Raw genomic sequence first — 72,089 nt, 5'->3', positions numbered from 1 at the left:
GGTGCGTGCTGTAAATTACACAGATATCAAACTACACGGTGTGTGCGTGCGGTAAATTGCACAGATATCAATTTGCACTGTGTGTGCATGCTGTAAATTGCACGGATAACAAATTACACTGTGTGTGCATTCTGTAAATTGCACGGATAATAAATTACACTGTGTGTGCGTTCTGTTAATTGCACGGATAATAAATTACACTGTGTGTGCGTGCTGTAAATTGCACAGATAACAAATTACACTGTGTGTGCGTTCTTTAAATTGAACGAATAACAAATTACACCGTGTGTGCGTATTGTAAATTACAGGGATAACAAATTACACTGTGTGTGCGTTCTGTAATTTGCACTGATAACAAATAAAATTTTAATTATTGTTGTCATGATACAAAACAGCAGAAACGCTATTGTTATACTATGTATCCATCCATCACAGATATAAAATACGGAAAATATAGTTGAATAAAATGGTTCAATTGATATTGAAACTTTCCTTACTTAGATTAATGAAGACTCTTGTCCTGGATGAACCAATACCAATATAAGAGTAAAACAATTTCGCCCACATTTGATAAGTCTTCTAAATAGACAACAACTGAGACGTACGAATAAGCAAAATTTAAACAAAGTCATGTTTCAGCGACTTAGGGATTAATTAAAAATAGATGGAAATGAGCGCAGAGCTTAATGTGGTAATAATCAAAATTTGCATCAATAGTTCAAGTAAATTGAATTATATTTGAAGGTGACAATAATAATAATAATAATAATGAAGACTTTGTATAGCGCCTAATCTTTAGAAGCTCTAAGCGCTTTACAAATTAGACAACACCTATAAGATTAAAAAAATCACATATATAATGATATGATTACAAACACAAAGACCATGAAAGTAGAAAACAAAAAAACAACAACATGCTGAGAATATTTAAGGTAAGAAACATTATTAGGTCTTTAAGTTTGTTCTTGCAGTCGAAATAAGTGAGTTTTGAGAATACTCTTGAATGTGATCACTGTGTCTTTGTGTCTAAGTTCCGCGGGCAATTCATTCCACGTTGCTGGGCCCTGGTATGCAAAAGAACGCTGTCCATATGACTTTGTTTTCATAGTGGGAATAATTGGTATACGATTGTCAGAAGAGGAGCGTAAGTATCTTGCTGGTGTGTACACATGGGTGAGGTCGGATAGGTATGTTGGACTAGAGTCCGTCAGTGAAACGTAGCACAGAGAACGAATTTTGAGTTTCATTCTGGATCGAATGGATAGCCAGTGTAGGGTACAGAGCAGCGGAGAGATGTGCTTTAATCGTGGTACTCTAAGTATGATCCGAGCAGCTGTGGTTTGAACTTTTTGAAGTTTTTGGAGTAGATATTGAGATGAACCAGACAGAATTGAGTTACAATAGTCCAGTCTTGAAAGTACTAATGAACACACAAGTGTTTTAGTGGCATCATCTGAAAGATATTTGCGAATTGAGCTGATGCGTCTCAGCTCAAGATATGCAGTCTTGCATATGTTCATGACATGTTGGTGCAATGTGAGACCATCATGAGAAAATGTTGGGGTTTCTTTCAATTTGGTTCAGTCAAAGTACAATTACATTTATGAATAAGACTTATGAAGAAGAGCAAGTTAGTTGTATAAATATTTAACATAAAGATCCTTTAAAATATAAATACAGGCGAAATGAAGAATTCAACCGAGAATTTGTTTTCATTTTTTCTTGGACGATTTATATATCAAATATGGAGGATAACTAAGCGAAAGTACATGTTGGATGTGAATGGATTGAATATTTAATAGTGGACACAACTGGAATTGCGCGCTATGAGGAAACTGGTGTAGATTTGCTTGAATGGGCTAAGAACAAAAAAAAAAAAAAATGCTTTCATAAACGATTATATGGAACCTGTGTTAAATACATGACGAGAACATATAGGTATGCTATCACAAAATGTCTTAGATCCATAAAGACACTGATTTAAATAATGTTCAGTTAAAACTGAGAATATATAAAAATTATTTCAAAAAATTGAAAATTAATTTTGATACATCTATGAATGTTTATGAAACAGTGGCAGGATGGGAAGTAAAACAATATCAAACATTTTAGACTTACTTAAGAACACCTGTTTACATGCCAATTATATACCAGTGATGTGGTCCTAATGTGGCACTTTGTGGTCCTAATGTGGTAATTTCAGTCTAGTTTACATGCCAATTATATACCAATGATGTGGTCCTAATGTGGCACTTTGTGGTCCTAAGGTGGTACTTTCAGTTTAGTTTACATGCCAATTATATACCAATGATGTGGTCCTAATGTGGCACTTTGTGGTCCTAATTAGGCACTTTGTGGTCCTAATGTGGCACTTTGTGGTCCTAATGTGGTAATTTCAGTCTAGTTTACATATCAGTTATATACCAATGATGTGGTCTTAATGTGGCACTTTCAGCCTAGTTTACATGCCAATTATATACCAATGATGTGGTCCTAATGTGGCACTTTGTGGTCCTAATTAGGCACTTTGTGGTCCTAATGTGGCATTTTGTGGTCCTAATGTGGTAATTTCAGTCTAGTTTACGTATCAATTATATACCAATGATGTGGTCCTAATGTGGCACTTTGTGGTCCTGATGTGGCACTTTCAGTCTAGCCTGCATCGACAAGGTATCTTGAGGAGAAATTGGTTTCATTCTCCTTCAGAGACAACCATAAATAGTGGAAGGTGCCATTTTGTTGGAATAAAATATATTTACTGAATGTGTTGATCGCAAAATAAGCAAATAAAACTAAACTAAACAATCCTTGTCCAAAATATATTTGATTTTGAAAATGCCCGGAAACATAATCAGGGCACGAAAAACTATGTTACTCCTATTTACAACTTTGGATTGGTGAGAAATATTTGCACCAAACCATGAAATAGTAATTTGTTTTATGCACAACACATACAAGACTAACCCAAATGGCAAGGTCAGAAAAGGCCTAAAATAATACATTCATTTAACGCATGAACTTCAAATTTGTAACATTTCAAAACTATGATACAGATTTAATAAATATTCTAATTAGCATGCATTATCACTATAGGTATCTATTATGTACAATTTGAGCTTACGCTTGTTTTAAATGTCCAAGCCATAGAATAGATCGTGAAATGAAATCATTGCCAAAATTCTAAGAATTTACAATAATAGACACCATACAAATAGAAGACCAACACCTGATTACGGGTACTAAGAGTGGTCTTAGGGTGTGTAATGCTTCAGGAAAAGTGAAGTTAAGCCCGGTATCGAATGCTATCATTGAGCCCGCCATCAAATGTCATTATCATCATCTTATTTTGTAGAAGTTTACATGATATCAATAATTTAAGGACAATTAATACCTTGATTACAATTAGAAAATTTCATAAAAATAAAACAAAAACAATCACTAGTAAAAAAAAACAAACAGACATAATAAAATATGTCAGCGAAATGTATGACATCCAGAAATAAAGAGCGGTTATTTAAAGAAGCACTTATGCATGAATATCCTCTTTCCTTATATATATATATATATATATATATATATATATATATATATATATATATATATATATATATATATATATATATATATATATATATATATATTCGGAAATGTGATAATGTGTCATATATAACCGTCATGTAATGAGTATACATTAGTGATATGTATTTCTGTGATCATCGTGCCTTGGCATACATATAGTGTTAAAGAAGTGAAATGAAATAGTTACTGGAACGGGCATTAAATCAAAGCTCTATCAGTATGCTTCTACGACTATATGGTTTTGAATTAAGTAAGATACGGATGAATCGTCCACCTAAAAGCTCGTAGTACTGTTGCAGAAGGGAAACAACTCTGGGAGACAGAGTGCTCTGTTAGTCTCCCTTACTAAGTTTCATCTGGTAAAATAAGAACACTACCATCTTAGCTTGCAAATAAAATCCCATTTTCCATGGTAACCCTGCAGGTACTTTGATGTTTCAAAACAGTTGTTATCCACAATTTCCTTAATTTTACCAAAAGATAAAATTATCGTAGAGGTAGCAACGTACAGCTTTCCGGTATCATATATAACAGGTTTAATATAACGTGAACTTGATTTATTTTATACAAAATTTCAAAAAGAATGAGACCGGGGATTGGGGAGCTAAGAAGGGGCAATCGCCCAAATCCTTGAGGCCAGACAAAGGGGACGCAGTCGGAATCTTTTTCTTCTAAAAAGAAGCTTCCATAGTATGTCAACTTCGTCTTAGTATAATAGGGCCATTTCTTCCAAACCGTATAGTTAGGATCGGGCGGGGGGGGGGGGGGCGGGCGTAACTGACATAAACAAAAAATGTTCTCTGTAGCAAAATTGGAGCGCTACTAGAAAACATTGCCTCCGGGCGACTGGAAAGCCCGTGTCACCAATGAATAGATGATAGTGTAAGCAACATTTCCCACTTTTATGTTGTTTTTATTTGTAAATATTGTACGCAATATTATTGTTCTTGTTTATCTTCAGATCTAAGGATTTTATATTATATATCGTTTGCTTACATGTGTCACCTTTCTCCATTTGCGTGAAATTCAGAAGTATTAAAAACTGGAACGAAACATTTCCAGTCAACCTTAACGAAAGACTATTTTTTGGTAAAATAGTGTTGTAGAAGAAAACGACACAAAAATAATTTCGTCATGATCATGGTCCATGTACAATTATATGCCCATTCTTTTATGTATTCTTTATTCTTCATTATTTTATGTTATGCCTCCCACTTACTACTAACGTGCATATATATACACACATACAGACATACATACTTACATACATAAGAGAGAGAGAGAGAGAGAGAGAGAGAGAGAGAGAGAGAGAGAGTTACGGTCTTATCTGATGACGTGGTTTGTATTGAGGACTCGTTCAAGGCAAGACAGCTCAGACTAGACAAAGCTGGTTTACCTTACTGGCGTCAACGCAAACCTATCTAATCTTACCATTTTATGACGATAAGAATAGAAATGGAGCTATTGAGGTCAAGGTGGGATGGGTGAAAATAAGGTTATCGGGTGTTTCAAAAGTAGTACACATTTGAAACTATATGAAAATTTACAAGCTGAGAATGAAAACTTATGCTGTGACAGGTTGTTTGCGTTCCGTTAATCTTACATGCATTTTAAATACAACTCATGCATGAAACAACTCGGAATATCCTAACTTCACCTTCCATACATTTTGTCCAAATTATCGCAAATTCAAACTGATTCTGATTATACGGTACTTCAGAATGGGAGGAAACTGGATCAGTCAGTCAAATTTAATTAGACTACTTTTGTTACGTTTTTCATTTTATTTTTATTTTTTGTTTCAAACCCGTATAACAGAGGTGGGCACAATACCAATGGGGCGGGGGCCCCGAGTGGCCGAGTGGTCTAAAGCGCTCTTCGTTACGGATCACTGCCATCTCACCTCTGTCTGCGGCGGTTCGAGTCAAAGATTCAGCCAATGTGGGCATGTGAGAAAGCTTGCCAGTAGCTTCTCGTGGGTCGGTGGTTCTTTCCGGGGTTTTCCGGGTTCTTCCTCCACCATTAATACTGGCCGCCATGTATAGCCTATCGTGCTGAAAAATGGCGTTAAACCCCACAACAACAACCAATGGGGCGGTTTTATCAGTTAATTTACATCAAAGAGTGTGCCTTTAAAATCTTTTATCCGGCCCGGGCCCTGGAGGAAGTTGCCTATGAATGCCAAATAGGGATACTGGATAAATCGAAAAATAATATTTACTTACCATTTACATATTTTATGTATTACCATCTCTTGTAGAGGATACGGCAATGCTTATGGACCATCCACATTATGGGACTATTTTCGAAGCACAACAGTAATTTTGTTTTCCAGCACAGCAATAATGATGTACCAAGCTAAATTACATCGAATTCAACAGCTTTCAGAAAGGTGATACAAATACGTCATGAGTTAGATATGAATTCAACATCTGTACCTGTATTCAAATATTTGAAATGGTATACAAGAAAAAACGTGATACGGTGTTTCAAAAATATAATGTACCAAGCTAAACTGCATCGAATTCAACAGCTTTCAGAAAGGTGATACAAATACGTCATGAGTTAGATATGAATTCAACATCTGTACCTGTATTCAAATATTTGAAAAGGTATACAAGAAAAAACGTGCTATGGTGTTTAAAAAATATAGATAATGTCTTAGCTTAGAAATACATGACATACCCGAGGAAATGACTATTGATAAAAGACAAAATTTAAAATATAATGTTGAGTCCAACAGCATCACAAAAATCTGAAGCACAGAGGCAATGTTAAAGACGACAAACTTATCCAGAAGACATGGAATAAAATAAAGGTAATGAAAATAACATTAATGTTGATTCAACCATGACGATATTTAAACTTCTGTCAAATGTCAGTCAAAGAGGCTAAACCAATAATCTCAACTATATAATAAATGATGCAGATTTTCTCGAAAACGTTGGCAACATTTACAATTTAACACATCTAAATCTATCAAAACACAAAAATTTCAGAAAAGACGTCAACTTTAATGGTAAAATGTTTAGATTAAATAATCATATTATAAAAATGTTCAAAGCAGATAAAAAAAAAGTACCATAAGGCTGGACAGCCTTTTTTCACCTAAATCATGAGTACTGGGCAGACTAGTTATAAACAAAGTACCTAATACACCGTTTGTTTCCATGACTAAGGATTCGACACAACGGTTAATGAAGCTATATGCTTTAGGAAGAGGAAATTATAGAGATGACGAAAAAATTAGATTATGCTGTAAATGGATGCGGTATGGTTTTGATACCGAATAACATGGTCTCGAATATTAATTATATGTCTATCTAATAGGATACACCCATGTATCACCTTGTGTCCAATCTAACGTGACCACTTTTCCCATGTATCACCTTGTATCCAATCTGACGTGACCACTTTTCCCATGTATCACCTTGTGTCCAATCTAACGTGACCACTTTTCCCATGTATCACCTTGTGTCCAATCTAACGTGACCACTTTTTCTGTCTGGAGTTCTTTATTGCTTGGTGTTGATATTTTGCTTTCCTTGGAATTGTGTGTGAATTTATCATCTGGGTATACATAGTTTAGAGCTTAATGTTTGATTCTAATGCCATTTATTTCCTCTTGATACTGGAATTCCCTTCTGGCAAGGGATATCTCTGTGTCCTTCGTGCAGGTGTCAATAAGTCCTTCGTGTACATGTCAATAACTTGTTATGAAACACAACCACCTTCACTTGGAGCAATATCTTAAAAACGTCTTAGATGTTTGCTCTGAAAACAACACTTGCACAGCGTCAAGTATCTTCAACTTGTATTTAATGTTGTCAATCTTTTACATGATCGTCTTCCTCATACTAATAAATTCTAAATGAAAAATCTTAACCATCGCCACCGTCAGCAACTTTTTGCTAAATAGAGAAGAAATAGACAAAACATCCATATAAAATCTGCAGCACACATCACAGCTGGACAAAGAATTGGAGGATTTTTTCGCTACTAAAAATGACAATCGTGATTGACAACGATATTGCAGCTTAAGATGTTTCCTTATATAAGCACATATATTAAAGAGATTGTAAAGCTAATTATTCCAGGTAGTCAGTTTACCGTTTCTTATCTGACAGCAAATGAGCTTTTACCTCATAAAATTGTTGCTCGATGAATATTACAGTTTTTACTGACTGACCTCAGACTGCGCCTTCGATGCATGCGTTACTGTGCCCTACTCTGATAAAGTATTTCTGGAGCAAAGGGTAATTATATTGTATATTGCAATTGGTAAATCAAAAAATAAAATGTTACAATTGTCAACGAAAGTCCATGTATTCTGACGCTATAATGTTTTTGATATGATCATCGATATAACATGTACAACCTCAAAGATCAATAAAATAATCAATAGATTTCTAAAGTAGAAGCTGTATATTCAAATAAAATAGATATGAGTGAAAAAGTACTGAGTGCTCCAGAGTTATGTCTTACAATGACTATTGACAGTAATGGTTGCAAACATTAATGAATTAAAACAAATTGCTTGAATCGGAGACAGAGAGAGAGGGGGAGGGAGGGAGTTGAACGAAATACAAAATAACATACAACGGTTCAAATTTGGTGGAGCAAGAGTAGAAGCAGTTTTAGGCGGCGTATGCGTTTCTTCAGCTGGCTTGGATTCAGATGTATTAGTTCATTTTGTTTGATTTTGATTGAGCAAGGTTGGAAACATGTAGAATATGTGTTTGTACAGCTGGGTTGGAGTTAGATGGAATGTAAGATTGCTCATCAAAGGTGTTAGCACAAGAGACTTGTCAGTATTGTCGGCAAAAGTCGATAAGGAGAGGCTTATTTTGCAATAATATACTTTAAAACACTGCGAAAAAGTAACATAATGCAATAAGTAAGTTGAACAGTATAGTTGACATGATAAGCAAAGCGATCAGTGACAGACATGGAAATCAATCACGAAGCCTTTAGTCAGAAGTTAACAACAATACAAGATTATCCTTTCACTGAATTTCTCAATAAATCTCATCATATCGAGGTTGAACAATCTGAAAAAAATGTTAAGAAACAAAAGGTTGTGAATAACCATGGTAAAATTAGATATGGGGAATTAGATCAAAAGATAAAACTTGTTAGGAAGGATTTAATTGATTTAAAGACAAACGTTTGCAACAACGATAAATTCATTTTTAACTGACATGTAAAAATAAACAGAAAGTGTAGATGTTCATAAAACGTATGATTAGTTTTAGTCTGTTGCATAGACGAATACATCAAAATCATTCACTTAGATTATCAATGTTTCAGCTTTAATAAATGACGCACATGTTCTGCAAAATAGAGAATTCGTCCTCGTTCAGTCAGAGAGTGCTAACAAAATAGAGATGTTTGAAAGAAATACAAGGTAGCACACAGATAGCTATATGAGAAAGACTTTCATAACATATTAATCTGTGGTTTGAGTTATTGTGGAAAGACTATGTTCACTAATGCTGGATACGGAGACGTTTTTGATTATGATTATTATATGCCTAAGATTTCTGTTTAACAAAGCTTTCAATAAAAACAAAGTGGCTAGCTAAAGACGAAAGAGGTGCTATTGACAGATGAAAGAGGTGCTAGTGACAGATGAAAGAGGTGCTATAGTGACAGATGAAAGAGGTACTAGTGACAGATGAAAGAGGTGATAGTGACAGATGAAAGAGGTGTTATAGTGACAGATGAAAGAGGTGCTAGTGACAGATGAAAGAGGTGCTATTGACAGATGAAAGAGGTGCTATAGTGGCAGATGAAAGATCTACTAGTGACAGATGAAAGAGGTGCTAGTGACAGATGAAAGAGGTGCTATAGTGACAGATGAAAGAGGTGCTAGTGACAGATGAAATAGGTGCTATTGACAGATGAAAGAGGTGCTATTGACAGATGAAAGAGGTGCCAGTGACAGATGAAAGAGGTGCTATTGACAGATCCTGAAGATTAATTAAATAAGTGGTTAGATGTACTAGTTAATTGTACAAAGATGCCAATAGTTTCTTTATAATAGATTACTGTACCAAACTGGACGATGCAAAAGAAGCAGCACATCCGACACAACAAGCGTGGAGTGATGCACATTTGAAATATTAGTGGTATGGGTAATCATGCAGAAGTACAACTATGTAATCAAAGATCCCCGAGAGAATTAACTTCTTCTGGTTTGTCTATTGCAACAAGAAAAAAAACAACAATAAAATGTCGAACTGTTTGAAGAAAACCATGCTAAAATTTAAAAGAACTAACGTAGACACACTGAAAAAGAACAAATGTTTAATAAGACACAATTATCTGTTTGACTATAGAGTGTTAAGGTAGACAACGAATATATGCTTATCGTTGTACTTCAACAGTCCTACTGGTTTAAATGTAATGTTATAAATATCTTGATTATATAATATTATACATTTATCTTTTACATCTGGAGAAACAAATGTTGTGCTTGATTGCACATTTTCTTTATTCTTTTACAAACTTTTTTTTTCGTCTTTGTTATTCTTAAAGAAATACGCAAGAGCGCTCAGTTGGCTTTGTGGTTAAAGCGTCCTCCTCGGATGCAAAAGGGTACGGGTTCGAACCCCGGGCGAGTCATTCGAAAGAGTTTTAAAAATGGCACTAACAGCTGCTTCGCAATGTGCTTAGCATAAAGAGGTTAGTGTTAGGACTGGTCGGCAGTACCTCGGGAGGGTCTCCATTTTCTCATAAGAATTCCATTTTTAATGAAATAACAAACGGGTACTTCTGTGGCTTCAGTTTCAATGATGGCCCTTTAAAACAAACAAGATCTGTAGTATTTACAAACATCACTTTTAATCTTTGGCCAATAGAAGTGATTCAAGACTTTGTGATAAGTCTTATTGATCCCTAAATGACCAGCCAAAGGAGTTTCATGGGCCAGACTAAGAATTTCATGTCTGTATGATTTTGGAACTTCAATTGGATAGTTCACTGACCACTCGTCACCAGCAGGCACATCGGGAGGTCTCCGTTTTCTCATAAGAATCCCATTTTTAATGAAATAACAAATAGGTACTTCTGTGGCATCAGTTTAACTAATGGCCCTTTGAAACAAACAGGAGATCTCATGATCTTTGTCCTGTTCGACGACAAGTGATTGTCATTTATCACCCTGATTAGAACAAAGAGAATGAGTAGTTAAAATAGGATCACTGTGATCAATACCTTTTGATTGATCCAAACTAGGAGTGAAAGTGACCTCATCAAAAGCCTGACCAATACATGTGTCAGCTAAAGGAATACTTCCTGATCAACATCATTCTCAAGAGCTTTCTTTGCCATAGGCTGGCAAGTGCACAAGCTGGGTATAAATCATGGAGTGTTTTTAAAATAGGATCGACTTTCTGATCCAAACAAGACTTGTCAGTTACAAATGTATTAACCACAACCTTCTCTCCAGCTAGGTCGTTGCCAATTAATAAATGAATGCCCTCAACGGGTAACAAATACACTGTTCCAGCTGTCACGAGTCCTGAGATTAAGTCTGTTGACACATTTACGAAATGGAGACGAACATTAACAAAGCCGCACTATACTCCTTGAATAATAACACTCTCATTAGAAGAAGACTTCTCAGAAAAAGGCAAAGTACCTGATAATGAAAGACTCTGAGAAGCTCTTGTGTCCCTTAAATTTTAATATGGATGGGATGGGCTGAATCACCCATGAGTGATATATAACCCTTCGACATGAATGGTTGAAAATTCTCCATAATAAAATCAGACTGGGGTTTATTAGACCAAACAAATGTATTGCTTTCAATACATGACGTGACCTTGACCTCTTAGAAATAAGAGCATTTGGTCATGAGTGATATATAACCCTTCGACATGAATGGTTCAAAATTCCCGATAATAAAATCAGACTGGCGTTTATTAGACCAAACAAATGTATTGCTTTCAATACATGACGTGACCTTGACCTTTTAGAAATAAGAACATTTGGAATAGGTCTATCTTGATTCTGTTGCATTTTTTTTTTCTCCATTTGTAGCAATCAGAAATATGGTGTCCTTTTTTCTCCTGCAAATTCGAGATGAGTTTGTCCATATTCTTTTGTATAATTCCTGATTTTTTGCGGATAAGCCTCAGTGACTAACTCATAACCCCATAAGATGCATTCCTTAAACATATCATAGTCAGCGCTCTGCTGTACTGACAGGGATGCATATATGTCTCGGGCTTTGCCAAAAAGTGCACTCTGCAATAATATAGTCCAAGGCTCCATCGGCCATTTCAAATTGTCAGCAATTTTGTCAAAATGAGGAAAATATTTGTATACTTCATTTTCTCTAAAAGGGGACACTAACCTAATATTCGTAGTAGCATCACAACTTGAATTTGTATCTAAAGTGGGAATGTGCTTTTCATTTGCCAGCTCTAATTATCTTAATCTAAATTGATATTCCCTTTCTTTCTTCTCTCTTTGCATTTGTATCTGTCTCTCTCTTCTTTCTCCGATTGTAACTGCATTTGTTCTTTCTGTAACTGCGTTTGTTCTTTCTCTTTCTCCAATTGCAACTGCATTTGTCTCTCTCTCTCCTTCTGATTTAATTGCAACTGCATTTGTATTTCTTCTTTCTGAAGTTCAAGCTTTCTTAACTCTAATTCTATCTTATATTTTAATTTTAATTCCTTTACTTTTATGTCAGAGTCTGATACAAACATACTGATCGAAACCAAAGCACTTTTATCCAAAACATTCTTTCCCACCAAATATTGGACCAAAATATTCTTTATTTCTTGCTTCGTTAAAGAAGCTTTTGCCTCAGAAGGAATCATATCTTCTTTTAAAATCAGCCTAACTGTTCCTGTCTAGGATTTGAAAGAAAAATCTCCACTTTCGATGATACTGTAAAAAGCTTGCTGATTTCACTAAAGATTTCTAAAATGTGATGTAATACTTGGGATTTTAAAATTCCGAAACTAAGGGGATTTAAATTTCAAAAACAGTTTTCTGAAATATTTTAGCCAAAATTCGTATCCTGGACGAGCCCCAATTTTCTGCTACGAGCCTGTGCTCTTAAAAATGGTAACAGAAAAGAGTGAAGACAAACTTTGTAAAATTGAACAAATAATGTATTTCCCTAGAATACAAAGTGAAAAAAGGAGAAAAAAGAACTTATGGTTTTAAGAATTAAATCAAAAAATAATCCAAGGATTAAACACAAGTCTTATCAATGAAAAGTCCTCAGTGAATTACAGTTCACATCCCGATGAAAACCCAAAATGGAAGGCTATGACGTCTGTAATAGTCAGCGTTGTACTGATGTGTCAACAGTCTGTTGTTGAATCACAGAAAATACTATACCAGTTTTTGAATTCTGTATAAATTCCAGTAAATATCTGTCTAAGAATTATCAGAGCACTTTTGAATTTCACGAGAAAACAATCACTTGAATTCAATAATTTGAAGAAAATAAAAACTCAGCCCAAACTGGACATAACATAACACAACTTGACGTATCAAGTGTTTTAAAGCCCAACTGATACAATTCTTATCATAACATCAGTTATAAGACTAACTAAAATGGAGGTCAATAGTTCAGCCTTCTGGAAAAAATAGAAGCTTGTTACATGATATCCATCAGGTAGTCCACGTATGACCTTGACTCAACTTAATCATTATCGCTCTGACATGGACAATACATTTTTTTTAAATTGTTTACTAAAACTATCACTAGTTTTGAAATAAGGTCAGCAACTAGACACAATGTTTCTATTATTAGTTGTTTACATCGAAAATAAACAAAATATAAAAAATAAAAAATCAGTGAGGTCAAACAGAACTGAACTTTATTCTGGGCAATATCAAATCCAGTAAACAATATTACATTATAATAGCATGTAATGGAATCAATTTTGTTTTTACAACTAACAGAAAAACAATTAAATTAAATATACGTTATGTTATAGCAGCCGTTAATCGAACTGACACAGGATGGAGAAACAAATCCAAGTAAATCGAAGGAAATTTTCCTTTAAAAACGTATATTAAGAATGAAAATCTATATTTGTTTGGCGATAATATAAATAAATATTTCACCGGTAGAGTGGACACATTTTGTATTGTCACTCATGGCTTCGCATGAGCCTAATATTCATGAAATTTGTGTTTAACAATTTCACACATAAACTAAATCTATAATTTGTATTACATTAACTCTGAGTTAGGCTTGAACATACCCTGTGATTACCTTTTGGAACATGGCTTCATACCACAATTAGGGCCCAGGGTGGTCATAGGGCGGTTGCCTTTTCAGATCATTGACATCTCACGTTTGTCCGCGTGGGTTTGAGTCTTTGGCTCGGCCAAAGTAGTTATGCGAAAAAGCTTGCCAGTCGCTTCTCGTGGGTCGGTGTTTCTGCTTGTGATTCTCCCGGGTTCTTCCTCCACCAAATAGTCTGGCCGCCATGTATATCATATTAAGTGCCGAAAATGGCGTCAAACCCGTCACGGCAACAACATACTACAATTACCACCCCCCCCCCCATGAGCTTTACCAAAACTAGGAACATATTTAATAAATAGTGCTTTGTTTGCATTGACTTATTCGGCAAAGTTACTTAGTTTAATGATTATGAAAAGGTCGACCCGAAACTTATGAAATTTTATAGAAAGTGTAATTAGCTTGTTGTTTAATGGAAACATTAGTACATGCATGTGAAATGTCCTGTTGTTTGGGTCATGCAGACATCAGTTTGTTTACATAGTAAATACACCTATGATGAAATCTTAACTGTAGTAAGGTGAGTAGCAATGATAAAAATAGCATGATCTTAAATGCTTATGCATAAAAAAGGAGAAATAATTGGGGTCTGGGGCCAGATTCACAAACAAACAAGTGCGTAAAGTGGGTTTCAAATGATATGCCATTTTGGAATACGTGTTTATGCATATCTGCTAGAGATGTAATATCTAAGAATGGAGATACTTGGTGGTGCCAGTTTGTTGTCATAGCAGTGAATTCTGAACAAATAATATATAAGGTCCACACTTGTTTTGTATGAGAGACGGTGTTATCAAAACAAAGAACTCTAATCTTGTATAGGAACCATATTGTTTGTATGAGACAGCGGTATCATAACAGTGAACTTTAATCATGTCTATACTTGTTATCATAACAGTGATCTCTAATCATGTCTATACTTGTTATCATAACAGTGAACTCTAATCATGTCTATACTTGTTATCATAACAGTGATCTCTAATCATGTATATACTTGTTATCAACAGTGATCTCTAATCATGTCTATACTTGTTATCATAACAGTGATCTCTAATCATGTATATACTTGTTATCAACAGTGATCTCTAATCATGTCTATACTTGTTATCATAACAGTGATCTCTAATCATGTCTATACTTGTTATCATAACAGTGAACTCTAATCATGTCTATATTTGTTATCATAACAGTGATCTCTAATCATGTATATACTTGTTATCAACAGTGATCTCTAATCATGCTTAAGGTTCATCTTGTTTGTATGACACACATTGTCATAGAAAATGTTTCAAAATAGTGAATATTTGCAAAAGAGGGGTTGTGCTAGTGTTGGTTCAGTGTAAAAATTATCTGTTTTAACACTAATTAACTTACTTACCTTAATAAAATCTCGCATGCATACTTTCTGCATAAATCATTGGTAAGTTTTTGTTTGTCTCTGTAATAAAGGACTATTACCATTTTACTGCAATCTCTCATTGTCCCACGGAAAAACCCCACCCCCGAAGAGAAACATCGTGCATCATGAACAGTTTTGGTGGTCATAATGCAAAGGAATTTTTTGTTATTTTGCTTATGATGTCATTTCAAATAATAATTATTACAGCTGATTATGTGGTTACACATATCGATCTAGTAATGCAATACTCATTTGATATTTTGAAGATTATGAAATTGTTCAGGATGATTTCCATACTGCCAACACCTGTGACCTTAACATCTGACCTCAACTAGGCTCGTAAGCCTCTATCGCTGACGCATATGATCACCTTGTGCAGATCATGCTGGCCTGAGTTACCTGTATAGTACTTGATCTAAGTAAAGGTACACTATACCGTGATGGCAGCAGAAAACAGCGAGGGGAGAACCTTTTATGACTACATTGTGATCGGATGTGGTGGAATAGGAAGTGGTGCCCTGTATTGGCTTTCAAAAAGGGCGAAAGGAGGTAATTTTCTTCTTTTCTATTTGGTAACCATAAACATGAATTTTGAATATGTTGATAAAATCTGCCATTCGTATGTTCCACACTAGCACTCTCTCTTCCCCTTTATATATTTCGTTCCTTCTGCCCTTCTTTCATTTTTGTTTCCGTCTTTCTGTCCATTTTCATTTTTTTCGTGCTCTTTCCAAATCAGTTTATCTACGTACTTTATTAACATTTTGCCTGTCTACAGTTTTCTTTATTCTTCTCCAATCTTACATAGGCTTATTTATTTTTGTTTGCCTCTTGCCTTCTGTTATTTCCTTTTCTTTTTTTCTTTCTCGTAATTCCTTATTTTTATATTCTAGAACTTACGTTTTAATCGGAACCATACAGCCATTGTTCTCTGTTAATGTGCTGTTAAACACATACATACATACATACATACATACATACATACATACATACATACATACATACATGCTGCATGCATGCATACATACATACATACATACGTGCAGACACATAGACACACAATTTGTTCTACTTCTTTAAATAGAAATGCTATTGATACATTTAAATGTCGTCAATCCAAAGCAGTCTTCGTGTAACAAAATGTACAAACCCTAATTGTACATACATATATGATTGCCATGATGGATATATTTTATTGCATTAAAGGTGTGCTCGGTTTGGAACAGTTCAAATTGGGTCATGACAATGGCGGTTCACAAGATCATTCCCGAATCATGTAAGAATCTCCTTCAATATCTGACTTTGTAATTTATTACGATATGTAACTGCACAGTGTACCATCATATTTCGTTGCAAATTCACTTTGTATTATTTGAGAAGAATCTGGATATAATCAAATTCAATTTATATCGTTGGTATTACAGGTAATCTGATACAAAACCCCGTATTCTGACAGCCTTTGGAGTACGGACTTTCAGCTTCAGCTCAAATTAACAAATTAATATATGGTACATGGAGTTAACCTGTGTTATTCATATTTAACGTAAAAAGGTGACCAATAATCTTTAAATCCTGAAAGTTCTATAGTTTAAAAGAAGGTTCAAGAAACTTTGATATCAAGCTTCAGTTTCTCGTACTAAAGCTTGGAGCCCGTGCTTTCAAATAAAGACTTCCATGTCACTGACATTTGACCACTAAGTAAAATATGGCAGCTGTAAAGGTCATAATCGCGCGCGCGAGCCTCTGTGTGTGTGTGTGTGTTTGTGTGTGTGTGTGTGTGTGTGTGTGTGTAAATTCATCTGAGAATCTTAATTTTTTTGCAGACGCCTAACTTACCATGACCCCATGTACACCAAGCTGACACCTGACACCTATACTTGGTAAGTGGTAGAATTGAACATGGCAAAAAATTAAAACTGCTTGTAGTATGTAAAGAGAAAGTGCAGTAGATGTCTTCTTCTTTTGCATAGCAAATGTAAATCAATATAAATTGTTGCGATTTTTGTTTCTACCCAATAACGTCCCGTGTGATCATAAGACAAACGACAAACGAACTTTCCATATAAAAAAACACCGTCTCTCATACAAAACAAGTGTTCCGAGCCATATGTTCCCATATAATGTAATTTACGAAAACCGCAAAGATTTAGAATGTCTGTTTAGATCTTGTAAAGGAAATTTCCACAGTATTATGGCGTGATTCTATTCATCTATCACTCAGTGGCAAACGTTAGATCGTCTCAGAATTTATTTCTTCCTTTCACTTGAATATATTGCTATATTTTTTACATTGTACTAGCATTAAAATAAGCATCATGTACTAGCATTAAAATAAGCATCATGATGTGCAATTTAGAATGACTACTTATTCAATATTCATAAAATGCCAACTTATTCAATATTCACAAAATGCCAACTCATCCAATAATCACAATGCCAACTCACTCAATATTCACAGAATTTAAGTGCCATACATATTAGATAACAGGATCGTTCGTTCCAAATTCACATTTGTAATGCACATGTATGCAGTATTTATACTGTTGAATGCCATGCAGTTGGGAGGAGGTTGAGAGGGAATCTGGTCTGAAGGTGCTCTACAAGACTGGAAGTTTGCAGGTCGCCAGAAAAGGAGAGATGGATGACTTGATTAAAAAGTATGCAGACTCCATGAAGAAGGAAAACATAGAGTGAGTCATATTTTTATAACAACCGTATTACCTCGCATCTTTCTGCGTTGATCATAAAGATTCGATGTGTTATTAGATGGCGCTTTTGCTTCTCTCAAAACGCTACAAGAAAGTGTCGTAGTTAATCTTCCAGAGGTAGCGAAATTTTGCCACATTATTGTTGATTTTTTAAAATCGAAAATGAACCCCAAAACGATACTGACGATAACGTAGAACTAGGCTTCTTTCATCGTCGAATAATTTCGCTTCATCCGAGGGGACTTGAAACCGGCGCACGTTTAGAGCTGGTCTCGTCTCTATAACATCTCGAACAATGTACCTTAAGCATGCCATCGTGCCAGGAACCAACAGCTGCTTTTTTGGTGTGAACTTTGGACGATATGGCGGCTAAAAAGAAACATAAGAGGGTTCCGTAAAGTTTTTCAATCAAATATTTTAGAAAAGTGACATGTTTTTGTCTTATGCTAATGATTTTTTTCGAGACATCACATAGTATTTATATTATAGAACAATTAACCTCCATCAGCTTATAACAGCCCTTCAAAAATAGCCTCTAGATCACAAGCATCACCCTAATGAGCAATATTTACATCTGTTTTTAGCATTCGAGGGTGTCGCTTATATGAGTGTCTTGAGACGCAAGGAATAAAATCGTGACAATCAAGAATAGGTTCTTCACATTTACGTAATATCCTGACGTCACCAACGAAATAATAAATTGAAGTAAACAATTTCTTTAAAGAATTTACCAATCAAAATTATTAAAATAGTTGTTCTTATAAATAAAATCATAAATAACAAAAAACAAGCAAAATGGAACGAAAGGTTGGGAGAAAGGTCCAACAGATATTATACTCGATAGAAGTTTTCGCCGTATGATAATAATAAGCAACTCAGGAGTGTCTAATGATATTAATAAGCAGCTCAAGAGTGCCGAATGATATAAATAAGCAGCTCAAAAGTGCCAAATGATATTAATAAGCAACTCAAGAGTGCCGAATGATGTTAATGAGCAACTAAAAAGAGCCGAATGATATTAATAAGCAACTCGAGAGTGGTCGAATGTCAATTTAAATGCAAGTATTCGATCAAAGTGCTTATAAATCAAAGGACAAGTGGTGTAGTGTTATTTTAAATGGAGGATGACTAAATGTCATTATATAGATATGTATTCGGAATTCTTGAATTTTCTTTATCCTTGTTTTATAGCTATGAGTGGCTGACCGGTTCCCAACTTCGCCAACGCTTCCCCCAGTTCACCACGGATGACAGATATATAGCACTGTACCAGAAGGATGGGGGTCTGGTGGATGCTGCTCTCTGTAACGCTGTACATACCCAGCTAGCGCGTGGGAATGGGGCAACCATCATTGAAAACTGCCCTGTCACGCGTCTTGAGAAAGACCAACAGGGCAATATTTGTGTAAGTATGCATTAAAGCCATTTACCCGAAATCTAAAGACTTGTGTAAAAATAATTAAAATGTTTTACCCAGAATATTCATTTTAACAACGTGTTTTATATTTACTTCCATGATTTGGTGCTTATCATATTTTTTTGGTCCCAAAGCGACTTCCAGTTAATGCAAAAAATGTTATCGAACACCATCCTGGTTCATCCTTGATAAAAATAACACTATCCCTTTGGTAACTGAAAGATTCCAAATCTTAATTTAAAAAAAAAATATAACTTAAGTCAGTTGATGAGCATGTGACACGATTCCTATATTACTATAGTATTCTCACATCATCCCGATTTATTGTACCCCCTCCCCAATCGATTTTAAAAACGAAAATCATCAAAGATATAAAATACACAAAACTTAGTCATTCCAGTCATTGATTTATAATTTCTAACCTGACTGTTCACAAGGGATACATAACACTGTCGACTTATTGGCATTTCAAAGCAAACCGAAGTTCTCGATATAAACACATAGACAGACTGACACTGTCCTTTGATAGTTTCTAGAACAGTCTATTTCAGGAGAAACTGTGTTGTCTGCTTCCAATATTTGCAATATCTTGTTTTAATACTTCGGAAAGAAGTTAAAGAAAGAAATGAACACATGTATATATGTAACAAAATTAACTTCAAAATTTACGGAATTATTGAGATTAACAAAGACAGCGAACTACGTAAACATGGTTGCTTGAAGAGATAGACTCGCCCAACCGAATATGTCGACGGTGTTACTAAAGGAAATCCTGTTTGATTAGAAACACCAAAAAGAGTTGAAAGGGTTTGAGACCCCTGACGACAATTGGGTTGGAACTTATAAATCGGTGAATCTGTGCACTTTTATATCCTTCATGCCTTTTGATTTTAAAATCGGTAGCGGGGCACAAACAAATGGAGGGTGTGCGAATAATATCATAACTGAATGGATGGTATGTGGATAACTGAGCTCTCAATAAATTCGAGAATGTTTGCCCAAAAGCTCATATTCAACACGACGAATAAACGTTTGTTTCATAACAAACACTTCATAGATATCGAACTTGCTCATGTCCATAACTTGAAAGTCGTCTTGTCAGGGATTTTATCAATAGTGCGCGATTGGATTAATCTGAAATCTATTTGGATTTTGTGTGAATTACAATCGTTTCGCGCAGTAGAGGGGTCACTATAAGCGACTAACACCTTTTTCTGCAGGATATACAATAGTTGGAAAAAGAAGTTCCTTTAGATGAATTGTTTAAATGTTAATGTTTTTTTTTATTACTATCGAAGGTTCATACCACGAAGGGCAAATTTTACTGCCGCAAAGTTATAGTTACATCAGGGGCTTGGATCAACCAAGTACTATCATCAACTGGTGTTCATGTGCCAGTCTACGTCACACAGGAACAAGTGACGTATCATGCCACTCCACATATGAAAGACTTCACCAAGGACAAGTATGTTTTGTGTCTCATTTTGTAGAAATTTAGGCACTATTAACCTATAAATCTATGTATCGAAGTAACCGCGTGATTTCCGGAACTTCAAATATTACAGAAAGGACAAATTTGTGCCTATATATATATATATATATATATATATATATATATATATATATATATATATATATATATATATATATATATATATATATATATATATATATATATATATACGTTGTCTGACGTATATTATGATAAATAATCTTCGAAGATTCAATATCTCCTTACAAGCAGGGACAAGTGAAAATTTTAGATAAAACAAATGCTGGTGAATATTCATATAGTATCAGCTGTTCACAAATATTAAAGATATAATAATAAACGGGAAGCAATCATAAGTTCCAAAATTATTTCCTTCAGGCTCTATATTTTCACAAAACAGACTTAAATTCTATCTTGACAAGTCTTCCCTTTAAATATAATGGCTCATCATCAAAAATAAACAATGGATTGTCTGATTAATGTTGGCATAATAATACTCAACACGATTGTCTATATATGGTTTCATTTGCAATTCTCGTTGCTTTTTTAAAATCATTATTTTAAATTGTCGTCAGGTACCCTATTTGGTTCTTCCATGACCCCAAGTATGACTTTTATATGATGCCCATCAATAACAACTCTGGACCGAAGATAGGAATCGATGCCGCAGGTCCAGTTGTTACTGCTCACACTAGAACCTTTGAACCAGATCCCGTCCGTGAAAAAGCTTGTGAAGAACTGTACAAAGAAGTGGTACCCAAGGTAGATACATAATGTGGAATTGTCAACTCCTGTTCCAAACCTGTACATAATACTCTTGCGATGTGCACATAACGGGCTCAGATTTGTTTGTGAAACAATTGCATTTAAATGAACGTCTTCACTTGAGACCTTTGATTTGGTGTAACTAATTCGGACAGAATTATTAAGTCAGACAGGTTCGTTTAAATTGACTCTTAAGCCCACAATCAAAATATGTCGGCAAAAGTCCTACCTGAATTCTTTTGAGATACGATTTATAGTTGGAGTATGTAATTTATTGCAAGAATCTACACGTACATATTCAAAGCAAGACAATAAGTGGGGAAGAGACAATGAACTTGCTTCTAACTAGACAGAGAGACATAGATACTCGATTTATAAATATATAAATATATATATATATATATATATATATATATATATATATATATATATATATATATATATATATATATATATATATGGACAGTTGATACATTGTTAAATTAATTATATAATTAATTGATAGATGGGGAGACCTACGATTGCTGCACCTAATTTATAATCAATCAGTATAGACCTTTCCAATGAACGGTATATTCGTGTGTCTAATCATTATATATATATATATATATATATATATATATATATATATATATATATATATATATATATATATATATATATATATATATTCCCTTACCTGCAGGCGCTTGGTCCCAAGTTGTATACCAAAACTTGTCTGTACGATATCACTCCGGATCGGAACTTCGTTGTGGACACCTGTGACAAGTATGGATGGAAGAATCTGATTGTGTGCTGCGGCGCAGGACATGCCTTCAAGTAAGACCACATTATGAAGTACTGCCATTCTAAACTTCTAAATTAATACAGAGAAAAAGTTTTTTCAATTTTTGTTATTATTAGACATTTAAGATCTATGAAACGTTAGTACAAAATATACGTGATCTTTCCTTTTTGTGGTATATATATTAACTGCAATAAATTGACTACGAATAGTGCAAAACTAGGATCTAATTAGGCTGAGCGTTTTCGACTCGTAACGAGTCTTTTTCAAAGACAAATACAAAACATAGACAAGACAGTCAAATAAAACAGAAAAAACCGTTGTGTTTGCAAACATTTACATGACTATGTCTTGTTGCGGATGCATATATATATATATATATATATATATATATAGAGAGAGAGAGAGAGAGAGAGAGAGAGAGAGAAACAGACAGACAGAGACAGAGCTGTGTGTGTGTGTGTGTTCTGTGTGTGTGTGCGTCAAGTTCTTGATAGGTTGTTGTGGAAGAATCTGGTTCATCACTAGTGTGGTATTCAGCTTATAAGTAACTCAGTAATATAAATAGTTTCATGTAAAGCATCCCTTGGCATATTAATTCGCGCCTCCTTACGATTGGTCCTTTATAATTAAACACATCAGTATCATACAGTCTGCTGTATATTTTGATCTGTACTTCATGAATGAATGCCATCTGATTCATAAGGAATATTCATTTTTAAAAGATAGCAGGAAATATATATATGGTTCTATGCGTCAGTGCTGATGATTGATTGATTTTATTGGAAGGTTTGCCAGCCTACTTGGGAAGATTTTGAGCGAGATAGCAATTGATGGCCAGACGCAGTATGATATTTCCCACTTCAATATCGACCGCAAGGCTTTAACAGATCCAAACTACGAGCCCATTTTCTACTATGGCACCGACAAGAAAGCGTTTGACAAGACGACCCATCAGAAGGCAAAGCTGTAAAACACGAACACACCGTGTCTAAGACACAGACGCACAGTAGGAACATATGCATCTAAGTTTGGGGATTGTATAAACACACAGTAAAGACATATATCTAAGTTCAGAGATTGTATAGACGTACATTATGGATACATAACAAGGATTATGGTTTATTTTCCCATCCAGCTGATTCATAGGATCTGTTTTCGAGATGGCGCCAGTATTGATATATCAGCAGTCAAAATTATTTCCATGTGCAAAAAAAAATGTGTTTTCAAAATATATTGTAATGAATTTAAACTTGTGATTAAAAATCAAGACCTAATTTGTGCCTTTTGATTTCCGAAAAAGATTTTAAAATTTAGCTGCGTATATCCATCATGCAGGAAGTTCTGTTTTGTTAAAGCTTTTCTTGAGGTAGGTCCTTGTTTATGCATGTATAAAGATGGGTGTTGCAACAACAAAAAGTGTGTACGAGTCTGTTATTAATCATGTGACATTTAGTTTTACCCTGATGACCTTGTGTTGCACAGCAATCTCGGAGTATCTTTACAGAGACGTAAGAAAAAAAGCTTGAAAATCAAGAAAAATCATGCTTCCTTAACCCATTCAGCACGCGAGTTACTGAAAAGTCTCCGCTCCTGTGGCCCAGTGGTTAGAGCGTCCGCCTCGGATGCGGGAGGTCGTGGGTTCGATCCCCGGACGAGTCATACTTAAGACTTACAAAAATGGTACTAACAGCTTTCTCGCTTGGCGCTTAGCATTACGAGATTATTGTTAGGACTGGTCGGCCTGGTGTCAGGATAATGTGACTGGGTGGGATACCAAGCTACATGTCTGCGACATGATGCTCCAGTGCTAGACATCACTAAAAACTGCCACACTGCAGACATCGTAGGAATATGACTGAAAAAGTGTTAAAGCTACGTTAAAAATCCAAATCACACACACACCGAAAAGTTAGATTTTTCCGCGTCATCTGCTCCCTTGATTTTTTTTTTTCGTTTTCTGCCTGATTCCAGGTCGATGAAGACTTTCGTCGATAAAATACAGATTCCACATCTGCTTTTGTAACAGAGAATCGCAGTGATGTTTTAATAATGTACAATATATACTTTACAAAATATACTTTACAATATATACCTTACAATATATACTTTACAGTATCTCTCCCTTTCTGCCATTGAATCTCGTACTGAACTTTGTTTAGACCACGCTGTTTGGAATAGCTGAGATTTTCTCGTAGAATACATGTTCGGTACATCTTGTGTGCAGAGAAGGATAATGCGTATTTAGCGATAGAAATGTCTTTATTTTCATATATAAATTTCTTTTATCATGATCAGTCTCGTCTGACACGTTCCACAGTATTTTTCATTACGGAAACAAATCTTTTCTTGTTATGCTATGTTCGATTATGGTTTTGTAAATGAATAGTATATAAAGTTCAATTTTCAACACAACCATTGGCATCGTTCATAGAACCAAATTTATAGACTAGTGGTGTTTGATTTTGGTAGTGCTAATGGGTCAATCGCTAAATAAGAACTACCGAAGAGTAATAATATATAATAACTGACTGTTCCCAAACACGTTTACTGGTCTTATATCTGGATACTTCGCGTGTCACACATCCCGATGCATTGTGTTGCCAGTCATTTAAGATGCGGGTTAAACGTCGGTTTGTATATTACTGATTACGGCCCACGGTCACAACAAATTTGACCTATACCGAACGTGGGTTTAACTCAACTAATTAATCACCGGACTTTTATTTTCTTTCTTATTGTGTTGGCAACAAAATTACAATGAATTCTCGGTTCGGATTCAGAGTCAAATCAAAATCCTTACGTTTAATTTGTCAGTGCTTGGTCGTCAGCCAATAAGATCTCAGAAACTTGATTTAAAACGGAGTATGAGGAAAAAATTGTAATCTGTTGAACGTAATCGTAGCATGTTTAAATGTTTACCAGTCTTTGATACGCATACAGTTTGTTGTTGAGTTATGCACGAATCATAATCACAAGCCTTTCCAGGCTTCGCTTAATTTCTTCAGTTATAAGGAACACAATTATTATTTCATCTAATGCCCTGCGTATTGAATAGTGGATGTCGTACAGTGACAAATGATCCCTATAAACGACGGAAGGATCATATTTGAACTTGAAGTCAGTAAATGTCAGTAACCAGGCTGCGTGCTGCAATCATTGATTTTAGATAAATATCTGTAAAATATCTGAAAAATTAAGATTGGTTTAAAAAGCTTTCCATACCGTGATCCAAACAGCTTTCTTTCCGCATTATGACGTCTTTTCGTGATTCTATACTTTAACGAATTATAAATACTTGTCCCACTTTTATTTATAAAAAAAATATTTACACGAAAGTTTTAGCGAAGTTCGATTTTTAGCACTAAACTTGAAAGGGGTGGGAATATGGGTTTATAATATTCATCTTCGATTTTTATTGCAGCGTCTCAGCTGGAAATAGATGTTGAACTTTATTTCAACCTAGAAAGTGTAAGATATTTTTGTTTTTCCCGGTTGAAAATAGCATTGAAAGAGATTAGTGAAGCCAAAATAAAACGCTTCAACAGTTAAATTTAGAACGTGATATTAACAGGTGTCAATCTTGAAGCACGCGCTCAAAAACCGCTATAAGATCTGGGCTGACCAAGCATTAGTGTATTGCCATTTTTTAAAAATACATTTGTTTATTTTAACAATACTATATCCTGTAAGACACGAGTTAAATTACATTAACAATGTCGTGATCATTAGCTATACCGTTTGTATGTTTCCGAGTTTCAAACTGGACGTACTATAATTTTTATAAAGGTATTATCCAAGATCATGTATTTTATCAGGAGTTTAAATAGTTACATGTGACTAAATTTTGAGATGTAAAGAAAGAAAGCAGTTTTCGGAGTTTATATTTTTTTATTTAAGGGGCTAAAGTAGTCGTAAAAGTAGGTTCAGTGGCCAAATTCATCGAGACATTTCAATCGACAACCATGGCAAGATTTCAATCTGATGAGTATAATATCTTGTCTTCATCATACAGACAAATATTTGTTACATAAATGAATGACAGACAAACAACACTTCGATCAATAATTGAAAAAGATTTTTAGCAAGGTGGAATTACGGATATTATATACACGATATTCAAAGATATCTAGATTGCTGAGAGGTATGGAATCCCGTCACGAGGAGTCTTCTTTTGTCTTTAATTAGGCGAAATAATCTTTCGCAGTTAGTTGATAAATTTAAAATCTATACTATGCTACTTCCCAAGTTGTTGTTCATGCCGTTAGTATGTCTAATGTAAAATGACCATATCAATCTGCAACGTGTCGGTCCGCTTGATAAAGTTTAACACACGCTATAAACGACGAAGCTCTTTAAGTTGTTTTGGTTGTTTAAAAATTTTCTGATCAGAGATTGCTTATTTTGATGTAGTTATTTTTAATACGGTAATGGAAGCACCGCTACTGTGGTAATCACGTCCAGAAAAAATGTCTCATTCTAGTAATCACGGCAGGACTAAAAATGTATCTCGTTCTAATAATCACATCCAGACTAATTGTGTATAGCGTTCTAGTATTCACATCCGAACTAATTAGGTATCTCATTCTAGTAATCACGACAGTACTTAATATATCTCGCTCTAGTAATCACATCAGGACTAATTTGATATCTCATTCTAGTAATCACTACATGACTAATTATATCTCTTTCTAGTAATTACGTACGAACTAATTAGGTATCTCTGACCACCATCCTGGGGCCCCAAGTGGCCGAGTGGTCTAAAGCGCTCTCCGTTACGGATCACTGCCATCTCACCTCTGTCTGTATGGGTTCGAGTCTCGGAATAGGCCAATGTGGGTATGTGAGAAAGCTTGCTAGTAGCTTCTCGAGGGTCGGTGGCTCTTTCCGGGGATTTCCCGGGTTCTTCCTCCACCATTAATACTGGCCGCCATGTATAGCCTAACGTGTGCTGAAAAATGGCGTTAAACCCTACAACAACGACGACCACCATCCTCACCACCTGAAATGAATATAATTAAAATATACTTAAGTAACACAATTTTTTTCAATACATGTTGAATAAAAAATCATTCTCTATCTCTCTCATGCACATACCTGAGGAAGATTCTATAAAAAAAAATTGGGTGGATTTCTTAAAAATAATTTAGTCTCCCATGAACAACTAATAAAAACCAGTCACAACTATTCTAAAACGATTATATTAAAGAAACTCTTAAGTAAAAGAAAGGACTCTTTTTAGGTTTGGAAACTTGAATCGTATATTGCTTATAATCTGAGACTGATTCGTTCCTGTGTACGTGGCATGCCACATCAAAAGGAAGATATAAACTGTAAATAGGTTATCAGTTTATATCGGAACGTGTCTTTTCTAATGTTCTGCGTCGATTCAGCCTATCTAGAGTGTATTTCAGGCAAAAAAAGAAGTGGTAATACAAATACTGTATTCTCCTGGCATTCATTTTAATAGCAATTTGTTCTCTTCTGCGTAAAATTAAATAAATTATACGAAACCGAGAGAATATTTTGTGAAATGCGTACAGAACCGTTATATGCTAGCCATGCACATGGTAATAATTTTGTTTTTAATTATTAGAGAACAGAATTTGTGGAATATCAGTGTTCTGTGCGACATAAAAGACAGTCAAATATCAATAATCCGGCTCCTTTGTATAAGATACTATTTTACAAAATGGACACTTGTGTCGAAGATCCTTACGAAAGCCAACATCATCAACGGCCAAAACTTAAGCCCGAAAATGGACTTTCAAGTGTATACATAACTGAACATTGGTCCATCATGCCCATACAATTGCTTACGGAAAACAGAAATCGTATAACTTTATGCCGAAATATAAGTGGTTAGACTGGCGCCAGTTCGGGAGACTTTCCTTGTATTATAAAAATGACTAGTTAACATCAGGGCCGGCCCTAGGGCAAGGCGAACGAGGCAACCGCCTTGGGCGCCGCGATACTCCGCAATGCATTATTTTGGGGTTGGGGCCCAGCGCTCATCGCTTGCTGCCTTTGGCACTGCTCGCTGTCTTGGGCCCCGTACATCCTCGAGCCGGGCCTGGTTGGCGTGTTTAGTTTATATTATTCCATTCGTCCTTGGTTTGATATGTAGTGTCTCATATTGGCAGTACCAGATATGTTATCATACTTTTATCAGTCAGTTCATGTCCTCGTCAAAGCTGGTTCATTCCAGTTTATTCCACCAAAGACAAGGCATTGACCCTTGAAAATTTCGTACAGTTTGCTACTGGGCTAGAATGTAACAGATTTGATGCGTTAGCATTGTATTACCTAACGGTGATACAAATAAGGTCATGTTTACATTGGTTTAGGTTATCTTATTTTCATGAACTTTAAGAAGGAGATGGAGAAAGGTCACCACCACTTGGGTAAACAAATATACTTGTAGTGGACTGTGTTTTATTCTTTCAATCAAAACTTACTTATAACCGTGTCGAAATTATACAAGAAGATATGTTCTGTAATAATAACAGTGCTTTCAATATGAAGTTGAAAACAGGTCGAATACCAAGACCTGGTTTCACTAAACTAATGACATGTTTTCCCTCATATTCTGACCATCGTTATTATTCCTTCGTGAGTATTATTCTTATTACTTCTTGAGTATTATTCTTATTACTTCTTGAATATTATTCTTATTACTTCGTGAGTATTATTCTTATTACTTCGTGAGTATTATTCTTATTACTTCGTGAGTATCATTCTTATTACTTCGTGAGTATTATTCTTATTACTTCGTGAGTATCATTCTTATTACTTCGTGTGTATTATTCTTATTACTTCGTGACTATTATTCTTATTACTTCGTGAGTATCATTCTTATTACTTACTTATTACTTAGTGAATATCACTCTTATTCCTTAGTGAGAATCAATCCTATTACTTCTTGAGTATTATTCTTGTTCCTTCGTGAGTATTATTCTTATTACTTCGTGAGTATCATTCTTATTACTTCTTGAGTACCATTCTTGTTCCTTCATGAGTATCACCCTTATTGATTCGTGAGTATCACTTTTATTACTTCTTGAATACGGCTAATGTGGGTATGTGAGAAAGGTTGTCGGTAGCTTCTCGTGGGTCGGTGGTTCTTTCCAGGGTTTTCCCGGGTTATTCCTCCACCATTAATACTGGCCGCCATGTATAGCCTATCTTGGGCTGAAAATTGGCGTTAAACCCCATTACAGCAACAACAACAACTTCAATACAACTATTAGTTCGTGAGTATCAATCTTATTACGTTGTGTCTATCAATATTATTACTTCGTGAGTATCATCCTTATTGATTCGTGTGTATTACACTTATTTCTTCGTGAGTAGCATTCTTGTTACTTCGTGAGTATCATTCTTATTATTTTCTATCATTCGTATTAGCGAATATCATTCTTATTACTTCGTGGGCAACAGTGAAGTTTTCACGAAACATACAACCGGATTAATTGTCGGTAAGCGCAACACCTTATAATCACCTAAAACGAGTCATGGTTCTGAGTTAAACTTTGTGGATTTCCTCATATATAAGTAATTTCCTACCTATTTCATTTCAAGAATAAAAAGATTCGGTGTGTATAAATGTAAAACTTACAATGCTACCTCTACCTCTGACCACAACAGTAACTTTAGAAATTTAGTGAAATCTAGGTCAAGCTATGTCGTCACTAGTCTCTCTGAGTACAAACTGGACAAAGACTCCAATATTTGAAACTATACTCACAGTTGGTGTGTGTGTGAAATTTGTAGAGTGCGTGTGCATAGTGAACAACATTAAAAACTCACTATAGTTAGATGTTTGACGACAGCTAAGTATATGAACGTTATAGTTATGTACGCAATTCCATTCAATTGCCTTCCCAAGGGACACACCACAGTAGTCGACTCAGGCTGAACCCATAGAATGATTCAAACAAGTACTTTTTTGTCTCAAAATACAAAATCATTTATGGCTGTGTTTATTTCTATCATAAGTATGCAATAGGTCCACCGAGATCTGAAGACATATATGATTACGTTAATGCGTAAATAGTTATACCAACAAAACACGGATTGGTCTTGAAAAAAGGGGATTATGTTTCTGAGCGTGCATCTGCTGCATAGTGTGATCTCTATTCAGGTTTAGACATGCGCACCCCTGACAAATAGTGTGCTTGTGTCGACAGTTTATGCCATGCTATTTTTTTCAATATTGTAACTCATTCAGTTTTAAATTACTTGAAAAGTATTTTGTACTTTAAAAGGGGTGAATTAGTATTTGCAAAACACACATACCCCTACTCCGTCCCAGGCTCTATCCTACCCAGCTTCAAACTGTACGCCACACAAGTAATATCCAAATATAATAGACACTACATGCCAACTTTAGCTGCAAATATTAACTTATCTTTCCCATACGCATTCAGTGTATATATGGTTAAAGGCAGTGAATCTAACGTTTTTTATGTTATGTCACAGAGGGGGCTAAATCCGTATGGTAGGGAAAGCTGGGAATCTCACGTTTTCAAGTTATGTCACAGGGAGCTAATTCGGTATGGTAGGGATAGTACCCAATGCCAATTTCAGTTCCAAGCATATGTTTCGTCATTGCAAGCTAATTTATTGTATACATCGTTAAAAGGTGGGAATATCAATAGTTTCTAAGTTACTGCCACAACTTTATATCACCTTCCTGTCCCCCTCCTCTCCTACCTCACCGGTGAATGACACACAGGCTTTAATTCTAAATCCCATCTGCATCTGACATTTGTTGACACATATGGTTCTGTAAATTCACATACAGTAATTATCGGACACGTTGGTCTTATAACTTGTGAGTTGTTTTAAGTATATGATAAACCAGACCCGGCCCCAGGGTCTGTATTAAACTTCCAAAACAGCTGTGAAATTAGTCGAAAGACGAACCACAGACGTGATACAAGGTTTCAAGCTCCTATTTTAATTGCGTGTGAGAAATTGCGAGACATTTTGCAATGCTTGCACGCAGGGACGCGTGGGACTACGTAATCCCCAACTTTTTTTTGACAAGCGCATGAACATGGACAATAATGTGTTCAGCCTACATCCTCCATTGAAAACAATATTGACCCGTCTATGCTTGAAAAAAGTGAGGTATAAGCTATCTATACATGCATGTAAATCATTCTAGCTCAATAATAATCAGTATTTTTTGAAGAGGGGGGCCCTAGGAATAGATTACGAAACATCTTGATTACCGGGAAGCTTCCTTTCCAACGTTGAGATAAATTTTTGACATATATATTCACGATGCTTCTTGCAAACTATTAATATATTACTATATGTAGACAATTATGTGAGGCCCAACTTTCTATTTTCAAGAGAAGAAGGAACAATACATTTGTTTCACAAGAAAATGATTACATTTCTGCTGCTAAAACTCGTGGCATTAGGAGTCATCTGAATTACGTTCAAGGTTAGATGAACTGCGCATGATCAATGCGTCTGAATCATTCATACTGTGAACTTCTGACGTGTTCCTTGCGGTACTTTAAAAGACACGAGTCACTCTTAAGCGACCTGAGAAGTACACAAGACAGTAGCAGAGGCCATACGGAGAGAACACACGACATCCAGCAAATATGGGGAAAGAAGGTTTGTACATTTTCTTTTAAATAAGTACATTCGTATTAGTCACGTATGCATGTAGAAAAAAAAACTTGTTTCCTTACACAATACGAAATTCATGACAGCTAGAAACACGGATGCATAGTTTTGTAAGTTTTCATCTTACATTCATGAACTAAATGTAAATAGGTCTCATTTGTTTTAGATTATTTTTCTTCTAAAATTGTGATTTTATTTCATTCTTTTCAAGTGCATTGTTTTTGCTTTCTTTGGAATTTCAACAGAATATATTGACCAATACGCTTTATATATGTCATGAGTTGGCGTTTATGGCGCACAATGTTTAAGCGTACATACACACATGCATACCTACATTCATAGATACATGCATACATGCATAGTTTGATATGCACTGCGTTTATATTATACATGTAAACGTTAGATTGAGATGGCATACATGAACATGTTTTCTCATGCAGCAGTGAAATCTTGCATTTATTTTTCTATCACTCCGGTCATGTAATGCCGCTGCAGTCATGATGTCAACGCACTGAAAATTACTTTATCAAGGGACGCAACCATTGTCTCTTGCTTGGTTTGATGCAGTAGTTTTCCAAGCAAATGCCGACGCTTTCGGAACTGTAACAAAATAGTTCGTGGAGAAGAGAAACAAATAAATTAAGGTTTTTGCGGGCGCAAGTTGGGGCAACAAAGCTTGACTCACTAATTAAATATGGCTATAAAGCAAACGTGCCAGATTTGGCTTCTAAATGCATTCAAAACTCAAACGTGAAAAAATATATCAAACTAACAGAAAATAAATGTTCCAAACATACAGGTTATCACGTCACTGGCCACAGAAGTCCAACTCTGAACTACCGAAAACATAACAATCAGAACTGCTATGTCAAACACGTTTCATTCTGTTAAACATCCCCATGTACCCATGTGGAATAAAAAATGTACATGCAATCAGAAATGACAAATCATGCACTTACCAATTACCAATCGGGAGGAACCATTTATCCGCCCACACGTTATTCCACAAGCAGATTTCCCTGCAGCATATCATTGCACTACTAATAGCAACATGTGCAATATTTCCAAGACAGAAAATATCAATTTTCCAAGAAACCGTGAACTTGAAAGTTTAGCATATGTAATGGCGTCACTGGGGTGTGTGTGTGTGCTGCCCGCTCCAGGTGACAACAAAATGACTTTCTATAAAAATTGAATTTTTATGCAGGAAGGAGGTCCATGGGAGTGACACCATGAGGTACCGCACATGACTGTCTATAAAATGTTCGAAATTTTGTGCAGGAAGCGGGCCATGAGGGTGACACCACGAACTACCGCACTGGGTGACATCAACCCTAGTGACGCCACCGAGCACGTGGTTTTCAGCTAGACTCTGTATTTGGAGGGACATTCAGACAGTGATAATTTTACAATCGGTATCCACTACAACAGTACGTCAGATTCATCTCAAAAGAACGTGAGGGTTATATACGATAGTGAACAGATCTCTAATTACCCATGAATAATCCAAGGCACGATTACTTGTGCTACATTTCGCTCTTCGTTACGGCTTTTGAGCTGTTTCAGTATAGATCGTTGCATATACACCGTATATATTTTCGAAATTAGAACTGATAATGAAACGTATTCCAAGTAATATCATTTATGGTTAATTTCCAATGACATCCATCGAATTGATAGTACCTCGATCCTAAGAAACGTTTAAATTTAATGTTATTTTCTCACACGTAAAAATTGTTTACTTTGGTTGGACAGGTCACTCCACAGAATTTATTAACACGTATTAATGCACCGTATGGAAACATTTGCACGTGGTTTGCACCTTTTCGCGCCAAAAATAAGTGACAGTTATAAATTGCGTTCTCGCTGTTGGTGGGTGAGGGTTTACAAGTGGTAAATATTGTTGGAATTTACGGAGATCATTCAGATTTTCATAATTTTCGTAAAACATTATAGTGCCTAATTCCCTACAGATGTGAAGAAATAATAGTGATGAATACTGTGTTGAATGTGCTGAACTATATTGCAATTTCTGGGTGATAAAAATAGTCTACGTTGGGGTTTGCATCGAGATTAGGAAGTACCAGTCGCGGGGTTACATTATTTCTCTCCTTCCAAGAGACTTTTCCTCGTGGGGAGACGAATTATATAACCCCGCGACTTGGACTTCCTTGATTCGGGGCGCAAACCTTACCTTAAATTTGATTAATCCGCACAAAGGGCCAATGATCATAGGTCAAGACTTTCCGAAGTATACTGGTCGACGATGACATGGCATGCCTGGATCAAGACACTGAAGTATACCGGTTGACAATGATATAATGGCACGCTTAGATCAAGACATTCTGAAGTATGCAGGTTTAATAAATCGGCACGCTTAGATCAAGACATTCTGAAGTATACCGGTTAGCAATATGGCATTTAGATAAGTCTTACTGAAGTATGCGGGTCGGCAATGATCTTTTTTGCTGGGGTTTTTAATTTTTTAAATTGTGCTGTTTTACAAAATGGCAACACTTTGAATGTTATATGACGAGGCGAAAGGCCATCCCCAGGAAAACTCGACAGCCGATCTTTGCTGATCCAATAGGAAAATATAAATGGTACTAAGCTCGCTTTATTTGAATAATCAACGGTCGGTGAAGTCGGGACACAATATGCGTAGAGCATCATTGTACAGAAATTCCTACATTCCTGCGGTACGACAATCGTGAACCCTTAGTATCAAATGAAGTGATCAAAAGAAGAGTTCCCGGATGTGCCACATTATCGTTATCTTTAACAAGCCAGCTATTGTCCCAGCGAGATATGTCTGAAATCGTTTGACTGGGATAAACAAAAGTTATCAGTTTAAATAACGTTGCGCAAAACACAAATCTTAAGTGTCCTTATTTTATCATTGTATATTTAGCTACTTTTTTTATTAATCTTCTGGGATATGTTCTGGTTTCCTGGATATGTCTGTATTCAGTTTATACAATCCGTTTGTTTTTGGAGGGTTTGTACCATTTCTAGGCATGATTTTTAAAGATATTATTTCATATGGTGATTTGTTTTGGTACTTGAGAACAAGTAATTCAATTTGGGATTAATATTTAAATTGAAATCACACGATAAAGTAATAAATGAAAAGAAAATAAGATTACAAGTCTAACCCTTACAGAAATAAGTATTAATCGATACTAATGGTACACCCTAACAACTACAGTGCATACAAAGACCGGTAAATGTAATGTAAAGACATATTACAGTTCGACAAAAATGGTACGCATCTATTTTTAATGTTGGACGACGTATGACAGTTAGATCCAGGCAATACATACTGAGTTAGGGTTATATCTTTATGAATAATTAACTCTTGTCTAAATGGAAAAGTCCATCGTATCGGTCAAGACCATTCAGGTTTATCGCTTTGTAACATAAGTGAAGAACGTAGATTCTTGTACCATATTTAAGTTGAACTCTTTTACATCAAGATCCACGCAAAGGACGAGGCTAATTCCACGTATTTTGTCTAGAGATATTTGTTTAGTACAGATCGCCAATACACGGAATGTGACAACAACCGTCTTGACATTTATTTACAAAATTAGTAGCAAAGAAATGTCAAAGCAAATTTGCATTGTCATGTAAATTTTTTTTACATGACAATGCACATTTACTTACACCTACCCATCGAGTATAATGGAAATCTTTACCCAATACAGATCTTCACAAAAAGCTGGCCAATGGAGGAACTCTGGTGGTCGCAGAAGGGTATCTATTCGAATTTGAGAGGCGGGGTTACCTCAAGGCTGGCACGTACGTTCCAGAAGTTGTCATAGAACACCCAGAACTTGTCAAGCAACTCCACGAGGAATTCGTGCATGCCGGAAGCGAGGTCTGCCTAGCCTTCACTGTAAGTGTAACACAGGTTACCTAGCAGGTACACAAAATAAAACAATTTTATGATTGACAGCAGGTTATAACCACCCCAGATCGTCGTGTCTGACACTAACCATATATATGATATAAAATGAACATTATCAAATTGAAATCATGTAGCATAAAAGAATCCCAGATCGTTAAGCTACATATTCTTTTAGTCTGCACATTTGGTTACAAAATTCGGACAGCAGCACACAACTTGATGCAATTGTTATATATTAGATGGAACTGAAAAACAACCCTAATAGTTGTTTAACTTGTAGGAAATACACCTATTGACTGATATCGGAGTACAAAAGTAAATTCACATAAAAACAGGCGATGAAAAAGACAGTGCACCACCCACCCACCCCCAATGTTTGAATTTGGCTTCAGGTCGTAGTTTTCCCTTCATTCAACGACTTTACGACAGTAAGACTTTACGACTACGACAGTAAGACTTTACGACTACGAGAGTAAGACTTTACGACAGTCTTTAAACGTGCATATACCATGACTATTGTTCCTCGAATAAATCTAAGGACATTCACAAAACCAGTTTTACACTTGCATGGTTTCTCGTGCTTCATTTGTCAGTTGCAATTAGAGCTGGAGATGGGGGTTTCATACCATGAACCAGAACAAAATAACTAAAATATTGTAGGTCACAATACCTAAAAGAAAAATCCGTTTATTAAAACCTATGTAAATTTACTAAAGTAATCTAAAGCTACCACAAGTCTAGTCATTTTTACACCCTTGATTTGTTCAAGTCCATCCAATAAGTCTATATATGGACCCATGAATCTCGGGTTTATGACTCTATGGTCATAAAGCTATCATAAAGTCGCGTCATTTAGACACCTGAAATCCGTCGTCAAAGTCTTCTAATATGTTTTTATACGTACCGACGAATATCTAGGTTTGACTCTACTTAGCAAATACTTTAATCCCTTAAGTTATAAAATGAAACTTTAGGAGGAACTTCCAGCATTATGAATTCAATCCAGGTTAATCCTAAAACGTTGATCAGTCATCACAGGTGCACTAGAATAATGTTCAGAATGAATTGCAGGTCTTTGAATGAATTAACGTGCAAGCAGTACCGAATATGATAATGTGCCAGCCAGTCTTCATTATTATAATGACATGGTCCAGAACTCCAGTGAATACATTTTACGATAATCCAAGATTATACTTTAGTCCAGAGTCGATGAACACTTTGTAATTAAATGAAAAATCTATTTTAAAAAATTCTGAATTGTATCTAAACACAACTTCAAACACGTCTGCAGACTGATGTTAAAAAGGACATAGAAAATAAGAATAAAATTAATCGATCAGCTTTCGGCTTGTAATGGTTTACATCGTAATATTTTCATACTAGATTCCTGTCGCAGTACTTCAAACGCGACTAGTCGCAATATTCTACGTTGCAATAAACCACACATGACTGAACCATCCAATCAGAAATCATCCAAACTTGTAAATATGTTCGTTATTGCATTTAATTGTAATACTTGTCAAACCCCTATTTCTAGCTCAATCGACAAGAATGCCCCAAACAAAAACCAATATATTCTATACACATGAAAGTGCATTTGCTCTCGGGTCATCTTTTCTCTTGATGTGGGGACCACTCCGGTGGCCTGGTGATAAGAGCTCTACTAACAGCTGCCTCGCTTGGCGCTCAGCATTAATGTTAGGACTGGTCGGCCTGGTGTCAGGATAATGTGACTGGGTGGGACATCATTCTGCATGTCTGCGGCATGATGACCCAGTGCTAGATATCACTATAAACGGCCACACTGCAGACATCGTAGCGATATGACTGAAAAATTGTTAATGCTATGTTAAAAGTAAACACACTTGATGTGCCTAATATGAACGCTGTATTCCTACATAAAATTCTGTCCAATTTTTCTTTTCATTTTGCTGATGATTAGTATGGGGTTGATATCAATCACTGAATAGGAGCTCAGTTAGCATGCACTTCAAGATGTTGCGAAAGTCAATATTAAAGCCATGCACTCAATCTCGGAAGTGAAATAATATCTCTGGTATTTGGTTAATTTTTTTCAGAGAAACGGCACACTGGTGTACCATTTGTCTTTTTAAATAAATGCCTTCAATACCTACATCACTTGCATCAAGGCATTTTGAAATCTGGATCTGAAAGAATTGGTGCACTCGTTATCAAAACATGATTTGTCAGACCAACAAAACTTGGTTCTCTTACTAAACAAATTGTTCAGGGGTTCAACAGTTGTGAAACACATGAGCACAACTCTCGAGCCCATACACAATATTCCATCAGCTGTTTCTCACTAGCAGGCAATAGGGATTCAAAGATAACCTTATCCTTAACTTCTACAGGTTTAACTTGCCTATTATGCCCCATAGTATGTCCTAAAATACAATACAAGCACGACAAAACTATTTTCACTTTGCAAAATTTTCATCCACGGAGTCGATCTGAGTATTTCCGAATGGTTTACAGGTAATCTTTCCACGAGTCTTTGTATATAATGGCTCCATCTATGTATGCATCACTGCCATTTATATCAGATTCTGTCATCTAAATAAAAAGAATGTCATTATATTGAGGTCCATCTGGAGTTGCAAATGCCGAAATTTCTTTTGCTCTTTCCAGGATTGGAAACTGCCAAAATCCTTTCAAAAGCTTCAATTTGGTGACATGTTTTGCATTTCCAATTTGTCGTTGTTGTAGGGTTGAACGCCATTTTGTCGGCGAGTCCTCCATTCGTGGAATTGGAAACGAATCGTGACGCTTAATGTAGTCAGTGATCATCGTTAAGTAATCTGGTTTCGACACCAGAATACACGAACTCCCAATTTTACCTGGTTGAATAAAATCGTCCTCGAACAAATATTGAATTAACTTTTTCAAACATTGCTACTCGAGATTTTTCTTTTATAAGTATTCTATTTCACAGGTATAGAATCCTAGTTTTAATTCCTCTATTTAAAACTTGGAATCTTCTTTCCTGTTCAGAGTCTTCGCATTGTTTTATTTTCACTTTGAAGCAAATTCCACTGGTGATTGCTCTTCAGATATGTGATGAGATGTAGTAAATGCTGCTAATGCGTGGTTTCTGCAAATTCAGTATTTTCTACAAGGTATGTTCTCAGATCTAACGTGCCAACATTGATTGACCAAACATCAAAAATTGGAAGGATAGGTCAGAAAATACTAGTAATTTATATGCTTTAATAAAGTCTTTAATCATGTTTTTACTCTTTATAGTATTATGCTCATCGAGAGAAAATGGCTTTGATTGGAAGAGAAGGCGAGCTCGAAAAAATTAACAGAACAGCTTTAAAAATTGCCCGGGAGGTGGCTGATGCGACTGGTACTCTTATGGCCGGAAATATATGTAACAGCACGGTATACAAGGCCGATGACCCGTCTACTCATGCAATTGTTGCAGGAATGTTCAAGGTGGGACTTGTGCACATATAAGTACATTAGGGCAACATTTCATAGATGAATCAGCGGAGACAAAATTTAAACAAACGTCCTTGAGCTTGAATTTTTGTTTCTAAAGTAATCGTATACAGTATTAGCTGTTGAAATCTGGACGCAAGTATCACCCTTTGCTATGAAGATATACCTATAAAGAATACTTTAGTAAACTTGTAAAAAGTACTTAATGCTATGAATGATAATGTTGTAATCCTGCTTTACAAAATTACTATGGTGTCCTTAATAGTCTATGACAATTTAACTAGACTCTTTCTCGGGGCATGAATTAATTGAAACAAAATTATGGTCTACTTATAGGAACAAGTAGAATGGTGCGTTGAAGAGGGTGCTGACTTTATTGTGGCGGAATCGTACTCAGACTATGGAGAAGCAAAACTTGCTTTGGATGCCATTAAAAAATATGGAAACGGTAAGTAACCACTGGTGGCTATTTCTTTCCCCTCAGAGGGAAATTATAGAGCATTAGCAGCAGATCCTAGAACAAATAGTTTTTTGCTCAAGATCTTTCCTTTTGGTAAGAATGTTTTTGGGGAAGATGTAAAATTCTGTTACAAAATTTAGCAAAATTAAATTCATGTTTATTAATTTTTTGAAGTATTAAGAGCACAAAGTGTACAATTTCAAAACGTTTATACATAACGTCATGTCATCTTGTTTACGTGTATAACCTCCTTTTCATAGGCCTTCCTGCGGTGGTGACATTCTGGGCAGCCATGACGGATGAGACTGGTGATGGCGTACATTTGGCGGAGGCCTGTAAGAGGATAGAAGATGAGGGTGCTGCTGTTGTGGGCTTGAACTGTAGCAGAGGACCGGCCACGATGCTCCCTCTTCTGAAGGAAATCAAGGCTGCATGCAAGGTAAAGTTAATTACTGTTAACCTCGATTTTTTTCTCCTTCCAATACGTTCCCTAATAAGTTGGGAATAAACCTGCTAACTCGCTAATCCGGTCCTACTAAAAGACGAAAATCATAAATTTCATTAGTCAAAGGGCAATAACTCGTACAGATCATCTAGTCTTGGCATCTCCAGGTGTCGCTAATTTTTAGCATCGCTGCTGTACAGGGTAGCATCGTACTGTTTATTCTCAGACAATCCAAACCATTTTTGCTCTCAAGTTGACTAGTCCAGCGTTCCTTGTGGATTTATTGTGCGGATTAATGCTTCTACTGCAGGTTGTATACATTCTTGATCAAATTTCTGCCAAATATGAGTGATTGTTTCACCTTTATTAGAGACTTGGTCCTATTAAGATCATGTCAGAATCTCGTTGACCTCTGCAAAATCATTACTAGTTCGAGTGACCTGGACTTTTTCGCTTGCTGTGTATGTAATAGAGTTGGTTCAGCGAGTTATTAACATGCTGCATTGCTAACTTGTCCGCTGCATTTTCCTTTGTGTAGTTTCAGTAAACCTGTCAATTAAATGCATATTTTCAAAGCATAGTCTACAAGTTTCGAATGCGACGCTGACTTTTTATTTTCCTTCGTAGTAACGGGTAATATATTTATAATAAAGATTTATAAACATGACGAATTACTGACTTGTGCTTCGCTGTCTTAATGTTTGAGCAGAACGTCATAACATGAAAGTCGACCATGACTCGTGTTTGTTTACGAAGTATACGCAGTCTATTATATACAGCGTCTGTAATACGTGGTCAGAGGAAGTATGGGCTACTGTGTTACCTGGTTAGTCGCATTTTGATTTGCTAACCTATGCATTTTCTTGCGTCGTTTCAGGAGAAATGTTAACAAAACGCACGAAATGACGTTCAAAGCAATAGTCCATTCGGCATTAAAGGGAAGGAAAGACGGAATACGTCAGACCGCTCCAATAGCATAGTGGTTAAGAGCGTCCACCTCGGAGGCGGGAGGTCGTGGGTTCGAAACCCGGTCGAGTCATCCCAAAGACTTACAAAAATGGTACTAACAGTGCCTCACTTGGTGCTCATCATTAAGAGGTTAGTGTTAGAACTGGTCGGCCTGGTGTCAGGACAATGTAACTGGATGGGACATCATGCTACGTATGCGGCATGATGCCCCAGTGCTAGATATCACTATAAACTGCCACACTGCAGATATCGTAGCGATATGACTGAAAAATTAAAGCTACGTTAAAAATCCACATCACACACACATACTGAATAAGTCCAGGAATAGTCAACCTACGGTTCGTTGTTGGCGATACAGATTCACTGGGGAGTATTTGCCAATTTTAGGCAGCCCATGTATCTCCCCCTCACCACCACCACCACCCCGGCACACACGGGTCCGACTATGAACTTTTGGGCCTGTAAGTTGGGGCCCATCGGTTCGTACCAGATCAATTGCATCAACCTCCTTATACCACTGCACCGTCATAGGTCATTCAACCATCACAACCATCCAGCACGAGACCTTGTAATAAGACGGACCAGCCAAGTAGTTCGTTGTTTGCATTTCCGATTGATTAGGAGAGTGTTTAGAAAATTTCAGCAAGTCCCACTCCGCATATCTGAGCAAGCCTACCTGACCAGTAAGTCGTGACGCCTAGTGTTTGTACAGTGATAGATCAGCCTAACCTTAATGTCAGTTATGTGCCCTATGACGGGAGATTTCACTGTGAAATCAGTCTGTCTAGTCAGGCCCTTGGAACGGTTTGTACGGATAGCAGGGCCGTCGTTATACCGCCATCTTCCAGGCCGACCAGTCGCCGGGCAAACCACACCACACTCGTGGTCGTGCCCGACTAATGTATGTTCACTGCTTCTCCACAACGGAGAGCTAGTGGCAGTTTCATGGGGATGGAATTGTCGTCATGACACCCGAAATGTCTTCTCCAGATCTATAAATAAACCCAGACTGGTACTCGATCCACCATAATTCGTATCGTACTCTATCTGACCATGGAACGGGCTGAAGTTTAACTTTCAAACCGCCATCTTTGACATTTTATAGGGTGTTGGCTACTTCAAAATGACCTCAATCTCATGCTGCTGCTCTTAAGCCATTGGTAGATCTCTACGAGAGGATGACACGCCATCCATGTGGTTCTTTCCCAAGTCGGCTTGACTTGAGGCTACAGACGACTTTATACAGATATCCCAGTACTTGGCAACAATATATCGGACATGTACATGTCCGCTCGTCTGTTCTGAAGCAGACACATTTGCTCTTTGCCACGTTGGGATGTCTTTGTACCTTCAGTGCTAGGTTGTGTAATTTGCACCTTTCAGATTCGACAGAAACCCGGCAATAACCACGCTTGGGAGGCCACGCCCAGGATTGCTCGGGTCATTGACAAGTGCTGATCACCATACCATGGCCAATACTTTGACGGCTTTGGCCAATTTACACCTGATACTTGTCTCGTATCTTCGCTCCACGTCGCTCAAACTTGTCATACTGTCCCTTTCCGGACGACCTAGCTTGGGTCACCGTTGCGTTGGAGGCAGAATAAAAGTTCGGATGGATCCAGATCTGTATTGCCACGCCACCTTGCGGCACAACCCACACGGGCGTTTAGAACCACTCATCCCTCCACCAATGTGAAGGGATGTTAAATTTCCTCGGGACAGGGAATCTTCTGTCATATTTGCACCAACATCGATCCTTAGGAACCATTTGACCATGAAACCAAATTTTGAGCTCACTGAATCTCAAGTTTTCATCCGAACGGGGAAGGATCAGGTAATTCGGAGGGTTTCTAGTTTCATCCACCTTTCTCCTCTTCACAGATGCAGTCAGATCAGGAGGATGTCTTTTTATAACGGAAGATACGGTCGCTCATCAAAAGAAAAGGCAGTGGAGCTTGTGCAAAGACCAATCCCCGGGGTTTCTGTTCAATGTGAGTTTTTTTTTTTTTTCGGAAAGCAAAACGTTGAGGCTCATCATCATCTTGTCTCCTCGACCAATTTATTGCGCCTCCAAGCTTTAGGACGAGACGGCGAGTTCAATCGTCCTCGTTTCGATAGAACGAGTAGGCTGTCAGCCAAGCACTGACATACATTTTCACATCCCTAATCACCTGGTGTCGTGAAATTGTCTCCTCTTTGCTTACCAGGACACGTTTTACCAGTTCAAATTTCTTTGGCCTCGAGATCAACCTTTGGGCTTTTACAGAGATTATGGATTGTTCTGATCGACATCTACAACGACGGCAGCGTACCTGGACAACAGCCTCCAGAAACATGGTACGTTCTATCATACCCCATGACAGGAGCGATACAATTTCTTTCTTTCTCTCCCCCCTCCCAGTTCTCTTTTAGATCATCCTGGCCTTCTAGTGAACTTGTAAAAGTCAAACTTCCGTCCGTTCCAAACTTTATCTGTATCTAAGCGATACTAATTTATCCATAGTCCAGCCGTATAAAAGAGACGAGACGAGTCTGGGGGAAAATCGCTATCAGACATACCTTCATGCCAATGCTATTACATTGCTAGCATGAATAACTAATCTTTTCAAAGTAATGTGCCTGGGAGAGAATGAAACGGAAAGAGGAATTTGATTCTTACATCCAGTTGTCGCTCAGTGAGTGCCCCAATGACAATGTGCAGTTTGTCCTGCAGAAATCCCTAGCCAATATTTCGTGGATAAAGACTCGAAATGGTATGATTAAAGGATTTGTGTAATCAAGGCCCATGTAACTGTTAATCAATGATAAATGGTTACTTGACAGGTGATGCAAGCTAATCATATAAATCAATAACAAATATCAACCAAATTTACATTGATCAAAACCCTTTGACATTTCACAAGAACAGAATTGACATGTACACGGTGGTCATGAATTTTCATATTCAATTAAAATATTTTAATATTTTGTTTCTACTTCTCTTAAACGTACGAATTATAGACAAAACGTTAATATTAATTCAAAGCGTTCATGGAATTGTGACCTACCTGTAGATTCCCAGCTAAAACGATTCGATGGTACATAAATTTAACAAGAGTACCCTTATATACATGCTTTATTGAGAAACTGGATGGCAATACTTTCAGAGTGAAATTAAACGCCATTAAATATATTAGTCTATAATAATTGAGAAAACAAGTAAAATCCACGAATGCCATGTACAAGAATGTACTGAACGATGTCAATGTACAAAGATGTCTTAATGTTAGTTTACGTAAAAGTTTACGTAAAATCTGTATTAAAAGATCATGGATTTAGATTGAATTGGCATTCGCAATATTTTCCTAATAAACAACGGATATGCATGTTCAGCCATGGAACGCAAACTCATTTTATTTTACAATGGAAACGACTATGGAGATTTTATAAAGTATAAAGACCACACACTGTGTTGAAGATTATCTAATTTCTTTACGAAACACTTTTGCATTATTTACTTTAAACTGAGAACCTCAAACTATCGTTTACCATTTAAAAATGGCACACGGGTGAAATATTCTAGTAACTAAACGATTGTTGACGTGATGCAGCGAGAATATTATTTGATTTTTATTGCATCTTTATTTCAAAATTGAAAGAAAACTACATAAAATATCATAAAATATCATAAAGGTTAAATAGTTTAGTTTTTCAACAGTTCATTTAATTCTAATGTATTGAGCTTTTAAAGTTGTGTTAATTTGTAAAAGCTATAGTCTTGAAATTGAAGAATGGTGGAAATTACATTCTTTAGTAAACATTTGTTTCGTATGATCAATATATCAATTAATAGTGAAATGTATATATTGTGAGCTCAGTTCTTTGTGTATGTCTAATAACATTGATAGTGGAATGTGTATTTTTGTATGATTAATTTATTAAATGCAACATTGTAAATTACGAAATCGTGCATGAAATGTGACTCTTTTATCGTGCTTATTATTTGAGAATTGGGCGAATACATATATTGTATATCCAATTGGCTATACATGCGCAGAATACTCGATCTATTGTATACGTAATTTATTATACATACGCAGAATACACAATTTATTGTATACCAAACTGGTTATAAATACGCAGATTGAAATACAATTATCAGATATATTTCATGGAGATACGTCCATTCACTTTTGACCAATATTCGACCATCCGTTCACCCGATTATCCGAAAGGGGGCCCAGAGTGGCCGAGTGGTCTAAAGCACTCGCCGTTACGGACCACTGCCATCTCACCTATCTGCGTGGGTTCGAGTCTCGGATTCGGCTAATGTGGGCATGTGAGAAAGCTTTTCAGTAGCTTCTCGTGGGTCGGTGGTTCTTTCTGGGGTTTCCCCGTCATCTTCCTCCACCATTTAAACTGGCCGGAAGGTATAGCCTATCGTGTGCTGAAAAATGGCGTTAAACCCTACAACTATTATCCGAAAGAAATCTGTTCAGATATTTTTCCAGGTACTGGACGTTTTACTATAATTCATGATGTCATAAAATGGCATATAATGGCTCTCATTAATAAATCAGAGGTGGGATGAGGGTTAGAAAGATAATACAACTCTTGTGAATCCATAGCAAATATCGAATAATAGTTTAAACGAGAAGGTAGCTAGAAATGATCATAAGGGCCATCCATTTAGTAGTACGCAAAAATCTGGCAAAGCCTGACCCCTACCTGTACACGTGTACTTTTTACGCCCACCCCACCTGCGTATCTACGCTTCACGCCCCCCCCCCCTTTCCAATGATATAGAACGGCCTATATTTAATCCACGCAGAAACGATCAAGGATTAATATTAACGTGTTTAATAAAACAGTGCACCGACGTTGAATATTTGGATGCTTCAAATAAATAAGCTGCGTAACTTTAAAAAGTTTGTCTTGTGTCCGCTAAAATTCACATGCCGACTGAATCAGTCGAACAGGTTACGTATCAGACAAATTATCGATGTCCCCCTCCCCATCCATTTACTATGCGTACGTACATTATCAGTACACGCCCCACCCACCCCAAATACACGAATGTATGCATTTGGGTTAAATTCCCCCTCCCCTCTCCATGCGTACGTACTAAATGGACGACCCCTAATTCCATTTATTTATGAGCAGTCAAGATCGTAACTGTCAGGCCTTTTTATGTCCGGAAAAATAAGGTATTACTATGCGAGGTGCTGTTTTCCACATTGAATCATTGCAATATTATACAAGTTAAATTGTTTCATGTCACTAAATAGTTGCATATTTGTGATGCAATCGATGACAAGGTTACTTTTACATTTTTAAGACCTTCAAATTATGTTCTAATGTATGATTTTATTTATGTAGGGACCAGTCGCTGCGCTTCCCGTCCCTTACCGAACTACCAAGGAAGAACCAACGTTCTTTTGCGTTAGAGCACCGGGAGCAGGTAGTTCTTTCTGAATTCACATGACTTTGAAATGCAGTCGAGATACCATTTCTGTATTAAATCCATTTATGCTCGTATATAAATTGTAGAATACGGAACAACTTCCCGTACAGATCAAGATGTATCATATGTTGCATTTTATTTCATTCCAAAATCAATCACAATATTTACGCTATGTTTACGATATTTTACAGTAGTTATACTCGGACCGGCATTGCATTGTACAGCACTCGTATATCTAAATGTAAAATAAAGTCCAGCAGTCTAGTCAGGCCATCATCGTACAACACTCGTATGTCTAAATGTAAAATAGTCCAGCAGTCTAGTCAGGCCATCATCGTACAACACTCGTATGTCGAAATGTAAAATCCGTACAACACTCCTATATCGAGATGTAAAATAAAGTCCAGCAGTCTAGTCAGGCCATCATTGTACAACACTCGTATGTCTAAATGTAAAATTTTCCAGCAGTCTAGTCAGGCCATCATTATACAACACTCCTATGTCCAAATAGGAAAAAAGTTCAGCAGTCTGAGACATCATTGTGCTAGTAAAACACTTGTATGTATGTATGATAAGATAGTACATTTGCATCCAGAAAACATTATTTTAACACAAATTACAAACACGCACACACACGCAAACACCAGCTACAATTTGTAGAGCTTTGAAAATATATTCATTTACAATTTACCAGCAGCGGTTTTCGCGCGTATTTTGCTTATTTGCCTTTTATCTCTTTTTTTATTTAGATGTGAGGGCATTCCCAGTTGACCTTCCAGCATGTTTGTCCGGTAGGTCTGAAATTCAGCATTTCGCTGAGGCGTGCAAGGAGATGGGCATCCAATACGTGGGCTTATGCTGTGGAAGTTCAAGCCATTACCTCAGAATTGTAGCTGATGTCTATGGCAAAAATCCTCCTGCCAAGAGATACGCTCCAGAGATGTCCAAACATTACATATTTGGTGACAAGGCCAAATTTACTAACTACTACACTGACAAGATTAAATCTCATATTGCAGGCACTGCAGATTAATTTGCACAAAACAGACGAACATCATTTATGAAACGATTTATACTATTTTTGACCGAAATGCAGGAATTAACATAATGTAATTGTACAGAAAACGGAATAAAGCAAACAATAATTAAGTTGATTGTAAAGGAGAGGGTGTTAAAGGCATGATTGCGTGCAAGGGAAATAAGTTCACGATTTCAGATGTCGCGTGGAGTAAGGACATATCCCCGTTCTTCATAGCGAATTAGAGATTTTAATTGCCACAAAGTCGGTGGCGTACAGAATCAATTTCATGATGTTCATGCTATACTTCATCAGATATGACGCTGGCTGGATAAGGAAACATACACGACACGTTAATCATCAAACAGTTGGTGCTGACGGTCAGGAGAAGACTTGGTAATGTCATGACTTTGACACACGGGAAAAGTTGCAAACTGGTCGTCATGCCTGTCAATCGTTCACTTTGTTTAACTAATATTCCTTTATCTTATGTTATTTGTTAATTCGAAATAAATTTATGGATACTTAACATTTATCTTCGTTGGATAGTTACGTTTATCATTACTTTATTTAAATATTTGCAAAACACTAACCTGGTTTTGGTATTTTGCAGCACAGCAACACGTGTAGGGTATTCAGTTCAAGGCAGTTGGAGTAGATTGCCTTGCCCAAAGACGTAACTAATGAATGACACGTAATCCAAGATTTAACTGTTCCATAACCGTCCGTAGTATTGCGAGGTACTTTGGTGACAATGGGAAATCCTATATTGATTTTTCACATGATTAGCATACGGGGCGGCATGGTGACGGGATTTAAATTGTTTAAAATGTACATGGGTCTGAAATTAGGAGTGATGGAGTGATGCGATGAAAACCTCCAGTTTAGTGTCCATAGCTTTCACATAATGGTTAAAGATAATACAGCTACTTATAGTGACCAGTCCAAGTTGTGTACTATCCATGACTTGTCACCTACTATCCAGTACCCAGTCTTCTCACCCATACAACAGAAAACTCCACCTGATCTTACTGACCTTACTTTTCTTATCTCCGTCTGCTTGTCTAAGCCTGGTTGTTTCAGTAATGTTGTCCAGGAGCTATGAATTGTCAAGTAAGCGCCCATTACCGTCGTCTGCTGTTCCTGACTGTTAAAAATCAAACACCAAGGCTATAACAAATTTATCGAAATATTTTAGAAATGAGACGAATCCGACCCTCTTCCCTTCTTCCAACAACAGATGTAAAAGAAAGACTAAAGGCTAGGGAAAAGTTGACTCTTAAATAAATGATGGCAAACATCGCATCAGCTAGGTACCTATTCCACGTATACTAAACATTTTCGGATGAGAATATAATTAGAGAAGGAAAGAATAAATGTGAAACGGTAAGAGATGTTTAGAAGCGGACGATCAATTTGTAGCAAATTTTGCTGTAGACCCATGAAAATTTGAATTCCAAATTGAAAACAGACAGCTAAACCTTCTAGAAGAATATATGCAGAAAATGAAAGACGCTCTGAACGGTGCCAGCACACGACTTCAACAGCATTCAAGATATTACATTTTCGTTCGTTACAACGATTGCAGTGAGAACGAGTCAACAGCGTTGATATCTACAGAAATGTACACATATCTACTAATCTGGCAAATACATTAAAATTGAAGGGGAGTGTTTGGCCAAATAAAATGACAAAAAGATTAAGAGAACGGGTAAATAAATGGAAAGTAAGCAGACCCCAAACTGCAGTAGCCACCATTGATGATATAATAAACTGTTTAAATCGGCACTGTTTGTCCCTAACCGATCAAGTTTATTAAATACTTTATGGTTTAATACTGCATTATACTCTGGGGTATGGCGAAATGGAGAAATCAAACGTGTCCGGTGGGAAGATATCTTTTTAAAGCAAGATTGTGGGACTTTAAAATATTGAAAGTTTAACGAGAGACGGACAAGACGAGAACCGTGTTATGATGTAAAGAATCACAAGAAATTATATATAAAGTGTACGTTAACCCGACCTGTTTAGATACGCGTCGTGTACCTATTTTCAAATGTTGAGAACAAACCACCCATTGATTTTTGTGACCATCTATTCCACTGTAATTGTAACTTGCAGGAATGTACCTGGGACAAATGAAAAGTTTTTACGGGCACCAGCTGGGACAAGAATGTATTCTACTGGAAAAAGAGTGAAAGCAAATTTACCCGAGTTGGCTTCTAAACCAACTTGAGCGTGGGAAAATATTATGTCAGAAACAGAATGTTGCAGACAGACATTCTCGTCACGCCAAAACAATCCATACCCAACTACCTCAACTTGGTAACCACAAAGAATGTGTAATGCCAAACATATTTTCTAATGTAGCGAACCCCCACACTACCACATTCTGCCCCAGTTAAATCAAGAGTACATGCAATTAGAAATCACAAATCATGCACTTGCCTGTCAGAGTGGATCAGTGTTATTCCACTAGCAGCCCTCCCTGTAGCATATCTTACCACTAGTAACAGCAACGCTTGCCATATTTCCAGGACAGAACATTGCTGATATCCCACGAAACCGTCAACTGGAAAGTTCACGTGGTTCGTAAGTGGTTACTGTGTTTGAAGGGTCAAATAATAACAATAATACTACTAATAATAATAAAAAATAATATATTTAACTAGGATAACACGTTTGGTCACGACAGACCCATTCGCCGTGCGGTCCTCACTAATTTTAAATGGGTTAATAAAGGTAGCTATAGTTGGCAACATTATATATATATATATATATATATATATATATATATATATATATATATATATATATATATATATATATATATATATATATATATATATATATATATATATATATATATATATATAAATAAACGATGTACAACTTTTGTCAGAAGTCATAAGAACATGCACGTGGACACAGTAACAATTGTATTGTTACGATTCAATGGTTTTAAACTAATAAAGAAAAGCAAGACCAAGAGGTGGTTAAATTAGACAATGTTACTAAGTGAAAATTTTATAGGAGCTTGTAGTATTGTGAATTAAATGCCTAAATATCCCATCACAAACCCAAAAGTATAGAATGTTCCGAAGGAATTCCAATCTTGTATGTGCTGATATACCTGTGGTTTTGCTGTATCACAATGACCTAATCCAGAATGTCTTTGCATGAATTCACGATCATTCCAATGTTTTTGCCCAAAATATCAACGAGCACTTTGCAATTCCAATGGCTAATAATAATTCCACTCAAATTGTATCTCAACACAACTGATTCCATAAAGACTTATATTAAAATATGCATTAATAGTTGTTTACTATGTCGTCTTTATATGTAGACTGTCACCTGATTCGTGGCATGGCAAAATGCCCTGGATATAGACAATTTCTAATGGAAATTTTCTTTAAATTTGTAAACAAAGGTCAGGTCTATTATTAGCAAACAATTGGACAAAATTCGGGAAGGCTATATCACTTCCGAGAATAAAATCTGTCCTGAACTCGAATCCAAGTTAACCTATTTTACAAAAGTAGTCCGATAGGCTCAGACTCCTATCCTCAGTTAGTTGGTTTGTCATATTAACATTACCTGTACTGTTTGTTCTCATAAACACTTTTGTATCTATTATACCATTTGCATGTTAAACATATATACTATGTGTCTCTAGAGTACCACCCGGCACGTTAACCCTATGGGCGCTATATATTTATGATCGCCCCCCCCCCCAACTACTAAGTGATAAAATTTCTTCTGGATATGAGAAGCAGAATAATGATCTGGCAAGCAATGGTAGGACATTCCCTATTTCCTACCTACAATGGCTAGCATGTTGTCCCTATTTAGTAGTATGACTATCTAATTAGACTTGTGTTCTGCAAACGTAGATACTGAAGCATGTGAATTGATACGGTTAATTCGGATTTCACTCTCATACGGTATCTTTAATTTATATTGTCAGTTTTTCATTCCATATAAAACTCTTAACTGGGATGCGGACCAACAGTGGTGGCGAGAGTTTGATATTGGTGGGTAGCGGGTGGAAATGGGGTGGGGTGGGTCTGGACTTTAAATGTAGAGGAGGTATAGTAAGCAGTAATGTTGCAATGGATAGGTTGCTTCTCGTCAAAGTTGCTCTATTTATTTATTTATGTATTTATTATTCCTATTAGTAGTAGTGGTGGTGGTGGTGGTAATTTTCCTTCATAAAGCTCCCAATCCCCAATTTCCCTTGCTCTCACTCCTAGGTTGAAAGCATTTAGAATAAAGTACTGTTTGTCGGAACTCGATTCATTTTGTCGTTTTCTTTTTTTCCAGATAGACACGGTGGCTAATGTGTTGTCCCTATTTCTTAGTATATCGGTCTGATTTTATTATATAGTCAGATAGACACGGTGGCTAGTGTGTTACCCCTATTTCTTAGTATGTCTATCTAATTTTATTATATACTGTCAGATTGACACGGTGGCTTGTGTGTTGTCCTTATTTCTTTATCTTGTCTATTTTTATTATATACTGTCATATAGACACGGTGGCTAGTGTGTTGTCCATATTTCTTTGTCTAATTTTATTACATACTGTCAGATAGACACGGTGACTATTGTGTTGTCTCTGTTTCTTAGTATGACAGTCTAATGTATTATATACTGTAAGATAGACACGATGTATAGTGTGTTGTCCATATTTCTTAGTCTGTCTACTTTTATTATATAATTGTCATAGACACGGTGGCTAGTGTGCTGTCACTATTTCTTAGTATATCAGTCTCATTTTATTATATAATGTCAGATAGACACTGTGACTAGTGTGTTGTCCTTGTATCTTAGTATGTCTGTCTAATGTTATTACATACTGTCAGAAAGACACAGCGGCTAGTGTGTTGTCCCTATTTCTTAGCATGTCTGTCTACTTGTATTATATACTGTCAGATAAACACGGTGGTTTGTGTGTTCCTATTTCTTTGTCTTGTATAATTTTATTATATACTGTCATATAGACACGATGGCTAGTGTGTTGTCCCTATTTCTTTGTATGTGTTGTCTAATTTTAGTACATACTGTCAGATAGACACGGTGGCTAGTGTGTTGTCCCTATTTCTTAGTATGTCTGTCTGATCTTATTACATACTGTCGAATATACACGGTGTATAGTGTGTTGTCCCTATTTCTTAGTCTGTCTGTCTAATTTTATTATATAATTGTCATAGACACGATGGGTAGTGTGCTGTCCCTATTTTTTAGTATGTCTGTCTAATGTTATTATATACTGTCAGACAGACACGGTGGCTAGTGTGTTTCCCTATTTCTTAGCATGTCTGTTTTATTGTATTATATACTGTCAGACAGACACAGTGGCTAGTGTGTTGTCCCTATTTCTTAGCATGTCTGTCTATTTGTATTATATACTGTCAGATAGACACGGTGAGCTGCGGAGAAGGTGAACAACCTCCAATTGACTCACTCGTTATTCGCAAAAATAAGCCTTCCTGGAAATCGCAAAATAGGGTACGAAATGAATGTCCTCGAAAATCGCAAAGTTGCCCTCTCTGTTCCTATTAATAAAAAATTGTTATATCAAATAATGGTTAATCCGGAATCTCGTACTGTCCGACTTCCTGTGAGAGATTCTTTCAGAAAAAAAACCTACAAGCTGGACAAGAAGCACAAACTGAATACGCAGAAGGTACAGAACAGTTATTTAAACCTGTTACTAAAGGTACTAAAAAAGTCGTAACAGCTATTAAGGAGGATCTTCTTCTAGTATAAAAACAAACCGCTGAGCAAACTGAAAAAAAATAGCAGCGAGAACTAAGAAAACAAAAAAGATTTTACAAGAACTTCCAACTGAAATAACTGCAGCTCAACCTCCACTTGTCGATGAAGAAATACTTGAAGGTACTGGCAGAGTTCGTACTGAAGTCGCTGACGTGATAAAAAAAACTTGCACCTAAACCAGTAAGAGAAAATGTTGAATTGATTGCAAAATTTAATGGTGTTATTAAGCGGCTTAAATAAATTAAAGAAAACTATTTACCTGGTGCGACATTGGAATTTATGTCTCAAAAAAACAAAATTTTAAAACCAAAGTATGCTACCGTAAACGATGATACTTTCATCAGATGGGTATACCGTGATTATTACAACAAAAAGCAAATCAGACGTGATGATGTTAAATTCGAAGCATTTGTTGAAGAAATAATGAAACTTGATAGAGAGTTTAATAAACAACTACAACCTCCTCTACCTCTGCAACAGATAGAACAACAGCAATCTTTCTCACCGCAGCAAAAGTTGATGTCGGAACTTAAAAGGTATGAAGAGCTACTTAAAAAAGCAAAAGTAGAAAAATCACCCTTAAGACTATTTAAGAAAAGCGGTGAAACAGCAAGTGAGGAAGAAGGAGCGACCGGAAGTTGTTTTGAAAGTGGTCTTGTTGCTTGCCCTAACAATATCCTCGATGACGCACAACGGTTAGAAGGTCTCATAGGAGGAGCGCTTGCTGGTAATAATTCTCCAGAAATACTTAATGAAGCAGCTGATATTTGTCAGCGATTATTTACAGGTGGTATCATGGATATTAGCGTTTACCGAGAAAAGTTGTGAACTCGTTGATGACCATCACAGTGATAAGATAATGGCAAGTAAAATAAGATGACCATACACAATAGTCAACATGGACCAGTAATGGTCAGAGTGGTGAACTCGCGATTACCAATCTACAGAGTGATTTACGGAGATTGACTTGGTGATATTGTTCAGGGAATTATTCAGAAGGTTAGCTTCAAAAGTAGCTCCTGTTGCAAAACAATTGTCAGTGAAGGATATTGATGTTGTTCGTGAAAAAGTTCCTGGTGCAATCGTCAACGTTGCTGGTAAGGCGTTCTCGGCAATCAAAAAAAAAATACTAGCAAGATTAATACGACGAAAATCACAGCCAATAAAATTACCATGTATTGAAGTTATGCCTGCAAATGTCAGTAAAATAATAAATCAAGCTGCAAATCAGAAACTGGCAGCGCTAGCAGATCAAGGACTCGGTGAAGCAGGGAATAATATTTCAAGTTTAATATCAGGAAGCGGAGTTTTCCGAAGGCGCTAATCCACGTGTTAGACGAAAATAATTATAATAAAAATGTTTAAGCGCATTTCCGACATAGCATTTGACATGGAAGCACCTGTTCTTAAGGATGAAAGTGTACGTGATGATCAATTTTATTCCTATTATGCACGCCTAACAAATCAACAAGGAAGAATTGAATTACAAGTCCATGATACAAGTAGATACTTTTTACCCGCTGTCACTTTTATTGAGGTAGAAGGTGAAATTATAAAAAAAACACGATAATACTGCATATACAGCCGGGTTTGAAATTTGTTTTGTCAACAACGACATCATGGCACTGTATGATTTGCTACTTATTTGATTGATGGAAACACAAAAATATCCACACAGGCACAGAAAGGATACATCTTATATACTTTTACCCCACAAGTCCCACCTGGGTCTCTTATTGTGCAAGAACCAGTCAATCCTGTCTATCAACGATGTCATAATCCACTGTTATCAAGAATAAATTTCCGACTAATTGACCAGTCCGGGAACTTTATTGATCTTCGTGGGGAAAAGCTGAATCTGAATTTATATGTGAAATCGTAAAAATCTAGAATTTTCAAAGATTTCCAATCGTGAAAAATCTACGATTTTCGAGGATTTCATCGTAGTGTTTTTATCAAGGGAACACCGCATATTTTAAAAATGTCACTATTTATAAGTATTTACAGTAAGGACGGCACAACACATATAGGACGGTACAGACGGACAAGGGGTTATTTTCTACGCTGAAAAGATTTTGCACACCCTCCCCCCAAAACATCAACCCCTGGGAGCACAAAAGACGCCCGCCACGTCTTGGCATGGCGGGAAGACGTGTTTATTTGTTGAGTTTCGAAAACCTCAATAAAGGAAATGTGTCCTATAGTCTATAAGCTGGACTGATACTTGGAAATTCAAAGATATGCGTGACTTAGTATCTTAATTTTCTTAATTATAATCGCAGAAAAAAATGTAGATGAACCAGAAAACCGGACGGATTCAGTAAAACATATATATTGTCTGTGAAAAAAATATTATTTATCCCAATAATTAATTACACCTGCCCGTGTTGACAGTGATTGATAAAAATCTGCGGGAAGTAATCGGAGATAGACCGTAGTTATTTTACTTCCCTGTTAACCGTTACCACAACGGTTCGTGGAAATTAGTCCATTTGTCAGTCCACCTTGACTGTCAATTATAGGAGAATTATATTTTTGTGATGTTAACTACCTGTTAACTTGTCAGAAGTAAAAATCCGACGATTTGCACGATTTTGACTACCTATTACCTTGTCAGAATTAACAAAATCAGTCTGAAAATCGGTAAAAAAAAATAAATTTCTTATAATATTTTTGTAATTCTACTTACACTGCCAGATTTCACTAAAATATTTTTTGTTTGTCACTGAAATTTGTTAGATTTACACGATTCTGACTACTAAATACTTATAAAAATTACAATATCGGTCAGATTTTCAGCAGAAAATAAAAAATTTATAATATTATTATGAATCTGAGCGACAGTTGCAGAAAGACCTCGTCAGTGACATTTTTACACGTTACCACAACAACAAAAATATTTCTTACAGGTAATCTGAATTCAAGGACAGAGAAAAAGACTAGACGAGGAAAGATTAATAATTTACCTTTGAGTCTATTGTACATTGAGAAACTGTAATATCCCTATTGATTTTGTGTAATGTGTATACTATGCGATAGTGAAACTAGGATGTGGTTTAACCAGTACAGGAAACGAGGATATCTCTATATTTAAAGATTGTACCACCTTTGGAATCTTTCTGTTTTCCCAGCCCTTCCACGTGCAGAATTTTCACTAGGTGTGATAGCTTGAAGATTTTGCAAAGAATTAATGGATTTGAGTAAATATCATCGATTACAAGACCATCTTTGATCTCCGCGTGAAAAACCTCGAATATAAACCTGTGATTGTAATAATGTTTCTTGCCAACGGTGAAACTAAGATAAGCAAAATTATCAGCAAAACTGACCAGCTTTTTTCACTGTCAGTGTTTTCCTACACCATCACGAGATGCTTCATAATTTTTAATGGTGGCATGTTGAACAAATTATTTTTTCTCCAACTATACATAATATTATTTGTCTAAATTATAACTTATCTTCAAATCTGGCTATATAGTCTTTAGGGGATCTTATAACCTTATCAATGACAGGTTTGTTATTTTTATCATAATAACGTTTTAACTCTCTATATATTTTACCACCACAACAAGCACACAACTGTGTTTTTGCTCTAACTTTAGCACCACACCGTAAACAAGGTTGTGGATGAAGACTCCCCCTAATTTGCAAATTTTGACCAGAGTATTTCTTCAAGCAGGATTTATTACAAGGAGTTGAAGATCCTACCATCAACCACTTACATTGATTTCTTATTTGAGCCATCGTAAATATAATATTTTTTATTTCAATATTTGTCTGAAATATAATATGGAAGAGTTTGAGAGATTGTCTACAATCGAGCCTTGGAAAACGTACAGATTCTATCTGACAGAAGAACCACTGACTTGCGGAGGCGAACTCTGACTGATCCGACGACTAATCTGATTAATATTATCAGAGATGCTAACAAAAGAATTTTTTAATGATGGGACATCTCACACGTGGTAGACATTCAAAATTGTCCGCGACGCTGACGAAGTCATCGACAAAGGTGTCGACGAAGTTATTGATTGTACAATGAACGATACGCGAGCGGAAAAGATAATCGATTATCTCAGCGATCAGAAATATTTTTTCAGAATAAAGTTTATTGTGCTAGCAGAAACAGATTCCGCTGAGTGGATTATCCGAGACAAACGTGACCCTGTCCTTGCTAATGGAAAAAACCGCTCTGTTAAGTAAAAAATTCCAAGCCAGTATTACTGATTGGTATTGACAGAACATATTACGTTCGAGCGTATCCGGTAAAAGCGATTGTATATGGAATTTAGCAGCTAAATGATAGCCTCAACATTAATGATCTTGCGCCACTGAGATTTTCATCCTTGACTTCGTCAAGACTGAATTGTGTAGCAGAACGAGTAATCGAACACTTTACAAAAGCGATGCGTGGAAATGGGGTAACTGATTTAAGACGTAAAATAATAAATGAGTGGAATAAATCGGTTAAGGATACCGGAGCTACAATAAATGATGTCGCCGAGTTATGAAGTAAATTAAAATTTCCAAAAGTAATAAAAACATTAACCGGAGAGGTTTTATATGAATAAAAAAAAAAGGAAAGGGGACACCAACTGAAATTATTGATCGCAACGGACATGCATCGACTAGCGCGGTGATGATCTTTCCGCGAGATCGAACTGTAAGATTTTACCCAGACTCGGGAAATCTACTTGAGTTTATTCACGAACTAAGTTAAACCGATCCCGTGTCAGTATCGTTATTTTCAAGTTCAGATGATAAAAAATATGATCAATCTGTATAACCTCACGGCGAAATATACGTCGTGAATCTCTTCACGAAGAAATGAAAAATTTTGCACAGAAAGTTCCAACAGAGAATACTAAGCAATTATTGCAAAATTGTTTACAGAACCGTCAGTTGCTGCCCATGCTGCCAGAGAGAAAAATTCATGGAAGCCAACGCGATTTGAATTTCTTAAAGATGTTCAGTTAAGTTGTTGTGAATATGGCCATGGCGGTTTCTGGAATACCAAGTACACCGCAATGATGTTATTTCATTTTACATGGCCGCGTGTTATCCTGGAAGTTTTCTTGGAATGGGTGAGTGTGCTGAGTATTTTAAAAGATTTGGACATCCCTGTCATGAGATGACCAGAGTGACAGTTAATGGAATTTACCTGATTTTGATCTGACTGGGTTTATTTGTGTTGTATCATTCGAAATAACTAAAGGTCTTGATCCGATATGTTATGTTTGGTTTCGCAGACATTTTTCAGAAAAACGCTGGGCACCAATAGTTTTATTACGATATATGATTGATAGTGCAATACTGATAATCGTTGACGGTCAGTGAAGCGATTAAATCATATCGGAAGCAGACCGAAGTTTGGTTACCATCACCAAAACAGCTCCCATATCCTACTGACCTTGACGACTTCGATGCGCGATTAGACATTTTCGCGAAAAAAAACACCGAAGAAACCAGTGCAGAAAATATCGGCAGAAAAATAATCGGTAAATTTACTGAAGCTAGATCATACGATCATAAGCGGCATTATGCACGATTAATTCTGGATCAAACCGAGTATGATTTCATAATCACAGTTATAACATCGAAAAATATATATTCTGATCGGGAAGATGCTTACCTGTCCAACGGAAAAAGGTTAGGCACAAATGTTAGTTACATTGATGGAGAATCATAGCAATATGCACATCTAGGATCTTCGATGCTCGCTTACGTTTCGATAAACCTGTTATCGATATTAAATAGATTCCTTGACACCGCAGTCAGAGGTTTAACGGATTCATTTTACATCGATAAAAAATATGAATCATTAGTAATTCGCTTTACAAATTCTGATGCGCCGTGGGGTTCGTGGAGAATGAAAGATGAAAAGTTATACTGTTATAATAAATCTGCGGATGTTACAATCGAAGATAATTATAAAGATAATCAAATGTCAGAATTATCATCCGCGGCATCTGTGTATAATCCAGTATCCAGACACAAGACTGTTTATCTAAACGGTCCAGACGGTTATGGTAAGACGACTCGGGCGATCGAATTATTTCGACATAATTCAAGTGAGGGTATTGTGTTAACACCTACACACAGACTCGCAAGAGAAATGAAACAACGAGGTGTGCAATCATGTACTTATCACAGCTTTTTCAGATACAAACAACGGTGACACATGGATTCCTGACCGACTGGGAGAGAAATATATTCCAAAAAGTATTATTTGGGATGAGATATGCACAGTATCTAAAGGTATATTAAAAATATTTCTCGATTGGTTCTTATTGAAAAATACAGCTGTGATAAAGTGAGGCGATCACGGTCAACCACAACCGTTTGTTGGACCATCTCCACACGTTTGGCTAAAGAATTTTGTAGATTATTACTCGGAGATAACTGATGATCACATATCTCTTGATACAGAGAAAAAAAATGAACCAGACTATAACCGAATAAAATTCCGTGTGAAATAATGCGTAAAATAATTTCAGAAACTTCAATAAACGACTTTCTGCAAACGTGGAGACCAAATGATCTGATAGTAGCAAGTAGAAACAGTTCGTGATACACTTTAACGGAATTTGTTTGAAGCGCATTAAGAAAAGTTTCCATAATTATCAGTGCCGCTGTGTTGCAGACCAGCTGTTACACGACGACAGAATATCGACGTTGATATACCAGGACAGTCAAAGAAACAAAATCTCGTATTAAATGATGTCGCATTTGATGTCCATGTCGTCGAAGATGCATTGCGCGTGGATAAATCCCCGTGGACGTTAGGTTACGCAATGACAATTCACTCATCTCAGGGATTAACTATCTCTGATACTCGAGTTTGGATTGTAGATGATCGTGTCGAATGGTCAAATTTATTTATCTCGCAATATCCCGAGTCAGTAGAATATCTCAGCTGCGAAGAATTGGTATAGACGCTACAGAAATTATTGATGATGTTATTGACATCAATATAGTAAGAAGAACAAAATAGCTGCTTATAAACAAAGTGACAAAAAACAACGCGACTTTGATCTCGATGTTAAATTTATCAACGTGTTGAAGCAGCAACAGAATAATCACTGTGCGAGATGTAATTGTGTAATGTTGTGGCAGTACCCGAGTAAACACCCAAGACAATTTACCGTGGATAGAAAAGATAACCGTCGTGGTCATACACGTGAAAATGTGATGTTGACCTGTCTCGAATGTAATCGACGTAACTGCGCTAGTTAAGTGATCGCGGCGGTAATTGCGTGTCTTCAGGAATTACTTGTAACTGTTCACGTTTAAATCCTCGCTGAGGATCAGTTGAATCTAATCTGTAGATTGCAGGCCTACCCGTGGATCTTACCACGCTGAAATTGTGTGTGTTGTAATATTTCAGATAGGATCAGTTGCTTTTTTTTACCAACTTCAAGTTCACCAGGTTCATATAAATATCTTAGTCACATTAACCAGTACTGGCTGCGCTGGAAATTCACGTCGTTGTACTGGTATATGTTTATGTGATCGCTTTAGTAGGTTTCATCTTGGTCGTTCGAGTAAATCGCTCAAGAATTCCCTGATCGCAGTGAATTGCATTATGCTTTCGTCGTATTTTGACATTATGTTTTTTCATCAACGATGATACTGCACCAAGAAATTCCTTGCCAGTATCAACCTGTAATAGTTGTAGTCATCTTAATGGTCCTCGTTGATAAATTCGATCAAAAGCAGATACAACTTCAGTCGCTGTTTTAGTTGATAATGGTTCTGCCTCTTTATATCTACTTGCAACGTCAACGACAGTTAACGCGTATTTGTACGGTATTTGACGTCTCCCAATTTTGATAGTATCACGTTATAAAAACAAAATATCTGCTTGATGAACTTCATTAGGATCGCTGACATCGAAATGTGTGTACTGAATTTGTTTAGACGGTGGTAGGTAAATTTGCCATATTGCCTGTCGTGCTATCCACGCTGCGGCGGCAGAACGTGTAACATTAGCTGCTTCAGCGAGTTTACTAATTCCAGTTATCTTCCTTATTTCAGCTCAAAAATTTAAAAAAGTTTGACCATTAATTTAGATAACCCAATTCAAATCCCAATTAATTCGTCAACCTTTGTGTCAACTATCAAAGAGATGCATCTGCGTATTGCATTATTCAATGCCCATTCAGTAGGACCACCGGAAAAGCGCACAGAAATAGTTAATTTTATCAACAACCAGAATATTGACATCTTTTTCCTGACAGATACATGGTTAAAAGCATCAGACGATAAGCCCAAGTGTGAGGATCTAACACCCACTGGTTACTCTATCAAGTCGTTCCCCCGTAATTCTCGCGGTGGTGGAATTGCTGTCATCACAAATAACTCTATGATAAAACGTCTTAACCACACCACAACATTCAATTTCGGCCACACATCGTTTGAACTAGTCCAAACCAATCTTACACTGGAGCAAAGGTCAGTCTATTTTTTCTGCCTGTACCACCCTCCTCCTAGTAGAAAAAGCAAGCTGTCTGACTCTCTCATTTTGCAGCAGTTTCCGAAACTCCTGGACTATGGAAATTCGATAGGTGGCAACCTGATTATTCTTGGAAATTTCAACTTTCACTTTGACTGTCCCGGAAACCCAAATGCATCAAAACTCATAGATTCCATTAATGTTTTCAAACTCTAACAATCAGTTAACCAACCCACACATAAACATGGTCATATTTTAAACTGGATTCTACAATAGACCTGATGATAACATTCTACGGTCCTCCCTGGTATCCCATGACCTTGCATCAAATCACCTCTGCATTATATGCCATCTTAATGTATCAGTCCCCAACTCTCCACCTTTATGTTCTACTCAGAGAAATCTCCGTATGATAAATAGAACCAAACTAATACACGACATCCAAGCTAACCTAAAAACTTGCTTACCTCCTACCGCAGAACAACTTGATAACTGCCTCCGTTCATTCGTTGACAAACATGCCCCAGCTACCAAGTGCATAGTATAAATTCAAAAGTGTTCTCCATGGTATAGCAGTGTTAGGGACCAGCTTCGCACTGCTAAAAGAGACCGCCGTAAAGCTGAAAGGCTTTGGCTTTCCACCAGACTCACTATTCATAAGCAAATATATGAAACCGCTAAGAAGAATGTCACAAATATACTCCATGCAGTGAAATCAGCCACTATACTACCAAGATCATGGAAAGTTCCATTTGCAAGGGCTCTTCGAGATTACTAACAAGCTAATATCAAGGAACAAATGTACACCACCAGACATGTTTGCAAATCCGACAAAGTACAAACCATTAGAGATAAGCTTGACACCACAATTTCAACTGACTCGTTGTCACCATACAGTTGGGATACAGAATGTGAGCAGCAACCATTAGCAGCATTTGAACCTGTCTCTATGGATTTTGTACGTATAATCCTGATGAAGAGTGCACCAAAGTCATGTGAACTTGATCCAATTCCAACATCACTGCTGCTTGAGTGCTTAGATCCAGTATTGCTTTCACTAACTGATGTTATTAATACCTCTCTCTCTCATCCAGGGAATTCCCATCATTTTTCAAACTACCATTGTAAAGCCTCTGCTGAAGAAACCAACACTAACCATAACGATTTAAAGAACTACCGCCCAGTTTCTAATATCCCATTCATATCAAAAATCTTAGAAAAGGTTGTTCTATCCCAACTTGTATCTCATCTAAATTCAAACAGTCTTTTCAGCAATGTACAATCTGCATATCACCCTTGCCACAGTACTGAAACTACTCTTCTAAAAGTAGTTAATGACATTCTGTCTGCGTTGGATAGCGGAAAGATTACAGTCCTCACCCTCCTTGATTTGTCTGCAGCATCTGACGCAATAGACCATGATCTATTATTTCACCATCTCCAGCATGTATTTGGCATTCATGATACAGCCTTACTGTGCTACTTGGTCCACAGGACACAAATTGTATCTGCAAATGGAATACACTCCAGCCCAGTTGATCTATGTTGTGGTGTTCCACAGGGGTCTGTTCTTGGACCTGTTCTCTTCATTCTGTATACTCAGTCGCTCTCAAGTGTCATAGATCATCATCCAGTGTCTCACCAATTGTAGGCTGATGACACTCAAATATACAAATCTAGCCACCCAACTTAAGTTGATGCTACATCCAAGGTGTAGAGAGGTGCATTTCTGATGTGAAATCATGGATGACATGTAACAAGCTGCAGATGAATGATGATAAACTGAGGCCATTCTGATTACAACACAAAACAAAGACTTTCTCATTCACATCCTTTACCTCGAACAATAAATATTAGCAATACCAATATTAAATTCACACAATCAGTACGAAACCTAGGTGTTACTCTGGACAGTACTCTCACATTGCACCAACATGTCATGAACATATGCAAGGCTGTATATCTTGAGCTGAGACGCATTAGCTCAATTCGCAAATATCTTTCAGTTGATGCCACTAAAACACACTTGTGTGTTCATTAGTACTTTCAAGACAGGACTATTGTAACTCAATTCTGTCTGGTTCATCTCAATATCTGCTCCAGAAACCTCAAAACACAGCTGTTTGAATCATACTTAGAGTACCACGATCAGAGCACCCCTCCCCGCTGCTCTGTGCCTTACACTGGCTTTATATTCAATCCAGAATGAAACACAAAATTTGTTCTCTGTGCTACGTTTCACTGTCGGACTCTAGTCCAACATACCTATCCGACCTCACCCATGTGTACACACCAGCAAGATACGTACGCTCCTCTTCTGACAATCGTATACTCATTATTCCCACTATCAAAACAAAGTCATATGGAGAGCGTTCTTTTGCATACCAGGGCCCAGCAACGTGGAATGAATTGCCCACTGAACTTAGACACAAAGACACAGTGATCACATTCAAGAGGGCTCTCAAAATTCACTTATTTCGACTTCAATAACAAACTTAAAGACCTAATAATGTTTTCTACCTTAAATATTCTCAGCATGTTTTTTTATATAATGTTTTCTAATTTCATGGTGTTTGTTTTTGTAATCATATCATTATATTTTTTTATCTTATAGATGTTGTATAATGTTGTTAAGCGCTTAGAGCTTCTAAAGATTAGGCGCTATACAAAGTCCTCATTATCGTCATTATTATTATTATTATTATTATTATTATTATTATTATTATTATTGGATGAGCGCGGTGATGAAGTTATTGAATATATTATTGATCTCGATGAAGCGCCATCTCTAGATGATATTGATGGATTTATTAACAATTTAGTTGTGTACGATGATTTGATGTTGGACAAACAGTCCAATGCAGCTAGAATATTTTCTCGAGGAAGACATAAAACCACAGATGTGACTTATGTTACTCAACGGTACACACAAATACCAAACGTGATCAGGGATAATTGTAATATTTTTGCTGTGTTCAACGGAGTTGACACGCATACGTTGCAAAATATTCATCGGACCTGGTGTAGAGGTGACATGGATTATAATCGTTTTAAAAATGTATTTATTCATGTTCGGACAACCCCGCATGGATTTATAACGATAATCCTGCATGATCCTCGAACATGTTTTCGAATCGGTCTTGATAAAAATGTTAATTAATAGCAGCAGAGAGAACGAAGTCTCATACTTGGCACTCAGTCACGGCAATCCCCCTTTCTTTACGATTTTCAAGTAGGACGTTCATTTCGAACCTTTTTTTGCGATTTCCAGGAAGGCTTTTTTTTGCGAATAACAAGTGAGCCTATTGGAGGTTGTTCACCTTATCTGCTGCTCGGTGGCTAGTGTTTTGTCCCTATTTTATATTATGTCTGTCTAATTTTATTATAGACCGAAAATGTAGATCTTGCAGCATGTAAATTGGTATTGGAGATAATAAGTGGTAATGGTTGTATAAATATAATGTAGAATGTCCCAATGTATATGGGTAATATAAATCCTTTGATAGATGCTTACATCCTGGAAATGTACAATTCATGGCATGTTACTGCAGCGCAATCTGATGCAGACAATGTGTGTGTGTGTGTGTGTGTGTGTGTGTGTGTGTGTGTTTCTATATCCTTGTATCTCGCCATAAAAGCAATTCCAGTATATATCGATTTATCACTCATAGCTTTGTACTATTTCGTCTAACAGTTGGAACAAAGCATTATATGTTAAACAATGTTTGATTAAAATATGAGTGCGTGCATGCATGCTTTTGTGTGTTTCGGGTTAATAAATGATAAATAATTGTAATTTAAAATAATTTGAATTAAATAAATAAATAGGTATTAGATTTGTAAGTGCTCAATATGAGGCAGTAGAGTTTTAAATGGGTCGAATACTGAAATTACTTCCACTGTCACGCATATTCATTTAATGGATGCCAACCCTGATCATCAACCCTAAATGCAGCTTGGTATTTCAAGACCTAAATATGGCAGATGGCGAATTTAATTCAGATTGTATGTAGAGAACGTCAAAAGCACCATTTAAGGTAGAGTATAGCACTTGATGATCCAACAGTCTACAATGGGTTATCTCAAATACTGCGTGTCAAATCGATTAGAAATTGGCTGTTGGTGAGGTGCAGAACAGGAGCAGGCATGGATGCGAATATACCTTTTTATTTCTTCCGACAATTAGGTTCTGGTTTAATAGTATTAGGATTATAAATGAATTTTTCTTTTATATCTTAAATCGGTATTGTTGGCATTATCTGTGTGGTTGTCATTCTCACCATCATCTTTGTCATCATCATCAATCTGTCATCTGATAGGTCTTTGTTTTTCATACAGATTACTTGTTACAATTTATGCTGAACTATCAAACGTCGTTGTCTTTATCGTCGTCTCATCATCACCAACATTCTTCTTTTCTTATTTAGAACCTCATCAAAAACCCAAATATCATCGAACAATGGTTGAGTTTTAATGACAGAGTAGGACTAGTATTCTATTAAAACCAAGATGTTTGTAATCCGCCTTACCAATATGTAACGAAATACTACTATTTAACGAGATACCAATATGCAACGAAATACCACTATTTAACGAGATACCAATATGTAACGAAATACCACTATTTAACGAAATACCAATATTTAACGAGATACCCAGATTGAATCCACCATACATATTTGTAACGAAATACCACTATTTAACGAGATACCCTGATTGAACCCACCATACTAATATGTACCGAAATACCACTATTTAGCGAGATATCCATATTGAATCAACCCTACCTATATATAACGAAATACCTGTATTTAACGAGATACCCAGATTGAATCCACCATACCTATATGTAACGAAATACCACTATTTAACGAGATACCCAGATTGAATCTACCATACATATATTTAATGAAATACCATTATTTAACGATAAACTCGTATTTATCCGACCATAAATATATTTAATGAAATACCAATACTTAACCTGCCCTACCCATAATTAACCACATGATCATATTTAACGATATACTCCTAATTAACCCAGCGTATCCATTTTTAATGCCATACCCATTTTTAGCGAAATACCCATATTTAACCCTCCATACATATATTGAATAAAATACACATATTTAGTTCGCCATACCCATAATTAGCTTGCCATACACATTTTTAATGCCATACCAATATTTAACGAAATATATTTCTTTCCTTCGGTAATACCGGATGAATTTCATCGTACGGTACCAGAAACACGATATTTTAATGAATTGCGAAGCCGCTAGTTAAAATGTATTGTTTCGGTACCACACGATGAATTATGTCCAGTATCATCGATGGAGAAGAACATTTTCTTTTTATTACATACCAAAAGTGCTCCATAATTGACGTGTAAAAGATTAAACCCACTCTACAGCACAAAACGCTTGTACCCCTCTCCTTTCCGTAAATTCACCGCACTTACATAGTCTCATCATTTAAAAATACGTGACTTAAGAAAGCGGCAGGATCTCATTGACCTAATCGCTCACAGTAGAATAGTTTTTGTAATTTTGTAAATTATTCGACCCTATCTGGAAACAATGCAAGTCCGATAAAGCAACGCATCTCAGCGGGTTTACGTCTTTGTCCAGGAAGTAAGGGATATAACTTCAGAGACGCGAACGGGGTCTGACCAAATTTCTTTGTTAAAAGTTAATTTCCATGCCTGAAATGTAGGGCAGATTCTATTTATTTCTTGTTGTCGGTGCAACTTATATAGGTAGACACCATCAAGCGTCGCAAGGCATGATGGGAAATTTTATATTTTCAAATTTGAAAATAGAAGGATATTGTTTTCACATATGAAATTATAGGAACGAAGAGAAATTGAAAATTATTTTATGAGTAAATCTCTATATTTCAAACTTAAGCATATAATAAATACCGATATTTAACCCCGATACCCAGTTTAACGAAATAACCACATAATTAAAAATACTATACCCACATTTAAGACCAAACCAATATTTAACACCATACTCATATTTAACACCATACTCATTTTTAACATTATACTCATCTTTAATATGTTATGGATATCAGTAACAAATATTAATTTATAATATGGTTTACTTTAAGTCATTTGGATTTATGAAGTTTATGCTTTAATTCTTTACATTCGGTCGTTGCCTTGTCTTATCGTCAAAGTAAATGTTCAGTATGTGTAAAATTTCATTAATAAATCAAGGCTGATCAATAAGGTTTAAACAACAACTATTTCGGTCAAGTACGCCACACATTAATTTTAATGGAGGTCACGAAACAACATATAATACAAGGAGTACATTTGTCATGCAGAGATATCATGCATGCCCTAATTGTTGATTGGCTCAATAATTTTAGAAACTCGGGACATGACTGTTAATTATTTCAGATTTAAATGTTCGAGAATCTTTTTAGTATTTCATGTTTTGTTGATTTGGTGTGTACATAAAAACTATATGAGAGAATTAAATATACGCACCATATCATTCTTCAGTTCATTTGTCAGATTTGAGAGAGAGAGAGAGAGAGAGAGAGAGAGAGAGAGAGAGAGAGAGAGAGAGAGAAAGAGAGAGAGAGAGAAATCGTGATTTATTTATAACTGTCTGTTGGACTGGCATGATGGATAATATGTATTGTATTAAAAAAAACAGAACATTTGATGATTATGTAAAATTATTCAAGGACATGAATATTTAAATAATACTGATGGAATATTTGAAATTTTCAAGGATTTTAGTGATACTCTTCTTTCACGTGATTGCGTTGAAGTAAATTTTTATATATGAAAATGTGATTCTTCATTGGTGCTCGCATGTTTGCACAGGCATATTAGAACCTTCATTCGGAATACCTTTTAGATAGTTTTCGGATTGATGTGAAATTGATAGTACAATTTAGGATATTATTCAAGGAATTCATGTACTTAAGTTATTTATATTCTTTCGCTTTGTTCGATTCTATATTTTAGGGAAATAAATTTATATTTTGGAAACTTGATTGTTTATTGAGTTTTACTTTGTCTTGTTACTTAGTTTAAGCCCTTAGTGGTAACAAATACCATACCCATAAGCCCTTAGTGGTAACAAATACCATATCCATATTTAACGCGATACCAATATTTAACGCCATATCTATATTTAACACCCTACCCTTACATATTTGCCTTTAAATACTATATTGAACAGCGTAGGAAAGGGTTCAGAATGTAAATCACCCCCATGTGGCAACGACTACAAATAAAATGCTATGTAAATCATATCACTTTATCGAGAACGTTGATAATCGTTTATTTGACTTGTTCCAAAGACACGAAACGCTCTACATAATTACTAAGCATTCACAATTTGATTCCGCTGCTCAGTTAATTGCTACTAACATTATTTTTAGCCTCTGACTTCATTTTGGTACTTTCTAAAACTACTTTATCATTAATTTATTAATGTATGCATCTCTCTGTCTCCGTCTGTCTGTCTGTCTGTCTGTCTGTCTCTCTCTCTCTCTCTCTCTCTCTCTCTCTCTCTCTCTCTCTATATATATATATATATATATAGAGAGAGAGAGAGAGAGAGAGTATGAGAGAGACAGAGATACCAGTTTAATACACATGTATGTTGAATATATGGAGATACCGAGCTTATACCCATAATACTACTGATATATCGCTTTTGTTGTAGATTGAAATGCCTCTTAACAAAAGATCGAAATATTCCAGAAATGGAACCGACGTTTACAACTATTTAACCCAGTCAATATTTCAACTTCTAAATTTTTGTAGAGTTTAATCCACAAATTAGTCAAACTAGGCCTATTTATTCGTCTAATGAACAAAAATATTACCCATACGTGGATTTAAGATGAGAGGGTTTTTTTGCAACTTAGAAACGAAATGAAACCAATAGAGCTATTGATTACATCATTGCGACTGTGACATAATCTGTGCTTTGCCGTATACAGTATTGTTAAAAAAAATATATACAACCATTTTGAACATATACTCTTGCATCTCTCGAATTTGTTTCTCGTGCCGTTAAACTAAAGCTCCACATAAATGACTTGCCGCCAATCGCCCGTCCACCGGATTACGTTTAACACACGCTAACGACCAATATCTCTTTTATTTTTGGGGGTCTTTATTTGTTAAAAGTCTGGTACGATATATTTGTTGTGGTTGGAGAGTGTCTATTTTAATGTAGTTACGTTCACCTACGGTAATTCAAGCACCGCTATTATAATAATCAGGCAGGACTAATTAGGTGTCTTATCAGTAAATTATTCCAAGAGAACTGACCGCCATCCTCACTACATGAAATAAGTTAAAATAAGTACCTAATTTTTTTATTTTCTTCAAAACAGGTTGAATAGTAACTCTCTCTCTCTCTCTCTCTCTCTCTCTCTCTCTCTCTCTGGACATGTGAATGTGACTTACTTTCTCCTGAACAAGTAATAAAACCAGTTACCACTATTCCAAATTTAATATTATCGAAACTTCATATAAGATACAGAAAGATATGTTTTTAGTTTTGGAAACTGTTGAATCGTGTATAGTTTATAACGTGTTACTGATTCGTTCCTGTGTACGTGGCATGCCACATCAAAAGGAAGATATAAACTGTATATAGGTTATCATGTTTACTTTGGAAAGTGTCTTCCCTAATCCAGCTGCTCTGTAAGGCAAAGACTTCTATAAATGGAACACATATGTCGAAACTCCATGCGGCGGCCAAAGCTTCAGACTCCAACAGGGAATTTCAGGTGTATATGTTACCAGTGGCCTACCGAGGAAGGATAAACGGCACCCCGGGCGACGATGAAAGTCCCGCCAACGATTTTCCTGTAATTTAATTGTATCAACTGTTTTGGCGCCCAAAAGACCATAGGCATCCCCACTCCCACCCCACCCCCGTTATTACGCTATTTTACGTTACTAAACATTTGTACTAATATTGCAGTTATGGACACAATGCTCATGAAATCGCGTATGGAAAACAAGGAGCATGAAACTGTATTTAGACCTTGTTCTAATGGGGCCAGTTCGGGGAACTTTCCGTGTATTATGAAAAAATGTGGCGCTGGCATTTTAGTTTGACTTCTGTTATTCCCTTCGTCATTGATTTGATATCTGTGTCATATTGGCTGTGCCAAGTATGGTATCATACTTTTATCAGTCAATGTTGACACCAATATGCCCTCATCAAATAAAGCCAGTTCATTCCAGTTTATGCAACCATACTAGACTGGGCATTGACCCCTTGAAGATTTCGTCCAGTTTGATACTGGGCTAGAACGTTATATATTTGATGCGTTAGCATTGTGTACTGGATAGTGATACAAATAAAGTCATGTTCACATAGGTTTAGGTTATCTTAGTTTCATGAACTTTAAGAAGGAGAAGGAGAAAGGTCACCACCCCTTGGGTAAACACACATACTTGTAATATATTGTGTTTGATTATACTTGTAATATATTGTGTTTGATTCTTTCAATAAAAACTTACTTATAAACCGTGTCAAAATCAAACAAGATTTGGAATTTTTGTACTGCAATAATACCAGCGTTTTAAACAAGGAGTTAAAAATAAACTGAGGACCTAAACCTAGTTTCAAAAATGTTATGAAATTTTCTACCTCATATTCTAAGATTTGTATTCCCTCGGGGGAAATAACAAATATTTCACAAAACTTTGAACGCGATTGATTGTCCGTAAACTATAACACCTAATATTCATCTAAAAGAAGATTTCATCAGATATAAGTAATACGTTTTTTTTTTTCTTCTTCTACTAAGTGTACATCTGACTACAACAGTAATTTTAGAAATTTTGGTAAACAAGGGCCATGGTCTTTAGTCAGGAGATAGAGCGCAAAAGCTGCACACAGACTCCAACATTAGAAATCATACTCACAGTTGCTGTGTGTGTGTGTGTGTGTGTGTGTGTGTAAAATTTGTAGAGTGCATGATTAGAGTGAACAACATTAAAACTAACTTTGGTCTGATGTTTGAAGGCACAGCTGAGCATGTGAAGGCTATATGTACGCAATTGG

The 72,089-nt window shown here is 36.3% G+C and overlaps 2 protein-coding genes across 2 annotated transcripts; both read left to right on the top strand.

The window, feature by feature from the left end:
* Window positions 1-15,606: 15,606 nt before the first annotated feature.
* On the top strand, window positions 15,607-23,703 carry LOC149788570 (uncharacterized). Its single transcript, XM_089974613.1, has 9 exons — window positions 15,607-15,809; window positions 16,467-16,536; window positions 17,084-17,140; window positions 17,819-17,950; window positions 19,160-19,373; window positions 20,684-20,850; window positions 21,453-21,639; window positions 22,328-22,461; window positions 23,216-23,703. The coding sequence occupies exons 1-9, from the start codon at window positions 15,701-15,703 to the stop codon at window positions 23,397-23,399; spliced, it is 1,254 nt and encodes a 417-aa protein (XP_089830739.1). The 5' UTR covers window positions 15,607-15,700; the 3' UTR covers window positions 23,400-23,703.
* An 8,205-nt stretch (window positions 23,704-31,908) lies between these two features.
* Window positions 31,909-48,320, top strand: LOC149788569 (betaine--homocysteine S-methyltransferase 1-like). The gene is made up of 7 exons (XM_089974614.1): window positions 31,909-32,062; window positions 35,782-35,972; window positions 39,249-39,443; window positions 39,786-39,897; window positions 40,170-40,348; window positions 46,685-46,766; window positions 47,519-48,320. Exons 1-7 carry the CDS (start codon window positions 32,050-32,052, stop codon window positions 47,800-47,802), a joined length of 1,056 nt encoding a protein of 351 aa, XP_089830740.1. The 5' UTR covers window positions 31,909-32,049; the 3' UTR covers window positions 47,803-48,320.
* The last annotated feature ends 23,769 nt before the right edge of the window (window positions 48,321-72,089 follow it).

This window comes from Sinohyriopsis cumingii, chromosome 11 (genome assembly GCF_028554795.1).
Source record: "Sinohyriopsis cumingii isolate HCF-2022 chromosome 11, ASM2855479v2, whole genome shotgun sequence".
NCBI lineage: Eukaryota > Metazoa > Mollusca > Bivalvia > Unionida > Unionidae > Sinohyriopsis > Sinohyriopsis cumingii.
Note: the sequence above shows the minus strand (reverse complement) of the source record. Positions and strands in the feature narration are given on the sequence as shown.

Bases quoted from the DNA above. Each gene is read 5' to 3' on its own strand.
- LOC149788569 (XM_089974614.1), top strand. The intron at 35,973-39,248 runs GTAAGTGTAACA...TACTCTTTATAG, and splicing joins AGGTCTGCCTAGCCTTCACT to TATTATGCTCATCGAGAGAA. The intron at 39,898-40,169 runs GTAAGTAACCAC...TCCTTTTCATAG, and splicing joins CATTAAAAAATATGGAAACG to GCCTTCCTGCGGTGGTGACA.
- LOC149788570 (XM_089974613.1), top strand. From the start codon at position 15,701: ATGGCAGCAGAAAACAGCGAGGGGAGAACCTTTTATGACTACATTGTG. The intron at 17,141-17,818 runs GTAAGTGGTAGA...AATGCCATGCAG, and splicing joins ACACCTGACACCTATACTTG to TTGGGAGGAGGTTGAGAGGG. The intron at 20,851-21,452 runs GTATGTTTTGTG...AATTGTCGTCAG, and splicing joins AAAGACTTCACCAAGGACAA to GTACCCTATTTGGTTCTTCC.